The sequence below is a fragment of the Aedes aegypti genome, chromosome 2 (genome assembly GCF_002204515.2).
Source record: "Aedes aegypti strain LVP_AGWG chromosome 2, AaegL5.0 Primary Assembly, whole genome shotgun sequence".
NCBI lineage: Eukaryota > Metazoa > Arthropoda > Insecta > Diptera > Culicidae > Aedes > Aedes aegypti.
Window position 1 is genome coordinate 34,795,570 of NC_035108.1, and position 72,089 is coordinate 34,867,658.

At 37.6% G+C, this 72,089-nt stretch overlaps 1 protein-coding gene across 1 annotated transcript; it reads left to right on the forward strand.

Moving 5' to 3' along the window:
• Nucleotides 1-3,402: 3,402 nt before the first annotated feature.
• LOC5565099 lies at nucleotides 3,403-39,672 on the forward strand. Its single transcript, XM_001649404.2, has 2 exons — nucleotides 3,403-3,577; nucleotides 38,031-39,672. Exon 2 carries the CDS (start codon nucleotides 38,031-38,033, stop codon nucleotides 39,093-39,095), a length of 1,065 nt encoding a protein of 354 aa, XP_001649454.1. The 5' UTR covers nucleotides 3,403-3,577; the 3' UTR covers nucleotides 39,096-39,672.
• Nucleotides 39,673-72,089: the final 32,417 nt, after the last annotated feature.

Sequence of the window (72,089 nt, forward strand, 5' to 3'; positions counted from 1 at the left end):
TATAGCATTCTCGTGTGCGTGCATTACCCCCCTTCTTGTGAGTAGAGATTGTATGAAATAACCGATTCCTGTGGTAAAATCGTGGAAAATCAAACTCATTAGTTAGTAAAGCACATAATAATTTTAATCTAGGAATAGCTGTGTGGGAAGGTCCCCTAATTCGCCTTTCCAGTTTACCATATGATACAAGCCTCTTAGATGATATGAGTGATGATAATATATAATATTCGTTTAACTTGATGATTGCTGGGGAAACTTGCTTTCCATCAGTACGCACTGGTATAAGAGGTTGACGTGGATGAAGCTCGTGTTATTGAATCCATAAAAATAACGTAATGAAGATAATGTATACTATGTTTATGGATACTATGATGAGTGAAATTTGATATTTAGAGATAGGAATAACCCTAAAGCCCAGAACTACTGTTCAGCACGCTGACTGTGAACTCTGAGAATCCTTAAAAAACTAAATTCGGAAATGAAGCCTAGTTATATAGCAAAATTCATTTCCCATAGAGGAGATCTAGTATAGAGTGAATAAAATAAACCACTAAATCTGTGAAGATCAGGTAGGAATACAAGCTTTAAATGAGATTTACAAGGTATATATCATTTTTTTTTATTTTCGGATGAAAGTAATCTGCTGAGAGAAAGTACTCCCTGCTATGCATAAATATAATGCTGTAGGTATCTTTCACCAGGAATTTTAAAAATTGGCTTCCTTCTGAAACTCACTCTCTCTCTCACTCATCTCATCATTTCTTAATCATTTCACCTCACTGTTCCCACTCAATCACTCACTCACTCTTTCAGCTGTGAGCTAGGGACTTGATCCCTAGCGCCAATGAAAAACCACCAGTGGCTTGACGGGCGCTGAATCCGGTTACCGGTTTTCAGTCAGTCCAAGGGGTGGTTGCTTAGACATGGCGGGGTTCGATGCAGGGCTCTGTTGAACTCCCACAAAAACCCACAGGCCCGCAAGCACATCTCCGTACAAGCGACCCGTACCGCTATCAAAGTACTTTAGCCCATTACCAGAAGGGCCACCCGGAGCATTAGGATCAAGACCAGCGAGATTATGGAAGACTGGCAGCATAAGAACATGGAAACGTCTACGGACCACGCATAGGAACCACGCTACAAAACTGACAGCTGTGCTATTCTACATCCTTAGTAAGGATAGATGACACCTCCCTGAAATGGCAAGTGGTTAATCGTATGGTGTCCCCGCCCCGTTAAACCTTCCCAGGTAACAAATTGAAGCTGTTCAAACGCTTTTATAACTAATTCTATTCAGCCTTTGTTTGAACAAAAGCTGTTCATAGCCTGCATACACTGTTGTTCAGCTGTAAACATCTGATTCTGGCGATTTTATTCAGCCCTAAGCTTAATTGAAGCTTTATGTAAGCTGAATAAAGTCTATCATGCGCTTGTTCAACCCCCTTTCAATATTCAATTCTATTTTTAGAACAGATGGCAGCCTTCGAAAGCTAACAATCGCTTATTCAACCATTATTCAACAGTAAACCAAAAAATGTTAAAATATGTACAGGTTCATAGTTTTGGATTTTATCAACGCAACTTACATTTTCAAACACATAGGGAAGATGTGTGCTGGAATTTAAAGATGAAGATTAGTAAATATTAACAATTGAGAATTGAACTGGGATCCACTGATTTATAACCACTACCTTGACATCTGCTCCACATGAGACTGTGTGAGCATTATCAAAAGCAAGGGAATAACTTATTGACTTGTCTGAATGAGGGCTATGTTTTAAGGTTGCATTGAGGCTGGAGAAGGATATCAGTGCTATGCAAAAACACTTAAGTTAGATTTTTGTTGTTGTGATTGTTGTTTTAAAATTTAATTCTCGATAATCTTCAATTACTGCTGTTTAATGTTGTCAATGAAAGTTGGTAATGATTACGATTCCGTACAATTAAATGAAAATGTGACGAAGAAATCTTTGTGAGCGAGTGTATTGTTTTATCTTGTTGTTACTCAAGCTCAGCACATTGACCCTAACCGATTATGTTCTGATATCGCCTATGGTGCTGGCGGAATAGGAAATTTCCATAGGCAACCCATCGTAGAAGAAACAAATAAAAATACATAAATTATGCTGATTGTTGGGACACGAACTTTGACGATAAAGAAACCTGCAATGACCAAGTGTGGCAACGTCTAACGATTTAATTTCTCAATTAACGGTATTCTGCACGAGACTGTTTGGACATTTATTAGCTTGGGAAACTTTGTGCGGATCATATTCCCATTGGACCCTTTCAGTCTAGCGAAAAACAGCAACATTTCACCCAAATCGCTACCACCTAACGTGCAATCTCCCACTCAAACTGCAATGGGGCTAGATGCATTTCCACTCATCACTGTCAAACTGATCCGAGATCTGGATCGGATTGGCCGATGCAGCATCTCATTCTCGTCACACCAGATATGGGCCCCTCTCCGTGAGAACGACTCAGGCAGCGTAATAAATCTTTTCCAGAAGCCAAGAGCCAGCCTCTGCCCATAGATATCGGGACCCGGGACGTTGAACGAGGTGCCAACTCTATGACTCTGGGAGGATGCTTCCTACCGAGCGATAAATGCGTTTGGTAACATCATCGATGATGGCTTTGACTGCAGTGCACAATGTGCCGAATCGGATATTAAGTTGAAAAAAGTTTCATATGTTCTCATAAAATTTATGATGTACTAATTTCCATCACATAGAGCTTTGATCAGTAAAACCACAATATTCTGAAGGCAGCTTCCGCATTGTGGAATATGATATTGATAAATCTTGAACGTTTATGAGAAATAATGCAATAAAATTATCACTTTACGTTGTCTCTTTCCGGCGTATCTATTTTTATTTCGGTCGCAATCAGTTTGGATTCGTCTCAAAACTAACGGTTCACTGTGACATAGTTATTGGTCAAAATACACTACTTTAACTTTATGATAAAATGTTTAATTAGATTATTTGGATCTTCTGGCATCCCTCTGAATTCCCACAACATGATGAAATATGTTGATTTCCTTAAAATTCTTGTTTCGGACCATGGTGCAGTGTGATAACAACACACCATAAAGGGTTGCCCATCAGCCGGGGCCAGGTATAGAACCACAATACGGCCAACAAGAACTGGCGAAGAAGTTGATGCATAACATCGTTCTTTTGATGCAATTTTTTATGCTTCTCCTTTTGCGGTGCATGTTTTGTATTTTGTTTTGCTTGTTGGCCTAGGTCGTGGTCGTCGTCATCGTCGTCGTTGCCGTCTAGCTGTTCTTCTTCGAAAGGAGGAGAGTGCAATAATTCTCGAGAGAAAGAGTGGGATAATCAGATGCGGAGGTGGTTTACGCAGGACATAAGGCCGGACCAAAAGGTGTGCTGCGCTGACGGAGAGTTGTCTAGTAGACCAGTTTGGACGGAGTCGGAGTCTGAGCTTATAAAGGGTTTGCCGGCAATAGATGGTTCCAGTCAGTGTCGGATAGACTCCGGATCTAGTCACGACATAGGGCTTATTCTAGTGTCGAAGAGAAAAACCGTTCTAAGAAAGAGTGCTAAAGGTAAGCAGCTGTTGGTGTTTTTTTTTGAGTGGAACTGTGATATGTTGTACCTGTGATTAAATATAACGGTTAACATCGAAATTCCGATCCCAAAAGTTTTAGGCGAATAAAATTGCAAGAAGTGGAATGAGAATGTTTATATATAAATAATATCTAGAATTAACTAATTAAGGATAGTGCTGAAAATTCAACAAATTCATTGTAGCAGATATCAATCAGTTTACCTATCAAAGATAGAAATAAAACATTAACACTATCGAGGTTGTACAACAAGTTATATGTTTTAGGAGCTTTCGTTGGACCATTTCTACTGTTCATATATGAGCACTGATGGTAAAACAAATGAACATTTAGTGTTGCAATGAATGTGATTGCTCTATGTATTTTGAATAAATTTGAAGAGTTCTGTAAATTCAAATGCACAATTTTTACTTAATTTCAGTACACTTCATTCTGTTACTTTCTCATTAGTTCATTACAATCTAATCCATACAATGTTACAAACAGCGAAGTACACCGTTCATTCAGCAGGGCAATAATGAATGCCGCATGCTATAATGCTAAAATTTATTGTTAAAATATACAGCATATTACTTATGAGCGGTTTCTTCACCATCGCTTAGGCCTTAAACCTGGTTTAATCGGTTGTATGACATTTGCCAGAAAACCATTTGCCAGAAAGCCGTTTGCCAGAATCAATTTGCCAGAATGAACATTTTGCCAGAAAACCATTTGCCAGAATGGACCATTCCCCAGAAAGTCATTTCCCAGAAAGACCATTCCCCAGAAAATAATATTACTCATTACTAAGCTTCCCATAGACATACTAGTGCATGTAAAATACTTCAAATTATTATGATTTCGAGCATATGATGTTTAATCAAATGACAATAATTGTTTCGTAAGATTTTCAAACTATGGTATCATAAGCTTTCAAGCTTTTCATAGTTTCAAAATAAATTTGTTTTCCTGTTGTATTTTTTTATTTTTTGAACTATTTACTCTTTCAGACTATTTCATAATACTCATTAGAGGCAATTATATTGTCAACATTTTATTGAAGATTTTCCCTTCTTTGAGTATTAAGCTGTTCCTTAGAACTAATTTATACAAGGACTTATATGCTTCATGGGAGATTCACCCTTCTTTATATCATTGGTTGTTCTTCTTAATTGTACTGAATAGTTGTTGAAAGTTTTATCAAACAATTTTCCATCATCTCCATTTTCAATATATACAGTGAAAGACAGGTGGACATAAAAATATATCAATGTGGATTAAAGTGAAATAATAGAATGCAAAAATCGTAAAATGATAGTCAATGCTTGTGTCTAACTAAAAGAGGCCATATTGAAAGTTAGTGACTATGAAATTTTTTAACCATGATGTTCATATGATTTGTGATATTCAGTAGTACGAGTGATTTCAAAAACAAAAATCTCCATTACCTATTTGTTTCAGATGGGTACAGGTCGCTAGGCCAAATGCTGTTAGGCCGAAAGTCGTTAGGCCGAACGCCGTTAGACCGAATGCCGTTAGGCCGAAAGGGTCGTTAGGCCGAAAGGGTTCATTAGGCCGAAATAACATTTTTATCATTTACTACCAGAGTAGACAATTCGTCACCACTAAGTAGAAAAAGTCGGCGACGAAATTAAAAGAAGCATCGTCAACGTCACCCAACCAGCGTTGGGATGACGATTTGCCGCAGAGATCCGTGTGGCAGGTACGATTATACTCTATGCCCAGGGAAGTCAATGAATTTTCCATTACGAAAAGATCCTGGACCGACCGGGAATCGAACCCAGACACCTTCAGCAGGACTTTGCTTTATAGCCGCGGACTCTAACCACTCAGCTAAAAAAGGCCCCGAAGAATACACTTTTCAGTCGAACCTAAAAAGTATTTTTGCGTTATAGCTCTTTTTTCTCAGGTCAGTTATTTAGCAAAAAATGGAATATCTGACGACAGTTCCGTCATATATGTTTCACGTTTGTGAAAACTGCATAAAATTATATGCGATAGATTATAACAAAATGGACTAAATCACATAGATCGATGGTTCACGTTGTTTTATACTTGTTATTATATTACAATGATTGAATAATGATTTTCGCAACATCCACGAAGCAAGTTATTTGTTGCAGAAGTGATGCTTGAATTCTATTCAGTTTCGCAAATTATCTGAAAGTTGGTTATACATTGTTTCGTGCTATAAGTACAAATAAGGAGCTGGATTCATTTTGGCAGTAAGCTACTGAGCTCAATATTTGGATAATACCATAATGAATAATTTGACCCGAGAATGACCCCCATGCCAAATTGAATCATGACAGTGCCCATGTAGCTCTGCACCCTAATATGATTATTACCAAAATACTCAAATGATAATATTTTTAATACTTCGGTAGCCTTAGGTTTTCCATAATTTTTTCGATCAAATCAAAGTTGAAAATTCATAACCAAAAAATGATTCTGGGGAATGGTTTTCTGGCAAATGGTCCATTCTGGGGAATGGCTTTCTGGCGAATGGGTACATTCTGGGGACTGATTTTCTGGCAAAAATCATTCTGGCAAATTGATTCTGGCAAAATGGTTTTCTGGCAAATGTCATACAATCGGTTTAATCGTATGGATTAAACGTGGTTTACGGCTTAAGCGAAGGTGAAGAAATCGGCCCTTAGTCAGCCTTATTGAACAACGACAACAGAGCAAAGCCGAGAGCACCATGAATGACAAACCCTGCAAACGTACGTATTGTGACAACGTTCAGGGTTCGTCAAACCTTTCTTATGTAACATGCAACTAATTAAGAACTCCAATATTATGTCCTCGTTTTAGCTAACAGAACTTAATTTTGAATTATTGAATTTTGAAACCAAGTGTTGTATTGCTCTGACTAAGGTATGCTATCACTGAATATAGTCATAAATCGAGTGAACTAGATATATGGCTTTAGGCTCAAACCAATATTTGCTTACTCCTGTTAATTTGTATGAAAAACATCACTATTTATATTATCTTAGTGCTCCCACTGGAACAAATCCTACTACTTACTTGTTTGAAAACTTCAGCAATTATTGCTTTGAAAGATTCTAATAATCTCTTCATGGGGTTCCATGAGATACCTAAAGGGATTCATGGGTTGTTCCATGAATATCTGTAGGTTTTCTACCAGGTATTTTTAAAATTATTTCGACAGGGGTTCACTATAAAATCCCGTAAGTAAATCTCCTGATATTCATCAATAAAAACTTCTGAGAATTCCTTCAGAAATGGTTCTAAGGGTCCCACCACATTTTTTTCCAAATCGAATTCATTCCTTCAAGATTCCTCCAAGAGTTCCTTAAAACATTTGATCGAACAAGACGGTATCCCGCCTTAAGGATTCTTTTTTTTTTTATCTTGGATTTTTCCAAGAAATGGTTCAAATATTCCTCTCATGAATAATTTCAGTGATCCTTTTGAAGAACAACCAAGCAATTTTTCGTGAAATGCTCTAGAAGTTATTACAGAAAAATCGTGCAGAAATTTGCTCAAGAACCTTAAAAACAATGTTTTCGGAATATTTCCAAAAATTTCATTATAGATACCTGCAAAAGTTCCTCCACTTCAATACGATGTGGCCAAATATGAGCTCTATAGCTTTAAAAAAACCATATTGCCGAAGTGAATCAAAAGTGCGAAGAATGGGATCCGGCTCTCCACTTGAATTTTGTGCTAAATTAAATCCTTCATTGATTTCATCAAGAATTTCTTTAGAATGTTATCAATGCGTTCTGACAGTGGTTTCTCCAAAAAAAATCTTAAAGTATCCATTCAGAGATTTTTTCACGGATTTTTTCATTTCAAAGATTAATCAAAGATTATTTCAAATATTGATCATGCTTTCCCGAATTCCTCAAATAATTCTTCTATTATACCATAAAAAATTCTACCAGGTAGTCGTTCAGGAACATTTCTATGGAAAATCCGTCAGAGATGTTTTTTGTTTTGCTTTCTGATTATGTCTTTCAGAAATCTCTCATACATTTTTAACGAGCTCTTGGAAATTTTATTTCTAAAATCCTTCTAAAAACTTCCAAAAGGATTTGCTTTAATTTTTTTCAATGAATTCCTGTATAAGTACAATTTTTGAATTATCACAATTGCCTCCTACCCAATTTTCTTCAAAACTCCTGCATCAATTTGTCCAGAGAACTCATCAAAACATTTGATTAAAATTGATTACAACGCACTCGAAATCTTTGACTTCTTACTCGATAATTGTCGTTAATATTTGGATGGATTATAATTATTTCCAGTTCACCACCTTGTCATTGAAGTTTATTCTGGTCCTTTCTTGAATTGTATCACTTTTCGGGGAAACGGGTCATTCCAGGAATTGGCATTCGGGAAATGACATTCGATGAAACAACATTCGTGCCAATGCCACCAGAATTCGTTGAAATGTCTTCTATTGAACGTGTTTTGCAAAACCATAAAGTTTGATATGTTGCAAGGAAGGTTTCAGAATTATTCTTAAAGCGGCCACTTCCCTGAGGGCACTACATCCCCGGAATATACCAGTAGATGGCCAATGTCGCCAGAAGTAATTGAAATTCCTTCTATTGAACTTGTTTTGCAAAATCATGAAGTATGATGTGTCGTAAGAAAATTTTCAGAATAATTCTAAAAGTAGCCACTTCCCTGGAGATGTCGTTCCCCTCTTCATGGGATTTCTGAGTATCCTGAAACAATTGTGTACCCTCTAGCCTGTCCAAATTCATCTGAAATCATGTTTGACAAATTTTATATTAGTCAGAAAATGAGCTATATGAGAATCGTTCATCCCTTGCAAAATTTCCATTTCTCGCAAGTTTTTTTCCGGTGCATTTCAGTATTTTTTTCTCTAAGGATTACTCAAGCAATGTCTAGATCACTGTGAAATAGACTCTGTTCCAAAAAGGGCATAACAATAAAAAATAGATTGAAACCAAAAGTAAAAACCTAAAATATAATAGTGGGAAAAATATTGAAAAATATTCTAAGAAATACTGATAAAGTCTGCTAAGTGAATAACATCAATTGTTGATTGATTTTCTCATCAAAAACTGCACCATGAATAAAATTAGGAAAAATATGCTTAAACTAGCTTACCCGTCGTGCCTAGCCACGTTCCAACGAAATTTTAAAGCGAAAAGCTAAGTATAAATCACATGTACCAAAATGATGACCGCATGAACGCCAAATCACCTAAATTTATGTTCTGGTTATACTTTATCGAGCACATGGCCCCAATACTGCTGTAGTGTTCTAATCTGAAATAATTTTAGCCTCATGTGCTGTTGTAGTGTTTCTTCTGTTGTGAAACATTTCAAAAATTCCAGAGAATCCATGAATTAGAGAGTAGAATCTTACCAAAAATTCTAGCATATTCTCCTGAATAGCTGTTGTAGTGTTGTATAATTCGTTATCATTTTTCAAAATTGCAGTTGTGATGAAAACACCATCGACTCAGGGAAATATCGAGTCATGAAATAGTAATGTTTTGGAAAGCTGTTTTAAGGGATCATCATAGTAAGCATAGCATTTTGTTTTAACTATGCATCCATGAGTTGATATCGACTCATGGAGGTTTCACTATAAAATACATAAATCTCGAATATTTGGCGCCAATTCATCTCACTTATGTTTATCTTGCTTTTACATAAGTCGAACTCGTTTTTGAGCGTGAGTTGGAACTGAATGAACCCATTTCACATTTTCAACTCCAATCCGATTCAAGTTCGACCGAATTATAATTTGTTCGTGTTTTAGCTACGAACCAAATAAACAGACAACAATGATGAAGGGTTTGAGAATATTCTACGAATTGGAATGAACATCCAGGAAACTCCAGAGTATTCTGTCAAAGAGCTATTATAGTGCCTTACAATTTGTAATTGTAATGTTCCAATGTTAAAATTGACCGTTGTAGTGCTCTTAAATTGCTGTTGTAATGCTCAACGAAACTTGTCGATGAAATATTTCAAAGCGTACTAACAGACATACAACTCTGGGATTTTAGATACAGTATCGGACATATAAAATGCACCAAATCCGTTTTCCCATACAAAATGGATAACTTCAGAGAGCTATATCTCCGCCGAACTACGAACTACAAATTTCCTCAATTTTCAAAAACTATTGTAAAAGTTGTGTGAAAACTTACTTACTTTTGCTGGCTCTAAGTCCTTCAAGACATGACCTGCGTCACAATGTTACGCCAACTAACTCGGTCCATGGCTGCTAACCTCCAATTCCTCGATCGCCTCACACTTCCAAGATCCTGCTCCACTTGGTCAAACCACCTAGCTCGTTGCGCTCCCCTTCGTCTTGTACCGGCCGGATTTGAGCTGAACACCATTTTTGCGGGATTGTTGTCCGGCATTCTCACAACGTGTCCTGCCCATCGTACCCTTCCAGCTTTGGCGACTTTCGTGATACTGGGTTCACCGTAGAGTTGCGCAAGCTCGTGGTTCATTCTTCTCCTCCATACGCCGTTCTCACATACTCCGCCGAAGATCGTCCTAAGTACACGTCGTTCAAAAACTCCTAGCGCTTACAGGTCCTCTTCGAGCATTGTCCACGTCTCATGCCCGTAGAGGACTACCTATCTTATTAGCGTCTTGTACATGGTACACTTAGTACGGAAGTGAAGTTTACCAGACCGCAAGGTCTTGTGGAGTCCATAGTAAGCACGACTTACGGCAATGATACGTCTTCGAATTTCTCTGCTGCAGTTGTTATCCGACGTTATCAATGATCCGAGGTAGACAAATTCGTCCACCACCTCGAACTCATCCCCGTCGATCGTCACGCGTCTGCCTATGCGAGCTCTATCGCGCTCGGTTCCTCCAGCCAGCAGATATTTCGTCTTCGACGTATTTACCTTCAATCCAACCCGATCTGCTTCACGTTTCAGCCTGGTATACTGTTCAGCAACCACCTGGAACGTTCTTCCGACAATGTCCGCGTCATCAGCGAAACAAATGAACTGTCTGGATTTATTGAAGATCATGCCCCGCATGTTGAAGCCCGCCCGTTTCATAACACCTTCTAGCGCAATATTGAACAGGAGGCAGGAAAGATCATCGCCTTGTCGAAGTCCTTTGCGTGTTTCAAACGGGTCCGATAATGCACCCGATATCTTCACACAGCACTGTACACTATCCATCGTTGCTTTGATCAGTCTAGTCAGTTTCCCGGGAAAACCATTCTCGTCCATAATCTTCCATAGCTCTTCGCGGTCGATGGTATCATAGGCCGCTTTGAAATCGATGAATAGGTGGTGCGTAGGGACTTGATATTCGCGACACTTTTGGAGGATCTGCCGCAACATAAAGATTTGGTCTGTCTTCGATCGCCCATCCACAAAACCGGCTTGATAACTTCCCACAAATCTGCTTGCCTGTGGCGAAAGACAGCGGAAGATGATCTGGGAAAGCACTTTATAGGCTGCATTAAGAATGGTGATCGCTCGATAGTTCTCACATTCTAACTTGTCACCCCAGACAAGTGGCCAACCTGTCCGGGCCCATTTTAATAAGTTCCGCTCCAATACCATCCTTTCCAGCTGTTTTGTTGTTCTTGAGCTGTTTGATAGCATCCTTAACTACACCTATTGTGGGAGTTGGCACGTCTCCCTCATACGCCGTACTGATGAAGTCATTCTTCCTGCTGTCTTGATCTTCCTCCTCTGCGCCGTTTAGGTGTTCATCGTAGTGCTGCTTCCACCTTTCAATCACCTCACGTTCGTCCGTCAAGATACCTCCATCCTTATCCCGGCACATTTCGGCTCGCGGCACAAAGCCTTTGCGGGATGCATTTAGTTTCGTGTAGAACTTTCGTGTTTCTTGAGAACGATACAGCTGCTCCATCTCTTCGCACTCCAACTCTTCCAGGCGGCGCTTTTTATCCCGGAATAGATGGGTTTGCTGTCTTCGCTTCTGTTTGTATCGTTCCACGTTTTGACGGGTGCCTTGCTGCAGCATCATCGCCCGCGCTGCATTCTTCTCGTCCAAAACCGTCTGACACTCCTCGTCGAACCAACCGTTCCGTCGATTTGCTTCCACGAACCCAATGGCACCTTCCGCTGCGTTGTTTATGGCTGCTTTGAGACTACTCCAGCAGTCCTCAAGTGGGCTTCGGTGAGCTCTCCCTCTTCCGGCAACGCAGCTTCAAGGCTTTGCGCGTAATCAGTTGCGACTTCGGGTAGCTTGAGTCGTTCCAGGTTGTACCGTGGCGGGCGTCGGTACTGAATGTTGTTCACAACGGAGAGTCGTTGGCGCACTTTAACCGTTACTAGGTAGTGGTCCGAATCGATGTTTGCGCCGCGATAAGTTCTGACGTCGATAATGTCCGAGAAGTGTCTTCCATCAATCAAAACGTGGTCGATTTGCGATTCAGTCTGTTGGGGTGATCTCCAGGTGTACCGATACGGGAGGCTGTGCTGGAAGTAGGTACTACGTATGGTCATGTTTTTGGAGGCGGCGATATCAATCAGTCTAAGGCTGTATTCGTTCGTAAGCTGATGAGCGCTGAACTTCCCTATAATCGGTCTAAATTCCTCCTCCTGGCCAACCTGAGCGTTGAGATCTCCGATATCGATTTTGACATCATGGCTTGGGGTCGTATTCACGTTCCAGCTGCGCGTAGAAAGCGTCCTTATCGTCATCGTCACTTGCTTGGTTGAGGGCTGTGCACGATGATTATGCTGATATTGAAGAAACGGCCTTTGATCCTCAACTTGCACATTCTGTTGTCGATTGGCCACCACCCAATCACGCGCCTCTGCATTTCGCCCATCACGATAAAAGCTGTGCCCAGCTCTTGTCTGTTGCCGCAGCTCTGGTAGATGGTATAACCATCCCTATACGTATGTACCATCGACCCTTTCCAGCAAACCTCCTGCAGCGCTACGATGTCGAACTTGCGGACCCTCAATATTTCGGAAAGAATGCGGGTACTTCCCAAGAAATTGAGAGACTTACAGTTCCATGATCCGAGTTTCCAATCGTTAGTCCGTTTTCGATGCCTGGGTCTATGCCGATTGTTCCGATCCGAATTTACATTGTATGCTTCCTGTACTGATGATTTTTACGGCTGGCTTGTAAGGCCTGCACCAACCCCCTGTCTCGCCGGAGGATCATCGTGCACAGCACTGTTTAGAGTCCCACGCTGGCACTAGGACGATGATCAGCCGCTCCTAACATGGAGAACAGACGCTGTTTTGAGCCACTACTAACATGGAGAACAGACGCTCTGATAAGTTACACCCTCAGAAGAGAGGAGCCCCCCTTCCCTGTCAGCATACGACCAAGGTCCCACCAGGGTTGGTTACCCGATCTTTCCTACGGTGACTCGTACCCCAGGCGGCACCACGGGGAGGTAGGGATAGAAGTTACCGGACAAGAGGCTAAGGACCACAATTGGGATCTATTTTATACCTGCAGGTACGCGAAGTACCAATGGTACGCATTGTCCAGTCATTTACCACCACTGTGTGAAAACAGATAGGTTGAATTTGGACATAAAACATGCACCAAGACACAAAGTGGTGTAGGAGAAAAACTACGCGTCATATCATCTTGGTGTTTTCCACGCATTTGATCATTGAGTGATAAGAATCAAATGCGCTGAAGACACCGAAACGATACGACGCATAGTTTGTCTGATACATCACTTTTTGTCTTGGTGAATTTTTTATGTCAAAATTAAACCTATCTGTAACTTTTAAACCAATAGTTTTCACACAACTTTTTTCAATAGTTATCAAAAATTGAGGTAATTTGTTGTTCGATTCCGAAAAAATGAGAAGAATCGGTTGAGAAACGGCGGAAATATAGCTCTCTCTGACCATTTTGTATGGGAAAACGGATTTGGTGCATTTTATATGTCCGATACTGTATATGATATAACCTAACTTCGATATTACGCAGCGAAAATAAAATCGAATTGCGTCATATCAAAATTTTACTGTATTTACGGTAGGCCAGATAAGGTTGGTTCAAATATTACTCTAAGATTTTTTTTCTGATGTTTAATCGTTTACATACGAGACAACATGTGAAAACGTTTGAATTCCTGTGGTTTCTTTCTATGTTATGGTTTTGAGAATATGTTGAAGTACGGAAGCTTGGAAGCTATTGGAAATTCAGCTGTAGGATGATTTGCAAAGGTTAACGAGCTCAAATTTGGTTGATCTCTGTTTTTTTTCTCTCTGGCATCACATCTCAATTGAGAAAGAGCCTGTGCTTTCACTTAACTGTTCTAATGAGCACTTATAACCCTTCTACTGCTATTAACTGATGTATTTCGTTGCCAATGAAATACTTTTGAATTTGTACATCGTATGGCAAGCACTTTCAACGCCACTGAGATGTTTTTCCCCACACCGAGACGAAAATGGCGCAATCAATCGCTATAGGGTGGAGTGGTAAAATGAACACCTTAAGGATATCATCCTGTTTCTGATAAAAAAAAATCATGCATTAGTATTGCACAACAACAAAATAGGGATATTATCCATAGCAGCAACACGAAGTCAGACTAAAATAGGCAAATTTTCACATATTTTTATCACTAGCAAAAAACGATGGATATGTTAATTAAACCTGCTCTAAGTAGGTGAAATGAACAGTTGTTGGTAGTAAAATAAACATCATGCAAAAAACGTGAGCAGAACTAGTACAGTAAGGACCCGATTTTGTCAGCCCCTCGATTAATTCTGGGCTGACAAAATGGGGAACCTAACAAAATCCGGTCATTTTTTGTTTCCAATTTTTTTAAATTTTGACTTGGTAATATTTGCTTGGCAACCGCGTTTAAAACCTAAATGGGCTTTTAAGGTGGCGGTGGACATGAGGGTAGCCATGTTTTTTTTATCAGGGGAGGAGAAGATCGGTTCTTAAAATTTCATTCAAGATTTTCACGCCAAATCGATCATTCTACACTACCTCTGCCCCCTATTTGCAAGAAACATGCTAAAACTATGTAATACACCCACCCTATTTTTTCACAATAAGTAAAGTGAAAGTCTGAAAGGCGCCTTGTTTCAGTGTTGAGTAACGGGTCTATTTTAATTATTGGCGAATTACCAATTGGGAAAAATCTGAAAATCCGATTCGTTTTTGTTATGGCCAGTAAGACAAATGGGATTAACTTTAATTCCTAGTTAAACATGACCGTGGAATTATTTAAGATTTTTTCCCAGAACACCGAGACTAGAAACTCCTTCAGAAAAGCATCAATAATTGCCTCAAAACTTTTCTTGAAATCCCCTTATGTATAATTCAAAGAATATTTCATTCGAAGTTTTCCAAAATTTTCCTGAAAATTATTTTAAAATTCACACAGAATTGTTTTGAAGATGTTCTTATAGAATTATTTCAGAAAAGTTACAGACATTTCATCAAGGATTTGACCTGTTTTTTTTTCTTGTTTATCTCTAGTTTCCATGAATTATTTTTTGGTTTGTTCTTAATGCAGCAACATTCATAAATTACTTTGCCTCCAGCCATGAACCAATCTGAGAAATTATGCCTATGCATTAGAGTGGTTCAAAACATCGTTTTTGCTCCACACCGCTCATTTGTTTCTACATGAAATTCTGAGTGTCATCCCTCATTTGGATGAAAACTGAGACTGCACAAGCCCTTCAAAGTTTATATAGGAATTACTATGAGAAAAGCAAGCAATTCATTCAATCGGTCAAAGTGTTTGCCCATGTGCTCTTGGAGATTATAACTATGTTGATGCTGCGAGATACATTAATCAGCTACAACTTCGCCAAAAACCGTTTTTAAATCGGACGCCCCTGTAATTAGTTAATGATTTTTGAATGAGTTGCAAAACTTTGGCTGTAATTATTGGGCTGTTCTAGAGCAAAACGATTTATTGAACCAGTCTACTACCCAGGTAACAATTTGAAGCTGCTCAAACGCTTTTATAGCTAATTCAATTCAGCCTTTGTTTGAACAAAAGCTGTTCATAGCCTGCATTCACTGTTGTTCAGCTGTTAAACATCTAATTCTGGCGATTTTATTCAGCCTTAAGCTTAATTGAAGCTATATAGAAGGCTGAAAAAAGGTCTAGCATGCGCTTATTCAGGCCTCTTTCAATTACGATCATTCTATTTTTAGAACAGATGGCAACCTTCGAAAGCTTAACGATCGCTTATTCATCCATTATTCAGCAATTAACCAAAAAAAATTTATTTACCGGTATTTACAGGTTTATAGTTTTGGGTTTTATCAACGCAACTAACAATTTCAAACACATAGTGTAGAAAAGTGCTGGAATTTAAAGATGAAGATTAGTAATTATGTGCCATTGAGATTTGAACTGGGATTCGCTGATTTATAACCACTTACCTTGACATCTGCTCCACATGAGACTGTGTGAACATCATCAACAGCAAGGGGCTAACATATTGTTTTGTTTGAATAAGGGCTATTTTAAAGGCTGAATTGAGGCTGAAGAAGTGATAACAGCGCTATGCAAAAACACTTGAATTAGCTGTCAAAGTGAGTTGTGTTTTTTGTTTCAAAATAGAATCCTCGGTAATTTTTAATTTCTGCTTTTAAATTGTTGTCAACGCAAGTTGGTAATGATTTCGATTTCGTACAGTTAATTAAAAATGTTACGAAGAAATCTGCGTCATCGAGTGTAGTGTTCTATCTTGTTGTTACACAAGGTCATCGATGCCGGATTCAGGATTTTTTTCGACAAATGATAGGCATGTCTGCTTCGGGATGTGAAAATGTTGTTGTTCGATGAAACAGTTTCATAATAATTAATTTTGTATTCGACTCAATGTAGGTATATACTTCGGTATGTATATTTTTATCAACATACAGGTGAACAATTTTTCGACAATGACTGTTGATTTGATTAAAGCTTTAAATAACCTTTAATCAATATCATTCAGGTTGGCTGAACAAAAGTTAAAACTGTAGATGAAAAATAGTTTGTTCAACTCAATATTCAGCTTTGAGTATACTGCTGAATAAGAGTGTTTAATAAGCTATTCTTCAAATTATTGTTCAGCTGACACGGTGTTCAGCCTTGTACACCATTGATCAGCCAATATTCAGCAAATACACTTTCTGTTCAGCTTTCATTGTTACTTGGGTATGTATATAAGATGAATAATTGCTTCAATATATTCTTAGTGAAATTGCTGGTCGAATTTCTGAAAATCTCGGAAGATGTTGGAATCCTTCGATAAGTGTAGCAACTTTTAAAAAACTCAGAAGGGAAATTAGAGGAAGTTCTGAAGGAATCTTTAAAACTGATTATAGAGAAATATCAGAGTAATAAAAAATAGATTTCGAGTCCTTGGTCAAGCTTCATCTAAAATATCCTAAGAAAGCTTCAACAAAACGTATTTTTAAGGGATCTACTAAAGAGTTTATGGTGTTAATGAAGAAAGAATCCTAATAAAGCTTTAACAAGCAAATATTAAAGGAATTTTTACAGGAATGATAAGGAATAATCGACAGCCTAAAGAATAATCTGAATGAATTTAACAAGGAGTAAAAGAAGATAATTATTGAAGTTTTTTTTAAATAAAATAACTCTATACGAATTTCGGGTGAAGTTTGTGAACGAGTTCAAGAGAGAATGCATGAAGAAACTTCATTTATAACAAAAAAAGGCCTTTAATGTACACAATATGTTTCTGATGCAATTTATGAAATTATTCTTTGAACATTTTTGAAAAAAAGATTCACCAAGATTCTGTAGATTGATTTTTGGAGTATTTTTGAGAGAAATTCTCGGAATTCAGAAATGAACATACACACCTACACTTTTTATATTAAATTTGGGGGAGGGATTATTAGAGTATGTTTAAAAACTACAAATTGAACTTTAACACTTCACTTCTGCAAAAAAAAAAATACTAAAATCACTTGTAAGGCGAGCAAATACCTTTAAACTCTAATATATATATCTAATACACACCTAGTTTTTAGTAAAATTTGTTCATCGTCCAGAGGAGTGGAGGCATTTAAACTGCTCCCTATGGCTACGTCCATGCGTAAATGACACTAAACATCATCATCAGTTTAAATGTCAACGTGGTAAAACATGATTGTTTACAAATATAAAATAGGCTAGCTAGTAGACGTAGCATTTCAAATCACGTCGATAAAATGAGAGGCGCTGAAAAAAATACATACAATTATTTTTTTTATAAAACTTCTTTTTTCTTTGTTTGAGTTATAAAGTAGGTTTATAAAATAAAGATTCAGCTTCAAAACATTCATATGTAGTGCAATCAAACAAATATTTTTAATGCTTTAAATAATTATGTGAACATTATATTCATGTCTTAATAAATAAATTTATAAATAAACACTTTAAAAGATTAATGAATTAATTAAAAATCAATGCTTATAGAACTTAAACAATGTTTTCCAAATTGTTAGGAAAACATTGTTTAGGTTCTATTCATGTTATCTGCTAAAACTTATTTCTCAAAAACATATGTTCGTTTTGACAAATATTTCATTGTAACAAGATATTTATTCCGTAAATTATGCTCTCAATGTTGCAGAAGATTTCCACCCAATCAATTCATCGATTTGTTTTAATATATCAATGCTCTTGATGGAATAGCCTGAATACAACTTGATTGGCAACAGATTCGAGTGTTATCGAAATTGTTCTATCACAAAATTTTCTGAATAATGATTTTTGAATAAAGATTATTTTAAGTATTTAATTGTTTCGTTATATGTTGTGTAAGATTATTTCAGTATGGCGAACGATAATAAAGTTAAGCTGAAATATTAATAAAGATGAATAATTTGTTTAATTATCGCTAAGCTTTTCTGAACATTCCAAATATTACAAGTGTAATCTTTCTACATCTGGCACCTGATTGCTAAATGGATTTCAATTTGTATAATAATGACGAATATCCATTTCAAATTAAATATTGTTGATCACTTTCATTGAAATTTATTTCCTAACAACGAATAATTAAAAAACAATTCTCTAATATAACGAAATTTCTTTTCAACATATTATAAAATCTATTGTACCCAAACTCGTTACTGTTAGCTTTATCAATCCATTCGAAGATTTTTCCATTTTTTCTATGTTTTTAGCTGTAAACTAGTTTTTCATGGTAACAACAGCAAAAGTAGTACAATTAAGCCAACAACTTAAACGTTTCAGTCAGTAATTAATATCAAGCTTTGTATTGAACTTCTGAATTCTATTTTTTTGTTTTAACCAAATTGCTGAGAAAAACAAATAATGGGGGGGGGGGGGGGGGTTGCTTGATATGCTACGTATTTTCGAAGGGGGGGGGGGGTATCAGCATTTGTGACGAAATGCTACGAGGGGGGAGGGGGTGTAAAAAATCAGTGAAAAAATGCTACGTCAATTATGGACGGTCCCTTATTGGTTTAGACATGTTTATTGGAAACATGTCTTTTTGAATTTAATTTAAAGTATAACCTGCCCACTGATAAACTATTAAAGGGCCGCATAACAACATAATTAATAATTAAGTAAAAAGTAATGTAAGAGGTATTCATAGTTTCATACGAAGAAGTACCAATGCTAATGCGTTTGATAAATTTCTTAAGTTTATTTGGCTGAGTGTAAGGATACCGAAGGATTCTACATTTTGATAAACCCTTTGATGATTTCTTGGTGCGATTTTGACAGAATCATTGTGAAAATTTCGGAATATTCCTAATAATATTCATGATGTAGTAGTTAGGAGTACTTGGACATATTTATGAGGAGAATCTATAGTGGTTTTCATTATTTTCGGTATGATCTTAATAGATTTTTAATCAGCAGTTTTGGATGATTCATGGTAAGCAGATCTTTGCCCAAGAGTTGTTCTTAGAGAATGATGAAGTAACGAAGCCAAACGTCGTATTTTCCAGAGCACAACTCTAGCGAAGCAGGTAGTTGCTCAGCATTGGCGTAGCTAGGATTTTTTTCTGGAGGGGGCCTAGGGGGGGCTAGAAAATTCTTGTTTTTAAAAGTAATGTCGGTTGCATTAATCATAATTTTCACAAATTACGTAGTTCTAACAATTTCAATTTTCGCTACTGACATGATTCATTCTTTTTGTATTCCAATCAAAAGTTCTTCAAAAAGGCTAGCAAAAAAAATCACAAGGCATGTCGTTTATGATTCATCCAGGAAATTTTCAGGTATTCAACCATGTGTCTCCTGCATTTCTCTGACAATTCCTATGGGAATTTCTTCATGAATTATTTTCGTACTTTTCAGTGCTTTTCCCAAGAACTCCTCTACCAGTTTTAACTGAGTTCGTCTTGGGCTTTCCACGAAAAATCATTTCTAGACATTCTGATATCACCAGAAAATTTCTCGAAGAATCTCGGTCGAATTGCTTAAAAAATCTCTTGAAGAATTCCGCCAGCGAGTACATTAGAAATTCTTTTAATAATTTCTTCTGTAAGGTCCGCTACGTAATTATTACGTATAAATTTCAATGGTTTGTTTAAAGTATCCTCCAGTTATTTATTAAAAATTTATTTAGGAGTTTTGGGAATAACTGAGGATTTTTCAAAAAAAAAAAAAATAGTACAAAAAATTCTAGGGGTCTCACGAAAAATGTCTTCAAGATCACCAAGTAAGGATACATTCTAAAAATTATTCAGAAATATTACGAACAGTTTTTACAACTTGCTCCTCAAGTTACTCTACAGGATTGTTTGGAAAAATCTCAGCAAAAACTATATAGACTACTTGTAAAATAAAATAAATGATTCTTACAGGAGTTCTCGTAATATTCCACAAAGTTTTCATGAGCAATGAAAAAGAATTCAATTGGAAAAATGTTATTCACAATTTCTCAGAGAAATTTTCCGTAGATCTATCTGATTTTTTTACGGATATTTTTTTTTATTTCTCTAAAATCAATGAACAACATCCCGAATTCCTTCAAAACTCTGTCGAAAACATATTTTTCTTATTTTCAAAATGTCTAACTAAGAAATGTTTGAAGAATACTTACATTCCTATAAATTTCCTTACGGAATGATTCTACCCCATTACCCCGAATTCCATTTCCCAGAATGCCACCACCCCGAATTCCATTACCCCCAATGTACCATTACCCCGAATTCCATCACCCCGAATGCTTTTTCCCCGAATTTACAATTATCTTCACATGATGATATTGATGACATTTCCCCATGATATTGGAATTCGGGGTAATGTCATTCGGGGTGATGGATCATTCGGGGTTTTGGAATTCGGGGTAATGGCGTTCGGGTTAATGGCATTCGGGGTAATGGGATTCGGGGTAATGGGGTAGAATCTTACGGAATACGTTCAACTGTTTTTACAAAATCTCCGCGAAAAATATTCAAGGATTCCCGAGTAAGGGATGCCTCAGAGAATTATTATTATTGTTTCCCTAATATTCTTCCGAAAAAAATATAAGTATTTTCCAGAGATTTTTTTTCTTTAAATCGCACTTACAATTCTTTTGGGATTTTTTCGAAGACATTTTTTATCAGATTGACAAAGAAGAAACATAAAAAAAAGGTTTTTAACCGAGGAATTTAACCGTAGAAACTACAAAAATACTTGTTCTTTTTAGAAAATGATTGGTTTTAAAACGGATGGAATTTTTACTGAAAGTATTTATAATTAAACTCGCAAGTTTCATAATACTGTGGTGAATATATTGATGTTGAATATATTGATATAGAACCCCACCATTAGAAATTCCAAACAAACTTTTTTTAAGGGTTGTTTATTTAATGTTTAATTGCGCGAAAATTGCGACAATCCCTATTTATTTAAGAGCTGTTACAGTACCGAAGATTTATTGTGGTAAAATTCGTAATGTAAAGTTTAAATGAACTTTATTATTAAGGGAAACTTATGCGTTACTTTGAAAATTTGTTAAGGAATCCGGGGATTTAAGGCAAAATTTCAAGAAACCTTTTGATGAAATTTACTAAACAATTTATGATATTTTTTTGGGAAAACTATATAAACAAATTCACAGAAGAATTTCTAGTAGAGCTTTCAGCGAAATATCACAATATTCGATAATTTTAAGGAGGATTTGCGAGAGAAAACTGCAGTTATGAAAGATTATTTAGCCTTTTTCATGTCGAATCTAGTACACGACACAGCAGACGGCCTTACAGTTGAGGTCATAAAATTTTTGAAAAATTGCTTCTGAGACCTTTTTGAAGGTTAAACAAATGAGAAAAACCAGTTTCAGCTTACGTATTAACGTTTAACTGACAAAAATATGAAAAATATTATAATTTACGTTGAAAAAACATGTTTTCGGGCAATTATGGCTAAATCAGTTAGCCAAAACAATTTTTAATTCAATTTGTTGTTAAAAATTGTTGTTAAATTCCTTTTAAATTTGCTTCAAAAGCATTAAAAATATTAAGAATCGGTCATCTCAAAATCTTAATATTTTTGGCTCAAAATTAGAGGTTTCCATTTTTATGTGATTTGAATTCAAATGAGCGTACGAATTTTTGGGTTTGAGACATTTTGAAAAATAATGAATAAGGAATTTGCATTGAAAGTATGAACAAATCCCAAAATATTATTTGACCAGTTTTCAAGAGAATAGCAAAAGTTCTGAAGCCACTCTTCGATATTTCTTGAGGAATTTTATTATACTAATATACTATGAGAGATATTGAAAAGTTTTTGGGAATAATTTGCTACAAAACTGTTGGAAATTAATCAAATAATTTATGGAACCATTAGTTTTCTTGGAAAAATAATATAGTTTAAGCATATATAGTTATTTATGCAAAAATACTTAAAAAATTAAATCAACATCAAAAAGATAATTTATTGCTGAAATAAAACGCTTTGTTCAATTTGATTACATTTTTTCACACCAGGTCAAATTTCTGCCATTCATCTGACGAAAACTTGACCATGCCGATATGTATTCCTTGAAAGTTAAGCCTTAGTTTTCGACAAAATTTTTAGCTATGTATTGTCTGAGAAATTGCTTTATTAATTTTGTGTATTTTTTAGTTATTTTTTTTCGGACATTATACGAGTTGATAGTTAATTCTCATAAGGGAAATCATAATCACCAGATACCTCGAGCTGGGTATTCTCAAATACCATGAGTAATCAGAATACAGAATCTAACCGATCGATCGACAGCCGGATGATTAAACCTTTCGGTTTTCGCGCTTTGATTGTACAACATAAAATATCATAACTACTGAAAAGATTTTTGTGAAAAACAAGAGTCATGTACATTGATTCAGAATGTTTTGCTATATGTAAAATTTATTTATTTTTTTAATTTTTATTTTCACTTTTAATTCTGGGGGGGGGGGGCTGGATGATTTTGGAGGAGACCAGGCCCCCCAGGCCCCACCTGTTCCTACGCCAATGTTGCTCAGGCTGAAATTTTGATCGATTCGTCACCGCCAGCGAGTGACCAATCGATTGAATTTTCAGCCCAAGCGGTAGTCTGGTTTTTCATATTTGTGGTCTTGAACATTTGCTCCGATGTATCTTAAGACCCCAAATGACTTAAAATACTACTGATTGGCATAAGTTAGCTGAAATTTATGAACATTTGATTTGGTTTCAAAAATTTAACTGTAATTGGTTGGTTGTGCCGATAAAAATTTTGATACAATTTTGTTAACTACTGGTTTTATTTATAAGTAGGGAGCAATAATATAATATGCAAAAAATATCAGAGCCATATCTTTGAAATTTTAAAACATAATTCTACGTAACATGTTAACCAAATTGACCACTAAAGACCTATAAATTCGGAAACTCATTCAACATTTCCGCAAGAAAAAAAACCATGTTCATGTATTGCGCACTTCATCCATAATTCCTATAAAGATAATTATTCCAACTTCTACCAGCGATAAAAATCGCTGCTCATCATTTCCGACTACCGCAAATCATAAACTCAACCACCGGAAGCAGCAAATTTATTTGCATCAAAATTCCTACCGCAGCATAAATCAAACACATTTTGCTGCAATGCCCAGCCTCATTACCATTTATGCACTGAAAAAAGCCTGCAAATAAAAATCTATTAAATGGTCGCCACGCGGCAGACAACAAAACTGCACCATCCCATAATTTGCTGCCAAAGCTCAGCCGTGACCGTCAAATGAACGCGCCGTCAAACGCGGCTACTGAAGGAGACGACCGGCCGCCACATGTCCTGATGTCGTGTAGTTCGCGAACCGCCCTGTTAATAATTATCAATAAAATGCAATAGATATTATGGTAACAATACCATATTTTCCAACAGGTGAACCATAAAACGAAACAGTAATCGTGTTATTTTCAATCTGTGTATTGTTTTGTTGCATTGAATTAATTATGAATTGCATTTTACAATCAAAAGTGGGTGCGTTGTGTGTCTCTACTATACATAGTACTTAAATAAAATCATACTAAATTCAGACAAGAACAATAAAAATTATGGTACTTTTATTGAATGGGTTTCAATGCATTTTTCGTGCAAAACAATGTTTTTTTCTGCGTAGAATAACTTGCAAACGATTTTTGTTGTCCAAAACAGCTTTTATTTTTTATTGTTGAGTTTTTCTTTTTTTTTTTCTTTGTGGCATTACGTCTCAACAGGATATCGAATGATAAATAAATTGTAGATTTGTACGTACGCCATAAGTTTTAGGGTGTTCAAATAGATTGTACTATTAAATTGAATGAGCCTTGTTCACAAATTTCATAACGCTCAAAGGGATGGGTGAGTGTCCTCGAAATATTACAGTTCATACAAAATTCGTATAATTTTTATACAAAGAGCGTAACGAGGGGTTCGAAATTTGTAAATGAACCTATTTTATTCGGGCAGTCTACTGCTGAACCATCGTCTCCGTCGCCAAAAGCCCGCCATCCCGACTGCCACTGGATGAGGTTTGGTTTGGCAGGATGCTGGCAATTGTTGGACCCGCTCCAAAGCACCAGCTCTGAAGAGGAAAAGAAGGCAATTCAGGCGCAGCAAGTTTCGATCGGTGCTGGCTGTTGCAGAATCGCAGAAAAAAGCAAGCTCGGTGACCTTGTCATATTTTATTTCGGTGCTTGTTCTCTTTTTATTCACTTTTTTTCGGCTGCTGTTGGTGCTATTTATTGCCTGTGGAATAAGGTGGACCATTTTTATATGAAAACAATATCAAATAGTAATAATTGAAAGTTGTACCCCCCAAATTTGTTTATTTGAACCTGCAGCAGCCACTATGAATGATTAAGCAAAACACCACAATTCTAAGGAGAAGCTAAACGAGGAGAAAACTGACAAATACACTGACATCCTCAAACACAAATACCCTAAAGAATTTGGATTCTACCGCATTATCCCATTACTCTGAATTTCGAAAAGGTCATCCGTAATGCTTATTGATATGATGTCATTTAGTGAAACTCAAGTCTCAACGTCAAACTAAAGTCTCTTAGAGTATGATTAAACAAACCCATAAAAGCCCGTAATAAACCCGTAATTAAATAAACAACTTCTTCCAGAGGATGATCACTTGTTATGCCTATAGATCTGAAGGTCTGTACTCAAAGAAGTTCATGTCGTTCAACTCAAAATTTTACAGAATTTATTTTAGTGACCCTATACGGGTATAAACAGGCATTGAACTAGAATTATGGTAGTGCATGATGAGTTCGTTTAGGTATGAACATTGTTCATAATCCTCATATAGATAACTTGTTACGCTTATAGACCTGAAAGGCTTTACTAATTGAGGGATAGCTTTCAACAGTCGTTGAAATCCAGAATATACTTTCATTACCCTTAAAGAGTTTGAATGGTGTTCATAAACCTTCAAGAGAACACTTTTTACGTTTGTAGATCTGAAGACCTGCACTCTAAGCAGTTTTTGGATAACCTTCAATAGTCGCTGGTCTTGAAATTTGGTAAAATCCAATTATACTTATTGGCCAGGATGAGAATTATCCTACCTCGAAGTTCAGAAACGTCCCTCGTTACACTTGTAGATCTGATGACCTGTACACCAAGTTTTGAAATTTGATTGAATACATTTTCATGAACCTACTCTGATTACGCTTGTGGATCTGATAACCTTGTTCTCACGGAGTTCGTAACTGACCTGGGACCCCATGGCAAATCAGCATGAAGCTGTTTGTTGGACATCAATATACGAAATTTATTAAGACAATTTTGAAGGTGAGAACTCCATACGTAACAAACATTACATTTACATAATGATTCCATACCTCCGACGTAATTGAAGGATTCAGTGTATATGGGAAAAACTGGATCAAAACAAATACACCAATACGTAAAAATAACACGAGTCAAATGTTTTGTATAATGCATAAACGAAATCGGAGCACTTTTGAAAAATAACCTTTTTCTTGGATACTATCCGTTTACCTCAGGGAAAACCCGAATTTCACCTCCCTAGGTATAGAGTAAAGTGGGGCAAAAGTTCGAGTGGGGCAAGAGTTTCTTTTTAAGATTTCTAGCTCAAATCAAATCAAAACTTAGAAATGTCATGGTGGTTCGAATGCAATTCAAGTAAGAGACTTTCACTCCAAATATCATAAAAATCGATTGAGATTTGGAAAAGTTATGGCTATTTGTTGTTTTTCGACGTGAATATTGTAATTTTTGGTCAAACTTTCGATGCATGGAACCAAATGAAGATAAAATATTTTTCAGTTTGCCGAAAAATATACACTAAATTTTCATCAAAAAATGCCCAAAACAGGGTTGATTGTAATACACCCAAAAAATAGCAGTTTTTCGCAAAACTAAGTGAAAATGTAAAATTTTTGTGACATTTTTCGCACGATCAGGCAAATTTCGCTAAATTTGAAGATAGTATGTAGATTTCAGGAGATTTGAAAAATTTTCCGTGGGTTTATACATGGGTCGAACTTTTGCCCCGCTATGGGCCAAAAATCGATTCCAACTATTTATGCAAAAACTAATACACGTCAAAGCATCCTTATGATAGGCCTAGAAACGCATAAGGATGCTTTGACGTGTATTAGTTTTTCCATAAATAGTTGGAATCGATTTTTGGCCCATAGCGGGGCAAAAGTTCGACCCATGTATAAACCCACGGAAAATTTTTCAAATCTCCTGAAATCTACATACTATCTTCAAATTTAGCGAAATTTGCCTGATCGTGCGAAAAATGTCACAAAAATTTTACATTTTCACTTAGTTTTGCGAAAAACTGCTATTTTTGGGTGTATTACAATCAACCCTGTTTTGGGCATTTTTTGATGATAAATTTAGTGTATATTTTTCGGCAAACATAAGTTTACGGCTGGTATAAAGTATGCCTGGCATAAAAGTATTGATATTTTGTGTTTTAGCCAACGAACTTTTGCCCCACACTAGATTCGATTTAAGACAATCAATTTTGAAACTGTTATAACTAAAAATGGGTAAATATTTTGACACAAGTTTGTTTGTTCAGCAAAGTTATAGTCAATATGTTGAAGGTTCGCTCTATGGTATTTGTTTTATTTCATCTGCTATTATTTTCCTGGAAACTTTGATTATACCACTAAGGTCGAACTTTTGCCCCACCTTACTCTAACATTTGCAATCTCTTCTCAATCAGTAAGAGAATCTTAATATCTTCAACGAAAGATTTAATCGAATACAGCGCACCCTATTGTAAAAAAAAATTGGTACAGAGGTTTGGTCAATTTTCTCCATACTAAATTCAAGCTCATAAGACGCATTTAGGAGGGGCCCTTAGAGTTGATGGATTCCGCTCAAACTTCTACACTAGCTTCTGAAGACCCCAACATAAAAATTATGGATGTTTTGACTTAAGATTTCTGTAGTTTGATTATTACGGGTCACCCTAGAGTGAAATTCGATGAGCTAACTGTTGTGTGGAAAAACGGGTGCTGCCGTTGCGTTGCACTAATCGGTTTGTTTGACATTTTCGTTCTGAAAATTCACAACTTTAGGAAGTGTTGCTCTGAACTTCTGAATGAAGGCAGATTCAACACTAGATGATTACGTTTTCCGACAGTTTCGTGTCGATATTGCGGGAGCTTTTTAAGGAAACATGTTTTCTGTTTGCTATTTTTCGAGTATTTTGCGATTAGTGAAAGGGATTGCATGTGGGCTTCAATATTTGGATTTGCGCCAAAAGTTTTGGAAACACAAAAAAATTGCTTGCGCTTTAGAAACAGGAAAGCGCACGTGTCGCTTAGAGACAATATCGATCACATGATAATATGACAAAGCACCAGGAGCTGCATTTGCTTAGATTGATTTTTTTCTTTTTTGATTTGATTTGATTGACTGACAAATGGTGACATGAGAAGGGAAGAAGATGAAATACTATAAGAAGTTTGATGAATGACTTGAAGATGTAAAAGCTCTAGAAAAAATCATAATAATGCAACACTAACTCTGCAGGGCCCTGTTCTTCGCATTGTTTTTTTTTTGTAAATGTACTGTGTATATCGATTATTTCACTAAGGTCGAACTGATCAGTGTATTGCAACACAATTGTAACATATTTTGCCGGTATTTACCTGGGAGGGAGGCACCGATATTACACACGAAATATGACACAAAGTTATTAACAATTGCAAGAAAACTCCAGCTTACCAACGACACTCAAGGAAGACTTGATGAAAATCGCTAGTTTTCATTTGTTGTGTTCCTTCGATCGTTCTGGATAAACATGGAAAAAGGGACAAAGTTTTCAATGCATTTAATTTTCTTTTTTATTGGAAAAAGTTAAATAATGCGTATTCGAACACTTTATATTCAATCAGGATAAAAGGTGCTATTGTTATATTACTTTTGAATCAGCATGAATAGCTTTTCAATCGATTTTTTGTCACATTTGATAAAATGCAAAATACCTTTTAATCAATTACGCACTTTTATCATGTTTTTCCATTGTTTTAGATCTGGGCTCACAGTGACAGTTCGTGACAGCAGAATCTCGGCTCACCTTGACGTACAAAAATTTCGTATTGGTTTCTCCCTCCCAGGTTTTGACCATCTTCAGGATACTGGATTTGCGTAGAGATGAGCGAGCTCGTTATCCATTCTTTGTCACTACACTTTATTCTTCGGCACACCGCCAAAGATAGTTCAAAACACTTGACGCTCAAAGACTTAAAGTGCTTTCAGGTAGTTCTCTTATAAAGTCTTGACCATAAAGGACCACCGAGTGTTTTGTAAATTTTGTGCGGTGGTGAATCTATTTCGATCACAGTTTCCTCTGAAGCCACGACTTGAACAGTTGATCACCTTGAAATCAATGAACTGGTGATGCGTAGAGATCAGTTACTCACGACATTTCTGGAATATTTGCCAAACGGAAAATATCTGGTCCAATATCGAGCAAGCGACTATGAGACACGCTTGATAACTTTTAATCAACCCGTTTGGTATAGGCGACGTAGCTGATCTGTCCATCAAATGCTTACAGTCAGATGATGCAGGCAAGCAGCTTCTCCAGATCTCCAGAAACTGTTGAAAAGCATCCTGAAACTTTCCCTATCGTAGTTCGCATCCACTGTCCACTGTGTTGACCTTCGCTATCCTGATTCTCTGTTCCTGTGTTCTCTGCGCCATTCAGATGTTCATCGTAGTATATCACCTTTCGAAACCTCTCTGCCGTCCGTCAAGATGCTCCCGTACTTATCGAGGTCAACTTAAACTCGCAGCACGAAGCCTTTTTGAATGCAAATTAACGATAGTAAATGCACAAAAATTGATTCGGTGTTCTAAATTGAATGCAGAACCTGATTATATTAAAGTGAAGCGCTATCCCGATACTAATTCCAGCATGTAGCAAGAAAGTCTTGCCAAGGAATTATAAAGCTCGCTTTTCATATTCTGCTCGAGCGTGATGGTGTTGGCGATTGTTGGAAGTGTGATCCTTCTTGAGATAACTATTGTCACAAGAATTTAGTATCAGATTAGTGCAAAATTGAAATTGAATCTTCTCTAGAATTCATCTGCCCAACAATTAAGATTTAAATTTCTGTGAAAATATCATGAAAAAGATGGTTCAACAACAATTTTACTAAATTGAAAATTTGTTAAATTTATGGAAAGAAACATTAAAGGGCTTCTTGAAAAATATAATATATTCATTGAAATATTTAAAAAGTTAATAATTATGTATACATACAATGTATACAAAAATTGATTTCCAGAGCTACTTTAGATCGTGATTCAATTTTCATTGAAATTTAAAGAATTTTCAGTAAACCAACCACTTTTGAGTGACCAGAACACTCAGTTCAGAATTTCACCACAGATGGCGTTGCAAGTTGGAACTTTTTTCCTTGATGAATTTCATGTATGGCGTTTTTGACGGTGTCCGGCCATTTGGCCGAATGCCATTTGACCGAATGGGTCGTTTGGCCGAATGCCGCTTGGCCGAATCAAGAACAAAAAAAAAGATCATTTTTTTTCAACGCTGATGTGTAGGATTCATAAGTGTGACCCAATAATTTATCTGCTGCTTAACTTGTTGATCTTTATGATGTGATGGGATGTCATGTTTGTCGCTATAAAAGTACAAGAGAATACATCAAACTGTCCGTTCATTCGGGACGTGTCAAGACTCTGAGCTAATGTTTGGTTCGTCTCTGTGCTACCAACGGTGTGCAAGAGTTTGAAATGTTTTTGATATCTTCATAATAAATGTTTCCTTCTTTTAAACATAGGCTATTCTTTCAACTTGTACAGGTTTCGTTACTGCTGGCAATAATTTAGCTTATATTTTAATTGAGAATTTTACCTTCTTTAAATTATCAACAGTTCTTTATATTTATACTGATATAACAATTACCCGAGTAACACACATGTTATAATTGGGGCATATAAACTGATATATAGCGAGATTTAGTCATATAATAGTTATTTTACCTCATTTATAACATATGGGCTACTTTGGTATTTGCATTACACTAGCTTAAATTTTTATAAGAGATTTTTTCTTCTTTTGATCATAGGCTGTTCCTTAATATTTTAATATTTTTCATAGCTGATGGAACTGAGGCTTATTATACATGCATAGAGTCTTATTTAAAAATAATCCGAACGATTCGGTGAACACTTACGTTAAAGAAGCTAACTGTTTCTTAACTAGAAATTAATTAGTTCACTAAGTACTTTCAGAAAGATTGAAGCAAATTGATGTTACAGATATACGAATAAGTCGTAAACCGTTTTAGTAACTATCAGAAACTGACTACAAACGCAATGCGAAAACCTATTCTTGCAGCTATTACTGCTAGCAGAGAAGTGAATAAATGCTTACATTTAAAATGTTCTACTTTCAGTATTGACTGTTCCTTGAACTAAGGGTTTATTCTCAAATTCATAACGCTATGAATGATTATTTTCAACACCCACCCACCCCCTCGTATCACTTTTTGTATTAATATTGAGAATAGCTATAGCATCAACATATTTTCCAAGGGACCTAAATATGTCGCTATAGAGAGCTTTTGTCGCTATAAAAGTTGGCGTTACAACGAGCATCTTTAAGAATAAACTGTTCTTTGAAATTCAGCTTTGAAATTCATTTCAAATGCATGCTAACTGTAGTTCACTATTGTTTTCATTTTCGGCCAAACGGCATTCGGCCAAATGACCCTTTCGGCCAAATGGCGTTCGGCCAAATGACCCGGAACCGTTTTTGACAAAGTTATAAATTAAAGAATTGAAATAAATTTGTGAGTTCAACAAAATTTCTATCTGGCCACCCTACCGAAATACAAAGATATATTAAAAAAGAACCTAAAAATTTTGTTTAGTTTTGAATGTTTTAAAAATTTGAAGTTTTTCAAGGGTAACAATATTCTACAAAATAATGTAAATAGTTAAAAACATAACTCTGTGCAAGTGAATAGGGTTCGTAAGTGCAAACAGGGAAAAAATATGGCCGATATGTAGAACAAATGCCAATTTTCAATGATTTTTTTGTTATCAGGTAGGCAAATGGATGCTGATGAGTTCAAACACCATAATCAGTTGAAAATTCTAATGGTTTAAGCTGTATCCCTGACTCTCCAAACGAAGAAGCTTGAATATTATTGGTCACTATTTTAAGCTCTAAAATGATCGTATCTGCTCTTTTAGGCACTTTTGAGCCCCATAATGTTTCAGAAAGTGATGTTTTTGTATTGTTCTTATCATTTCATGCAAAGTTATAGGTACACACCAAAATCGAATTTTGTAAATAATTAAAATAATGTAAATGAAAACCAAATTCAATACGAAACCACTTAATTCACCTAGAGTTTGTGGCTTTTGGCAGATATATGAGAGAGTTAGAACAGAGTTAGGTGATAAAAAACTAGTTTTGAGAAAATTTATTTTGAAATTTTTGAGTAATTTTTATTTCCTACAAATTGTGAAGGAGCTTAAAAACCAAACCGACCTTCTTCGAATTATGGTATTTTTTCCTTGTTTTCTGCGAAATCTAGTGCAATTAAATGGCATAGTATTAAATTCTGTTTTTATTTATCTATAGGTATTCCACTAAACAGCTCGTAGATTTATAATTGAAAATAATGTTTTTATCAGACTGGAAAATGGATTTTGTCCTAACTACTCGCATAACATATTTAACATATTTATTACATAAAAAAACATGAACACAGTGATTTTTCAATTTATCCAGTGCGTTTTTCTATTTGTTGCTGGACAAGATACCACTCAATTTAAAAATATCGCCCCGTGCGATCTGAAATTTTTGGAAAAAAGTTCGTAAAATATGGAATAGATATTTATGATATAGTGCCTACTTCCACAAATCAATCAGCGCAATTATTCATCTGTTTTTTTTAGTTATTCGTAAGATATGACATTTTAAGAATTGCAACCAAGCTGAGGGAACGCATTGATGTTTAATATTTTGTGGTGCGAGAATAGTCAATTGAGTATAAACACATTATTCTCGTCATCTGAAAAACAAAGTTTATTTTGGATAATTGGGAAATTTTAGACATATGGTAGGTATAGTTTTACTTCATATGGTGTAAATAGTTAAAAACATTACTTTTCCATAGACAACGGTATTTTGAACGATTTGAAAAACAGATACGGATATATATTCAAGTTTTCACGCTTGTATACTAATGGACACATGTGAACCAATAGATTGTGCAACTGATTTTAATGTAGTTTGAACCCAGGGATCTGAATTTGAATGTGTTTTGAACCCAGGAATCTGCATTCTTTTGCCTCCCAAAAAATTACAGAACAGTTAAACTATCACACCATATTTAACCCCTCTACCGACAGCCTCATTTTTTACCGCTAAAAAAATATTCAAATCGCGATAACTTTTTTGTTTTTAGATATTTTTGCACCATTCTTTCACAAGTTCTTGAAATACTCTTCTAGTTTCAGAATATATATTGATAATTAGTCATCTGGATCCGGAGATATTCCAAAATTCCTTGGGGGACCGACGTGTAGCCATAACTCACGTGAATATCTCAGGCTACAGAATTTTTATCGTATTCGGATATTAACTCCTCGGAATGATACATTAATGCGAGTATATTGTGAAAAAATGAAGCAATTTGGGGCAGTCTTCCTTGAGGAATGAGCATTTATGTTTCTGGTACCACGCGGGACAAATAAAGATCTTCAAAACTCCAAAAAACCTCATATCGTTATTTTCAGATTTCTCCAATAATACTGAACCGATTTGTATGATTTTCTCAGGGTAGCTCCTTATTATGTGGTATTATACAGTACACATTTTATTTTTTTGATAAATTGACCAAAAACAAAATGGCTGCCTAAGACATTTTATATTGAGAATGTCGGTCCCCCAAGGAACATCGGAATACCTTCAAAACTAGATCACCAAATATCAATATCGACACGGATTCTCAAACTAGAAGAGTTTTTTGAGATCTTGTGAAAAAATGGTGCAAAAATATCTAAAAACAAAAAAGTTATCGCGATTTGAAAATTTTTTTTGTGGTAAAAAATGAAGCTGCCGGTAGAGGGGTTAATAACCCTATTCACTTCCAACGAAAAAAAATGTTTTTTTTTTGTGTTTCGGAAGGGTGACCAGATATAAGTTGGTGTAACTCTATATCTGTTTCAATTCCATTGATTTACAACTTTGTCGAAGACACCGCATACGAAATTCGTCAAATAAATAAGTTGAAATTAAAAACGCTACACTTTTTAACACGATACTTATAAAAGTTCATCATTTAGAGCATTCGTCACAAAATTCGACCTATTTCATTCTCTTCCAAAACCTCCTTGCAAACCTCGTCGAACCAATCGTTCCTTCATGTGTCCATAAGAACATTTAAAAGCTCACTCTATCCAAGGGGACATTACGCCAGAAAGCAGAAGAAAAAGCTTTTCTGCAGATATTTCTCCAGAAATATTCAAATATTTATTTCAACAATTAAATAAAATAGTATGAATTTTTTTTATTATCTCATTTGTTCCTCCAGAAGTCAACCAAATCTATTCATAAATTACGGGATTCTGGAGAAGTCTGGCCTGATTACCTGAAACAGGAATTATGCCAACACTTGTAGTGACGAACCATACATAGTTTATTTAAATAATACATACAAGTAACGCTTTCATGAAAAAAATTGTTATCATAAGCATGAAACGAGCTCAGCAGTTGGTAATCTATCCTAGACTGAATACCAATATCTCTTCGCACTTACACAGCGCGAACTTCTCGGCGTCCCGACAAAAAACCGTCTTGTATGGGCATTCCGAAACACTCTCAAAAATATTATGGACTGTTAATTTTATAAACTGTATAGTACATTCAATATCATTTTGATTTTTCGATTAAATCGCAATCGGAGTTTTGCACATCGTTTGACTAATATTGTACAATATTGTGATAAACAAAAGCCACCAAAATAGTTAAATTTCATACTAATAAAATCTAACGTTTAGAACGGTCGGTTACCAAAATCAATGATTATTAGAAATTGGCTGGAAAACCGACAATTTATGTTATTCATTTTCAGAAAAGGATTGTTTTTCAAAAGAATCATCAATTGGAAGCCTGCTGAAAAATAGCAAGTTATTTTTGGAGCAAAAGTTTTCCAGATATCTTAAAATCATTTTTCACCGATTTTTTTAAATATATTGAATTTAAGTGGAACTGATATGAGTTGAATTTTGAGGTTTAAACTACGTCCTCAAGGAAGTACTAATATGGTATTATTATGAAAAATGACCTACGCCTTCATAGAATTGCTTATTTAGTGCCCACGTCATATCTTAAGCACAATAGAAAAACAAACACTTTATATTCCGAAGGCATCTCAAAGCACAATGAAGAGCATCATAATTGTGAACACTGCAGAAATTTAATCGAATTATTTACATAATGTGTTATTCTGAGATTACCCATCAACATATTCGGAGAAAAACGCTTACAATTTGTTGAAGATCGATAAATATGCGTGCATGATTTCAAAAGTATGAAATTTTTTCATAAAACGACCATAAGGAGTAAATGTATATCTAAGAATCCAATTCAAACCCACTATTTAGCTCTCTTCTATACAAAAATAGTTTCTTTAGTAATCTAAACAATTTTTTAACAAGTTTTTTACTTTACTGTTCACTGGGAGTGAAAGAATGGTGTATCACTAAATTTGACAATTAAGGAATCGCTAGAATGACCTTTTGTCAGAAAATATTGGAATATTATTGATTTTTATTAAGCTCTACCTTCAATAAAATAATAAAGTATACCAACATACAATTTCTTCATCAAAATGAGAATTTTTTTTATGCCAAAAATAATGCTTAACTTCCGCAAACAGTTATTCATAGGAGTTTTTGAAAAAAAAACTATTTAGTTCCGAAACCGATAACGATTTTATCAATAAATAAAAGAGATATAGCATAAACAAGGTCAAGCTGAGGGTCGTGGGTTCGAATCCCACCAGTCGAGGATCTTTTCGGGTTGGAAATTTTCTCGATTTCCAGGGCATAGAGTATCTTTGTACCTGCCACACGATATACACATGCAAAAATGGTCAATCGGCATAGTAAGCTCTCAGTGAATAACTGTGGAAGTGCTCATAAGAACACTAAGCTGAGAAGCAGGCTCTGTCCCAGTGGGGACGTAACGCCAGAAAGAAGAAGAAAGAAGAAGCATAAACAAGGTGTCCACTAGGGTGCGGCTTATTTTTCAAAAGTTCTCAAAATCAAAAATTCGTGTGCTCAACTGAATTCAAATCACATTAAAAGAGAAACCTCTAAATTTGAGCCAAAAATATTAACATCTAGAGGTGGCGCAAGCGTCTTGAAGGTAAATTTTCAAGTTATAAAAATGACCATTAGTGAAGTATACATAACTTTGTTATTTTTCTACCAATTTTGAATATTTTAGCACCATTATCTTCCGAATAAAATTTATGGATACTTTGTTGAACACCAAATTTATCTAAAATCAAAACTTGTGTAAGTTAAAAATACTTTTATCCAAATTTTACCTCATTTCATTAAAAAAATAATTTTTGTTCGATCATAATTTCATAAATACTCAATCGATTCTGAATCTTTTAACATGTTTTTGAAGCAAATTTAGTTGTTTTCAAACTGTCCATACAACATATTTAAAAAAAAATGGTTTTGACTTAGTTATTCAACAAAAACTACCCAAAGACATAATTTTTTAATTAAAAAATCAAATTTCTTAGGATTATTTAATTTTTTTTTCGCCGGAAATTGCATTTATTCTATTAACCCTCTAATACCCAACCCCGCCTTCAGACGGGGTACACTTTGGAATTTTATGTATTTTTTCGTAGCTCGGAAATCAAAATGATTTTATTTTTGGCTTATACCTTGACTCATAACACGCATATAAGAAAAGTTTTTTATGACTTTTGAAACTTTTTTGAATTTTTAGAAATTGTTTGAAAAATTGCATTCTTATATAACCTACAAATGCCTGGGCTTCATTTAACGTGTATTATAAAAAATCGTACCTTTTATATTTTTCTACGATTAACCTATCACAAACGAAGAGCCTGGTGGTATTAAAATCATTTCAAACCTGTTTTTCCGTTAGTTACACGAAAAATAAAATACGCTCCGAAAAAAAATTAAAAATTTAATATTTTTCAAAATACCGTAACAATTAAAATTTTTAATATTTCCAAAAATCAACAATAAGAAAAGGCTTCAAGAAAAAATGAAAAAAGCTAGGGATTTCAAAAAATAAAAATTATAAAAATCAAAACCAAAATTTAAAAAATTGCGAATAAAAATAAATAAATGCCCAAAACGTGTTAAGAACGATTTTAGATAACAAAAAATAATACTTAAATTGAAAATAAAAATTTGGGTATTAGAGGGTTAAACTCAGATTTATGAAGCATCTTGCCTTAATTGCGAGTTGATATTATTTAACATATGCAATCATATTTTTGTTTCAAAATTATTTAAAAGTTGTTGCAAAGTCCTTCCTAAAGGTTTAACAAGTGAGAAAAGCCAGTTTCAGCTTTAGAAATAATATTTAACTGGCAAAAATTTGAAAAAAAAACTGGCATTTTTCGTTAAAACTAATGTTTTTGTGCAATTTGCGCTGAATAACTTGGTCAAGACATTTTTTGTGAAATGTGATGTATGAGAGGTTTGAAAACAATTGAATTAGCTTCAAAAGCCTGTTAAAAGATTTGGAATCGGTTGAGTAATCATGAAGTTATGGTCAAACAAAGTTGAAATTTTTAGTAAAATGAGGAAAATTTGGAAGTAAATTAGTTTTAACCAAGACTTGTTTTGATTTTAGACAAATTTGGTGTTCAACAAATTTTTTGCTCAGATTTTGAGGTTTCTCTTTTAATGTGATTTGAATTCAGTAGAGCACACGATTTTTTGGTTTTGAGAACTCTTGAAATATAAGCCGCACCCTAGTGTCCACTTTATAAAATGAACAGTCCCTAACAATGTCGTTATTATTGTATCGATATGAATTATGTAAAAAATGCCTAAATATTCAAAACTTTTTTTGCAATGACATAAAACTATGAAGTTATTTTTTTTTTCAAAGAATTTAATCTGCTCATTACTCGCAGCAAACAACCAGTTGCGTAGAATCCAAACATACGGCCAAAAACAACAATTTCACCCTATCCTCAGAATTCAAGTTCAAGTCCAAGACCAGCATCGACTCCTACCGCAACAGCATCCAGCATCTTATTGCAGCTAAAACTTGTTTTTTTCCTCGTTTTGCACATTTCCCCCGTTCTGCAGCAGCATCAATTGCACAATTATCTGACCTTCTTCAAGCGCTCAACTGCATTTTTGAGAACCTGTTTTCGCATCATCATCTCGCATCGGCCATTACCTACCATTCTGGGGAGAAGTTCAATAACCATCCAGCCATCTGATCTCGGTTTATTTTTTCTTCTCATTCTCTTCATTCAGATGGGAAAACTATTGCCGTTGATCCTTCTGGTAGCAGCTTTCGTTGGAAGCCAATCAGCACCAACCACCACCATCATCCATCAGCCGGCCCAATACTATCTGCTGCAGCCGCAGCCTTCAACCCTGAAGATCCAACCACACCTCATCCAACCGATCCAACATCTGAAACTGGAACCCAAGCAGCAGCTGGTCTATTACTACCCATCGATCCCGCTCAGCAGTTCGATCAGCTATGACAAGCCGATCCGCCTGGTGTCGCTCAAGCAGGAGGAACAGCCCTGGTGGCAGGGATTCGTGAACTTCTTTCAACCAAGCACAGAAAAGCCAGCTGAGTCTGCTGAATCCGCCACGGAAGCTCCAGCAGCTCCAGCCGAAGGCGAAGCTGCTGGCATGATGAAAAACCAGATCTTCATGGCTCCGGCTGATGCCGAGCAGTTGCCATCTAAGACAGAAACCAAGGCCACTCCATTGGGAGGTCATCGGTACTACATTCTGTCCGGAGCTCCTCAGTTCTATGGAAACTTTGACGCGCTGCAGAACCCACTGAATCCAATCTTCAGTCTGCAGCCCCTGCAAGCCATCCACGCTCGTTCAAACTCGGAAATCCAGGCTGAACCACAGATCGTTTCCTCGATTGCCCCGATCGCTCCAGTTCCGGCACCGCTTCCTGCTCAACTGAAGAATGATCTACTGGAATCACACCCGGACAAGACTGCCACCATTGAACGCACCTGGGCTCGATCGCTGGACGATGAACCTGCTCCGGAACCGGAAATCGCCCAGGGACGTTCCCAATCGGATGAACCGAGTGAGCAAAATCTTCCACAGGGCGTTGACGAAGAGAGCAAGAAGGAAGAAACGGGATCGCTCCGGCAGGCGAATGAACCTTCTGTTGCGGCCGTCAAGTCAGCGGGAATCGCCCTTGCCGGACGAGGTGGTTTAGCTGCTTCGGCCCCAACCGGAACGGCCATCGCCGGCAAAAACGGCCTAGCTCTGGCCTCGCCAACGGCCACTTCCGTCGCAGGCAATTTCTTCGAAGAAGATGAGGACAAGAACAAGAACTGAATCAGATTGGGACTCGAAACTGGAACTAGATCGATTTTAGTGGCGTAGATGTAGTCTGTCTTTTAGGGTTAGGGGAAATTTATGAGCAATGACGCAATCTCGACATTGGTGCTGGTAGGAAAAGCTTAGAGACGATCGAATTCGACCGGTTCATCTGGTGCATCGATCGTCTGGTCGTGTGAGGGACATCTTAGTGATCAAGGATATAATCGTATACGTACACGTAAGACTCGATCCCTGTAGCGGAAGTGGTCTTTCCGGGCCCAGGGAGAGAGTGGACTGATGATCCCACCTCAAAGAGAGCGGGACATTATAAAACAATACTTTGGATTTTGAAACCTGGTGATTTAGGATTTATCGAAATTTTAGACTGTAGGTTTTAGGATAAGTTCATCATCACTCATCGACTAACGAAAGAATTGAGCCGATGGTTCTACCTTTCTCATACAACAATTCTAGAACCTCAGCTCAATTCTACTAGGAAGACTCATCTCATCACTCACCTTGCATTTCATCACGATAAAAATGTGTTCATGAAAATCAGTAAAAAAAATAAATAAACAAACTTTAAAAGGAACAGTTTTGTTTCATTTACGACTAATCACATACAAGGTAATCGATTTTTTTATAATAAACGATAATACTGGAACGGAATCCAGTTTCGGCAATCGAGGTCAGTACTACCTAATTTCAGTTCATTACCGAGAATACTACCTTTCACTTTGCATCGAAAGATTACTCTTGTTCGCATTCAAGTTGCTCTCCAATGAGCATTCCAGGAATATAAACTGGGACAAAAGGGAATGGCCACCAAGTTGGGTTTTCACTGACCTTTGGGTTGAAATGCCTTCGGCAGATGGCCATCTCTTGAAAAACTGAGTAATTTGTCTGAAAAAATGACGTGTGATGTTTATTTTCTCGCTTTCGCCGGAAATTTAATTAACGGGCTTCTACAGCATGATTGAAACTGAATGAAACCATAATGACATATGATTGAGAATTTGCGTGACTGTTGATACAGGTGCATCATAACGGTGTGTCAATTATGTGAATGGAAGATCATAGTGAAGATCGGTCAAAAACCTCATGAAAATTACACTATGATTGAAAAAAAGTAAAACGAATGCAATCCCCTCTATCGATAGTTTTTTTTTCTTGGGTTTGTACTGCTTTTTCCCTAATGTCGGTTTTTTGAATGTCGTTTTCCCGAACTCCGGTTCCAAGAATATTTTGTTTCCTCGAATAGCCCATTTTTAGCACTTAACGGGTGTTCAATAAAAAATAAGAATGTTTTATGGTCCAAAAACGAATTCAGTATTCTTCATTAAAAACATTATGGTTATCCCTAAAAAAAAAGTCAATTCCGGATCTTCTGGTTTAACTACTTTGAATCCTTGACCAGCCAACATTTTTTGTACACTGGGGCACTGATGTAGCGCTCAATCCCCAGAGGGATGACAGTGAGGCGAGTAAGTCGGATTCCTTCACGCTAAACTTGTCACGCTCAGAAATGAGTGCCGAGTACACAAAATCAGCCTCTCGTCATGCAGCACAGATTCTGTGCAAAGGGGGCTGTACACAGTTTTGTGCAAACGGTGGAAAACAAACCGAATGAGTGAAATGCGCACAGAGGAGGAACGCTTGGAATGCGGAATTTGCTTCCATTTTTGTTTTGCTTCTGAAAACATTAACCCGTATAGGCCTGAGTGAAAGCAAAAATACTGAAACCTTCACCGCTGAGAGAATTCTTAATGGATTCAAATGATTTTTTGTCAGTTCACTTGCCCACATATCTAGTTTCTAGAAGTGGCCAGGGGAACTCGGAAATATTTCTGTGGCTGGAGTTGTTCTGGTGGGTCACTGGGTCAAGTCGGGTAAAAAAGGACTATTTTTTGGGACAAGCCAAGTTACCTTTATTTATTTGCAATGACAATCATTTTAATTGACATAAATCATTAAGATCTGATATTCAACATTATAAAAGAAGAGTTTGGCACCGTTTACAATATACCAGATGTGGCCATTCGAACGTAATGCCAGGAAGAACCAGCTATAGATTTGTTGGATACTAAACCGTTTCAATTCTCGAAGAGTAGAATTCAAACATAATTGTAACCTGGAATGCGTTCCCACAAGCTTGGCACAGATGTTCAGATACAAATTGGCCATTTTATCGTAAGTTTGAGGCGCCCCGGGACCCAAAATTGGTCATTTTTAGGATTTATCAAAAGCAAAACTTACAGTTATCCAATTCAATTGTTTCTCAAAAGGTTTACACTGATGCAATTTTCTTAAAATTCCGTCATGTAGTGGCCACATAATAACCGAATCCGGAATTTATCTGTGACTTGAAATTTGCCTACCTCCAGGGGCACAAACGCACAGTACCCTTATCACCCGACCTGACCCAGTGATCCACTGAAATAACTCCGACCACAGGAATATTTCCGCGTCCACCTCTAGGAAGAAGTTATGTGTGCTAGTATACTGACAAAAAATCATTTGAATCCATTAAGAATTCGCTGAGCGGTGAGGGTTTTAGAATTTTTGGTTTCACTCAGCCCTATACGGGTTAAAAAACACATTCAAATTTTCAAGTTTTCAAAGATTTTTTCATTCGAATAGCCAAAGCGGAAGCAAATGGGGAAAAAACTTCCACATTTGCGACCATCTTCCGGCTTTTCGCCTGAAAAAATCACTGAAAACTCCCCATCTTACCAACGGCAAATTGTTTGCTGCCGCGCGGGAGAGATTGACAGTTCCATTTCCATCGATCCCCGCACAGCCGAAGGCCAACATATCGGCTACACACAGCATGAGTGTGACTTACACAGAATTTTCACTCAGCCAGAGAGTCCTGCATTGGTTGCCTCATTCTGTGTAATTTTTACACATGCGCTGCGTTGAGCAGGCTTAGCGTGTTTCTTTCGGCACGTACGGTAAAACCGTAAAATGGTAGAACTCACTAGTGGAGTGTTTGCTGTTTCGATTGAACTGACAGCATCCGAGCGAAAACAAACATGCCATTCATTTTTAGAGAGTCCAGCCAATATTGAAAAGCATCCTGGAAATACCCAAATTTATTCAAGTTTTCTCTCGTAAGTATTAATATTTGCAGAATATCAGCGATATGATGCAAATATTAAAATAGCCAGGCCCACTATGCAGACTTCGGGATGAAGACAATTAAAAAAGCCATGACGATGAGGTTATTCACGTATAAATAAACTGATAGACACAAAATTTCCAGTTCAATGATAGAAGAAACGGGAACAACCGTACCAACTGTTTCCATTTTGGGTTATAGGAAAAATCGATGAGAGTGGCAATGCTAAGAAAATTATTGCGCACTTCTTTGTTGTTCTCCTGGGATGGGTCAAACACATTTTTTCCAATTTTCTGGCTCTAGAGCTTTGGTTTAAGCGCCATCACTCACTCTCTAAAACGATATGAAAACTTATTTTATCCCTTTTCCGCTATACAGAAGCCGCCTAAAGTTTCCCATAAGTTTAAACACATTTGAGCAACATAATAAACATGATTTTGAAAATAATGTATAAGGTTGAAACAAAAATAAATTAAGAATAACAGCAATATAAAACGGTAGGATTAAAAAAAAATTGAGTATCGGAAACGATCTCACCAGCTTTCAGTAGTGTACCAACGTTGATGTTTCGTACTTCTGGATTAAGGATACTTCGCTTTTACCGCCAATGATTGCATGTGATTCTACCCTATTACCCCGAATACCATTTCCACGAATGCCATCACCCTGAATGTACCATTACCCCGAACTCCATTACCCCGAATGCGATTTCCCCGAATTTACAGTTAGCTTGACATGATGATATTGATGACATTCCCCATGATATTGGAATTCGGGGTAATGTCATTCGGGGTGATGGGTCTTTCGGGGTTTTGGAATTTGGGGTAATGGCATTCGGGTTAATGGCATTCGGGGTAATGGGATTCGGGGTAATGGGGTAGAATAATTGAATGTTGAACTTGAAGCAATCGGATAGGACTTTGCTCATAGTTGCATTGTACAGAGAGGTAATAAAATCATTCTAATTTTATTCTGAATAAGCATCAAAAATTTTATGGATTTCAAAGTGGTTTACGAACCGATTATCTAATATACACCATCCTTTAATTGATAGGCGGTTCTGTTAAGTTTCACCGTCCTCAGCATTTTAGGCAATGAGATTTTGATCTACGCAAGCGCTAATATTCGTCGTACTATACTACTATGGTGGATATTCGAACTTACCTACAATATAGATTCATTTTCCAAGTGTAATTTTGTGAAAGCTGATATGGCTTATCCACTTGCACACTAAAAATGCAATAACACTGCTTATTTTGAGAAACAACTTCAGTTTAATTATTCACTTTGAAATGTTCAGTGAAATCACGTGGACGAAGACGTACCGAGCGAAATCCAATTAGCGATTAGAAATTAAATATGGATACAACTGAATCACATGGTCAAAAAATAATTATGTTTCCATGTTCGGGCTGTACTTTGATGGAATCAATGAATTTTAAGAGAATGTCACATATTTCATCGAGCTGTAGAAATGGAGGAGGATGACCGAGGTTTTAAATAATTTATTTAAGCATTTTATTATATCGTTCATGTGTTGCATTATGACCACTAGTGTTGGGGCAACGGTTCGGGAGTGGCAGGATGTGGCTTCGAAAGGACCCTACTTCAATGACAACGACTCACCATCCAACGAGAAATGGTCATCAAGGCACCAGATAGTCTGCGTAGTTCCTTCTTCGGGTTATAATCGGTGAACAGGAACGGAGTATACCTTCACTTTAAATAACTTTATTAATTTTTACCGTGCACTGCACTACAATTTGGGTTGAACTATATTCCAACTGGTTCGGTTGACTTTCTGATAACGACTGACTTTATTTCTGTATTTAACGATTTACTACCTACTAGAGTATAGAGCTGATTTCTATCAATGTAATGGTGAATAGCGTAGTTTCGATTTGACATTAGTCGATCTAATGGATATCTGGATTCTACATTACGAATTATACCCGGTCCTGAACATCACCGCCACCTTGAAATATTCAATTTCAATAATTCAATGCAATGGTATCAACTATTTCTACGCGCCACTAAAAGATTTCAAATTGAATATCATATAAAAGGAAACAAAGTGTAAATGTTGCTTAACTAATTACTAACACTATCGCACTTTATCTTTCTTCTAGACGTTTCCACTACTAATGTACTGCTGATTGCTGGATCTGTGTCGCTATCATCTTAGTCGGCGGTTGTGTCGTTTAAATTTTCGTCGGCTTGAGGCACACACTCCAGGTCATCATAGGAAGGCAGCAAACAAATTTTTGTTATCGGCCGTTTGATTATACCACGAGCAGTCCTCAAGGTCACTACTCGAGTGAGCTGATCGTTGCCGGGATGGGTATCGACGATGCGGGCGAGTGGCCACTTCACTGGATGTTGCTGTTCGTCGACGAGGATTACCAACCGGCCGGGGAGAAATGCATTATTCGGCTTGCTGTTCTTGGTGCATAGTTGCAGCTCCTGTAAATATTCGCTTCGCCAATGATGCCAAAACTGCTGATATGTCCGCTGTGTCGCTTGGAGACGATCGAGCATGCTGATAGGAGCCTTGGTAAGATCCTGTTCGGGGACGGCGTGCATCGTTGATCCTATTAAGAAGTGAGCAGGAGTTAGGCACGCCAGGTCGTTTGGATCTTCCGAGAGGGGCACTAGCGGCCGGCTGTTCATTGCTGCCTCTATTTGGGTCAATAGGGTCGCCATCTCCTCGAATGTTAGACGAGAGTTTCCGAGTTGGCGATACAAATGGGTTTTGGCAACTTTAACAGCTGCCTCCCATAATCCACCAAAATGAGGCGCCTTTGGTGGACAGAGGTGCCAGTTGATGGTTTCGGTAGCGCAAAAGGAGTGGATGCTTTCGGCGTTGTCCTGAAGCAGACGACATACTTCCTCCAACGTATTTTTTGCTCCCTCAAAATTTTTCCCGTTGTCGGAGTAGACATCGGAAGGACGACCACGACGGGATACAAATCTGCGGAATGCCGCCAGGAAAGCTGAGGTCGATAGGTCCCCAACAAGCTCGATGTGGACGGCTTTAGTGCTGAAACACACAAAGATGCAGATGTAGGCTTTCGCTGGTTGTGCTCTTTTGTGGATGGCTTTCAGATACACAGGCCCAGCGAAGTCAACTCCGGTGATGCTGAATGGTCGGCTCGGACGGATGCGATGAACAGGAAGCTGGCCAAGCTGTTGCGTTGCTGGAACGGGACTTGCTCGGGTGCAGCGGAAGCAGGCATGAATGATGCTTTGGACTAACCTTCGTCCACGGATAGGCCAAAAATGTTCACGCATTGCGGCTAATGTGAGTCGGCCGCCACCATGGATTAGCCGTAGGTGATAGTATTTAGCGAGAAGGCGTGTGTAGGGGTGAGGGTTTGGTAGGAGGATAGGGTGCTTAGTAATGTATGGTTGCTCTAACAGATTTAATCTCCCTCCCACTCTAATTATACCGTCAGGGTCGATTATGGGGCTTAAGCGTCGGACTGGCGACCTTTTCGAAACTGCATTGCCATTGTGGAGGCATTTTAACTCTTCCTTGAAACCATCAGCCTGAACCAATTTCACCAATACTAGTTGGGCCGTGGTGAGCTCGGGTTGTGAAAGGATTCTACTGGGTAGTGGACTACTATTGGGGGAAAGTGTGCGACATTTTCCACGACAGCGGTTAATAAATCGCAAGCAGTATGCAGTGATGCGGACCATTGATGTATGCGAGGAGAATCGAGCGAAATAAGGATTCGGGTCGATAGGTTCGCTTCTGGTTGCTGCTACGATGAGCTTTCGGCGTTCTTTTCCGTCCGTTGGATAATCTGGCACTCTTTCACACGGCCATTGCTGTTCGGGTAGCGAAAGCCATTCGGGGCCGTGCTTCCAATCTGTGCATTGGATGAAATCGTCGATTTCCATGCCTCGCGAAACGTAGTCAGCGGGATTCTGTTTGCCAGCTACGTGGTTCCAGTGCGCTCCCTGGCTAGCTGATTGAATAGCTGAAACACGATTGGCCACAAACGTCTTCCAGGTGTTGGGAGGAGCTCGAATCCATTGGAGTGTCACGGTGGAGTCACACCAAAAGTAAGAAGCAGAAATGTCGATTTGGAGTGCTTCGCTGATTTTGGAATGCAACTTCGTTGCGAGATCGGCTGCACACAATTCTAGTCGAGGGAGGCTGATACGTTTTAGTGGAGAAACTCGTGATTTTGATGCAAGTAGGTGGACGGTTATGTTGCCGTGGGAATCTAGGGATCGGGCGTATGTGCATGCACCGTAGGCCGATTCTGACGCGTCGGAAAAAGAATGTAGCTGGATCGTCGCCTTCGGAAGTAGAGCATAACGTGGTACGTGAAAGTTAGAGAGATTCGGCAACTGTTCTGCGTAGCTTTTCCATTTGCTAGCGATCGATTCCGAAACTGGATCATCCCAGCCGCATGGCTGTAACCAGAGGAGCTGCATCAACATTTTCGCACGGATGACAACTGGCGAAACGATCCCCAAAGGATCAAAAAGCTGCGATATTCCGGATAGGATGACTCTTTTTGTGATTGGTCCATGAGTTGGTCGTATGGCGGCCTCAAATCGGAAGATGTCCGCCTCGGGTTCCCATCTTATCCCTAGAGCCTTGATTGTCTCGTCTTTATCGAATTGAATTGCGGACTGAGTACCGATTTGGTCAGATTCCAGTCCCTGAAGAACTTCAAGTTTGTTGGATGTCCACTTCCTTAAACAGAATCCTCCCTTTGCCATCAGTTCCCCTAACTCGGTCCTCAGTTGGATTGCTTCCTGGATCGATTGCGCACCACCGATAAAGTCGTCTACATAAAACCCTTTCCTGATAGCTGGTCCTCCCAGTGGGTAAGTATGTCCTTCATCGTCGGCTAGTTGAATTAAGGTGCGTGTTGCAAGGAAAGCAGACGGTGCCATACCGTACGTCACGGTAAGAAGGCGGTAGGTTTGAACTGGATCAGTTTTGTCGAATCGGAACAAAATTTGTTGGAAGGGGGTATCGTCGGGGTGATGCAAAATCTGGCGATACATTTTTGCAACATCGCTCACCACAGCTACAGGGAAGGTTCGGAAACGGAGACAAATTGCATGAAGATCGTCCTGCACTACAGGTCCTACAAGTAACGCTTCATTCAGTGAGTGACCTGAAGACGTTTTGGCGGAGGCATCAAAAACGACCCGTACCTTTGTCGTTGTGCTGGAGTCTTTCATCACGGGGTGATGGGGTAGGAAACATTGCATTGCGCCGTCTAGTTCATCATCGGAGACCAATCGCATATGGCCTAGTTCCAAATACTCACGCATGAATTTATGGTATTCTTCTTTAAGATGGGAGTCACGATCAAGTCTCCGTTCGAGCAGCTCAAAGCGACGTAACGCAGTGGCTTTGGATTCCCCAACAAGTTCATCGAAATTTGATTTACGTGGTAATCGCACTATATACCGCCCTTCGGAGTTTCGACTGACAGTGGATGCATAAAGTTCCTCGCAGTTTTTCTCGTCTAATGAGTAGGCAGATCGAGTTGGAAGCTCTTCAATCTCCCAAAAACGTTCCAAACTTTCTTCTAGTGATACCAAGGACATGGTAGTGATGGAACAAGCGGATGCTTCAGGAATGTTCTTAGGAATGTTGGCCGCACCAGAGACTATCCAACCAAAGGTGCTATCTACCAGTAGAGGTAACGATTCTGACAAGTGAATTCTGGCAGCTGATGTGAAACATGAGAAGAAATGTTCGTTGCCAATGATCATGTCTATACCAGAGCTCTTATTAAAGTTTGGATCGGCGTAGAAGAGGTCCTTGGGAAGATTCCAGTTGTCGGTGGACACCTCGTAGGCAGGGAGCCTAGGAATGACGCTTTTTAGAACCAAAAAGTCAACATCGAGAGCAAAATCTTCCTTTCGTGAGCGGATCTGGGTTCGGACAGAGTTTCTTGCCTGCTGTGGCTTTTCACCAACACCGTGAATCAAAACATTTACTCTGCTGCGTTGCAAACGCAGAATCTGGGCCATGTTCTCGGAGATTATATTTGGCTGGGATGCACAATCTAAGAGAGCTCTTGCCATATGCTCTTGACCGTAGCAGTCGACGACTTTGAGAACTACAGTCAACATAAAAACGTTTTTTCCACAACCCTGCATCGGTATGCTACATACGCTTTCTTCTGGCTCGGACAGTGTGGACGCTGATAGCAGTGGAATTGGTTCAGAGGTGGCCACGTTCGTTTGTACGGTGGACTTGGAAGGAGACGGAACAACATGAGCACGGGTGGAGTTCTCTGTGTAGGCAGAGTGAATCAACGAATGGTGACGTTTTTGGCAAACCTTGCAACTATACTTCGAATTACAGTTTCGAGCCAGATGATCATTACGGAAGCAGTTGAGACAGAGGCGTTTAGAGTTGAGCAGATTCATCTTCTCGGCGATCGGCAATTTCTCGAATTTGAAGCACCTTATCAGAGGATGACGTTGGTCGCAAGCGTAGCATTTCATCGACGAACCTTCAATGGCTGCATGGGAGGAAACTTTCATCGGGAATGGCTTTTTGGGGAACGAGGTATGTGGTTGCACTGGGGTTGATTGGTGGCATTGGTTAACGGAAATCGATTCGAGGACCCGCATACGACGCTGGAGGAATTCGACGAGGCTCTTGTATGTGACAGCATTCAAGGTAGACGCGTAGTCCTCCCAGGCCTTCAAGGTGTCATCGTGCAATCGTGTACACAGGATATGTTCTAGGATGGTACTCCATGACTCGACAGGCTCACCCAGTTGACCTAGAATCTTTACATGTCGCTCGAAATCATCAACTATGGCATGCAAGGCGGACGCTGACTCTCTCTTCATCTTCGGACAGTCCAGCAAGGCTTGTAGATGACGCTTCCTAAGGAGATACTCGTTTGCGTAACGGGAAACGAGAGCGTCCCACGCCAATTGGTAATTAGCAGCGCTGATCCCAATCGACTCAATTAATTGAGCAGCCTCGCCCTTGATAGCAGCTCTTAAATAGTGGAATTTTTGGATGTCCGCCACATCCGGGTTCGCGTGTATTAGTGCCAGAAATGTGTCGTGAAAAGCTAACCAGTCTTTGTAGTCCCCAGAGAACTCAGGCAATGAGATAGTAGGCAGTTTCAAACCCTTTAGAGTGGAAGAAGCCCCAGTGGTAGCGGTTTGAGGGAGATTTCCGTGCACAGTGATAGGAGCAGGAAGTTTAGAGCGTAGAAAGGCTTTTATTTTGAATAGCAGAGTTTCAAAGTTAGAGCGATAGGATAAATTTCTCACCATGCCTTCGCTACTTTCCTCCATTTCCTCCAATTCGGCCTGCACGTCCTCTAACCCCTGCCAGATCACATCTAGGTTTTCCAGCCGCAATTCGACCTCGAGCTTGTCCCGTTCCTCCTGGTATTGCGTCATAAACTGCTCCGCACGTCCCAGCGAGGCTAGCAGGGTGGTGCGACGGGATGTCAAGATCTGCTTACGGCGTTCGTCGTCCATGATTTCAGCGAGCTCGGGAATCTATCGAACGAAAGACCAGGGAGCACTGGCGCAAAAGAAAATAATCTCTTGGAGAGGTTCTCACCTGACCAAGGCAGTCAATATGCCTTGTATAATTCCAAAAAACAGGAACTCAACGAAGAACGAGCGGATGGGCTGTACTTGGGTACTGCGGCGTAGTCACGGATGGTCCACAAGGTCAGCAAATGGACACGTCGGAAAAACCGCGCAAGGATTTTATCCCGTAGTGAGTCGCAGGCTTCACTGCTGCATACGCTGATGTGAACCACCACGGCGTGGTTTGGAGTCGCAGGAATCTGAATCGTAATACACGGGTCTCGTTTGTAGCACGGCGTACGGAATCAACTCATGGATGGCGGGCTTTCACTTTCACCGATAGGGTAGATCGGCATCAATCGGCATGCACATGCAAAGCAAAAAGGATCTAAAAAGCACCAGCAAACACGGGAAAAAGAGGTTGGACAGGCAATTACCTTTTGCCTGTTCTCAACAGGCCTTGTATTTTTGAGAAAAGCAGGAACACTCCAGGAATTCGAAACACCAGGTCGGATGGTACCACAATGGCGGTTGGCGTGGCTCCGGGTCACAATAGGTCCTCTTTGTTCCTATTCAGGGTAGGCTTTGATGGCGGAATACTCAATAGCCGGATGGCTAGTATGGCGTCGAGAATGTTCCACAATACAGGTGGAACAATCGGTATTGTCCAGTCCTTGGCGTCAAAGATGGCGAGTCAAGCGGGCTTCGTTGTCCCGCGGATGGAAGGCGAATATGGTCGGAGATGTCTTCGCCGGAAAGAATTGCCACAATCCTGGTCACGGCACCAGTTTTATGTTGGGGCAACGGTTCGGGAGTGGCAGGATGTGGCTTCGAAAGGACCCTACTTCAATGACAACGACTCACCATCCAACGAGAAATGGTCATCAAGGCACCAGATAGTCTGCGTAGTTCCTTCTTCGGGTTATAATCGGTGAACAGGAACGGAGTATACCTTCACTTTAAATAACTTTATTAATTTTTACCGTGCACTGCACTACAATTTGGGTTGAACTATATTCCAACTGGTTCGGTTGACTTTCTGATAACGACTGACTTTATTTCTGTATTTAACGATTTACTACCTACTAGAGTATAGAGCTGATTTCTATCAATGTAATGGTGAATAGCGTAGTTTCGATTTGACATTAGTCGATCTAATGGATATCTGGATTCTACATTACGAATTATACCCGGTCCTGAACAACTAGTGTGGGACAAAATTTAGATTCTCGCTCCAGCCCACTTTTTGGATTGCATTTAGGTCCCATAGCAACTGTGCAAAATTTCAGCTCGATTGGTGAAACTATGTTTACGCGCCAGCCGTTCCAGGTTTGTATGGGATTTAGTATGTGAAAACTTACTTTTACAAAGAAAAATCGCCAGAGGTCGTCCATTGCACATTGGTCCCAAAGCCATATCTAGGAAGACAAAAATGATTGCGCCTAAACCGTCAACTTTAGAGATATAGTGTCTTCGGCAAAGTTTCTCCATATTTTTCAGACATTTTTGAACACAGACCTCGAAAGGCATTTTTACGATGAAGAATATTGCCCAAGACCGCGAAACAATCCGACTGTTGTGAAAAAAGATTAGACCACTCACTAAATCATAGTTGTTAGTTGTGAGACGAATCAAAACTGATTGTGACCGAAATAAAAATGGAAACGACGGTTAAAGGGAACAGAAAATGATAATTTCTTTGAGTTCATTGGAAGTCGAATGATCAAGATTCATCAAAATCTTATTTTACAATGCAGAAACCAGTTTGAAAAAGAATTGTTTGGCATAGGTGTGTATCAGAATCACTGCAAAACTAGGAAAACTGCAGGTTCTCTCTGATCAAAGCTTAATACGATGGAAATTAGCACATCACCCTCTGTATTTAGTTTAGAATTAGCAAATATCTTTAGATTGTTTCCCGTACTTTCTTATTTGAGCAGATAAAAACTATTCTTGCACTTTTTTGAACTACATAATTTAAGAACGTGGAAACGGGTCATCCTAACTTCTTATTAGTTTTTTTTCTCCTCTTGTATGACCTCCTTGTATGACGCGTTGTCGAGCCTCTACAGTATCGGACATATAAAATGCACTAAAGCCTTTTTCCCATACAAAATGGTGAATTCAAAAATGATTCATGACGGTCTGTCAAAAATGGGAACGGAAGTTTGTAATGAGGAATCATTTGAAATTTGAATTAAAAACTACAACATGATTTAAAAAAAAAAGTTATTTAACGGCAGTTATTAAATAACTCTTCTAAAAGGACTTTCATTGTTGGGGTCACAATAAGGTGAACAAAATTTAAAATTAATCTACAAACTTGTTGGACAAACGACTTACACCCTATAATACCCTTCGCTCTCAAATGAGGATAGTTATACTCCCGTTCTATGCATGATACGATGAAAGATTTCAACCTATGTCTGCTTTAGAATCCTTATATTTGCAAAGTTCGTGTCAAATTCAAATAAACTCACTTGCAAGTGTATGGAGAACTGGAGTTATAAAAACCATTAATAATGTCTTGTAAAATTTCAAGGGGACTGTTTGTATGGTTATGTATGACTATGCATAACAATTCCACAAATTGTAGTGGCTCAATTTGTTCATACAACATACTGCTCTAGATGATTTTTGACACATGCATTATTTTGCAAGTAGAAGATATTAGGGCGATTAAAATTTTTAAAATGTTTGAAAATCCCTTCTCTCATATGTTCCTTATCAGCATTACCATAAAAATTGACGGTTTGTGATATGATAAGAAAAAAATCTACACGGGTGGAAAGCAGAATGCAAAAACAAGATTGTGATTCATCGTATCATGATGTCAGTTCATCTTATGCAAATGAGTTAGATTACCGTAACGCAACACACGCGTTACGTTTTTGTTGCTGATCATAATTCAAATACCTTAAATCATGAGTCGTGCATTCGATTATTATTGACAAAAAATAAATAAATAAATGGAAAAAAACTTACGCGAGGTAAAGATGAATAAATTGTGGGTGAAATTATGAAAAAAATCCACGTGCTCGGCTGGGATTCGAACCCGGGACTCTTGTATGCTAGACGAGCGGTTTACCAACTAAACTACCGAGCCACTTGATGACCCAATAACTCAAATGGTTGCAAGTTTCGAATTCAAGTGGCATGGTATCTTAGTTGGTAAAGCGCTAGTCTAGCATACAATAATCTTGGGTTTGAATCCCAGCTGAGCACGTGGGTTTTTTTTTTCATAATTCCACCCATAATTAATCCATCTTTACCACGCGTATTGAGTTAATTTTTAATTAAACCATGTGGATTAAATTACCGAACATCTTAATTTATGTTTCAAAATAAGAAGAATAAAATGGTATAGCGAGATTTGAACCAAGAACCATTCGATCGATAGCCACGTACTCTACCACACAATTACTTCACCGTGTTGAATCATGGATAATCGGTACGAATGAGTTGGAGCAAAGCACATCGCTTAGTGTTTTCACTCTGGATGTTACGCTCATGAAAGATCCTGATTGTAGCTGTGATCCTGATATCATGACTCAACCAATTTATGAATCCCATGGCTTAGGATGGTTTATGAATCAGATTTTGTTCAGTGTAAAAATAGGCAATCAAATTGAACACATTGAATATGAAATTCTTATCTTCATTTTGGAAATATGGTGTTTTTAAGAAAGTGTAAAAAATCCGCATTTGAAGGAAGAATGTTTTATATGTACTTTGAGAAAAGTTTGTTGAATGATTCGGCGGAAAATTTTCAGCTGAAACTGATCGCGAAATAAATACATACTAAGCTCCTGTTCGTTTGGCGATCATATAGACGGAATTATTACTGGAGTTATTTGAACCTAATATCTTAGTAAATTTTCTGCAGGAACTAAAAATGAGTGAAGCAGAAACCGATATTTGCCTTTTTGCGGTGATTTCAAACAACTTATACGGTGAAGATGAATCGAAGCCAATCTTAAAATTTTCAAGAGAACAAATCTTAAACATCCGTTCAAGGTGAAAACTAAATCGATTGGTCACTAGCTGGTGATGACCAATCGATTACGTTTTCAGTTCAAACGCGTGTTCGGTTCTCTAGATTTGTGCTCTTGAGATTACGAAGTTTAGCTTCGATTCATCTTCACCTTGAATTATTGTGATAGAACTTTCTAGGCTTTATAAAGTTGAAGTCCTAGTAGAACTAGTAATAGTTTAATGCGAATATATATTGGCAGAATTATCTTAAGGAAATTGCCAAAACTGTCATCCACCAGCAATTTTTTTTTAATTATTTTTGAAATCTAGCAGACTTCCTTACATTAACTTCAGGAATGTTCCCAATTATCTCAGAAAGCTTCTAGGAATTCTATCCTAGAATTGAACAAGTATATAATCCCAATAAATGAAATCCGTCAAAAATGTCTAAAATAAGATCTCTATAAATGCTTTCAAGAAGATTATTCATCTAAATATTTTTACACTATTTACTTTACTTTTCATTTGGTTTTTCAAAAAAATTTCCTCATTCAGGAGACAATTCAAAAAAGTGTTCGTTTATTTCTTGTATAATCCTGGGATTTGAAGCGGAATTTCCAGGGAAATCTATAGACGAATTTATGTACCTATTTTTTATGTATTTTGAAAATATTTCTGGAAGAATGTTCCTCCCGAATAATGTTGTAGTTAATTTTTTGGGAATATATGTAGAAGGAATGAAGAGATATATCTAGTAGAAATATTTGGGGGTATGATTTGTCATGTTTCAATGCACTTCTTTTTAGAAATTGCGAGAAGGAATCATTGACCTTATAAAGGAATTAACGTTAAGATTATGAAACAATGTCCCAAAATTATTTGACTAATTTTTGATAGATTTCTAGCCAACATCCGAAAGATTTCGGAAGACACCTTTCGATATTTCTGGAAGGATTGTAGTATAATCTGTTTTTAATTTCTTAAGACTTTAAAACATAATTAGAGATCTTAAAAAATGATTTTTAAAATTTAAACAACTCCGGTTACAAATCAATCGACAGCCGGAAGGTTAATCTTTCAGTTGTCGCGCGATTCACCATCGTCTAAACCGCCACGCTGATGCTGAGTACGGCAAGCGAGGTTTTTTCCCTATTATTGTACATAGTAAATCAATGTAATTTAGTAAGTTTTTTTTTTTGACAGTAAGATAGAGCCATGTTAATTGATTGAGAAGATTTATCATCTCGATACAAACATGTACATTGACTTTATTTCATTTATTGTCAAGGGCCTTCCTGAACCAAGTAGTTAGAATCCGCGACTACAAAGTAAATCCATGCTGAAGGTGTCTAGGTTCGATTCCCGGTTGGTCCAGAATCATTTGCTAATGGAAATTTCCTTGACTTCCCTGGGCATCGGATATCATCGTACTTGCCACACAGTATACGAATAATTAAATGGCAACTCTGGCAAAGAATGCTCTCAGTTAATAACTGTGGAAGTGCTCTTAAGAACACTAAACTGAGAAGCAGGCTCTGTCCTATTGCGGACGTAATGACAAGAAGAGGAAGAAACTGCGTGGCTGCGTTTATTAAGATCTGATACATGTCGTAGTAATGCTTGATCATGCTAATCTACTAGGCATAGTTATAAATTTCCTATCCATTCGCCGTTTGACTTATACAACTGTCTCTGTTAAAAACCGACTGTACCGTCAACACGAACTCATTCCACTTCAATCCGTTGTAAAGTCACATTCACTTCTTGTTCCCTTCATCAATTACTGCCGAAAAATTTCACCCCAAAACCAGAAAATGGCAATACACCTCAAGCCGTACGCGTCTTTGCTTGTACTGGTTTTAACCATCGCTGCCACCATCAACGAGGCAAAAGGTGACGATCGCGTAGAATTCGTTCCCCACCCAGCGAGAACGCTTTCACCAGATCAACCGATCACGAAGGTTTTCTCCGAACCCGAAACGTCAAGACAGGCAAGAGAGGCCCCCGCCCCGGTCCCACGCTTTTACTCCGAAAAGGACGATGGAGAAAGTGCCAGGCTGTTCCAATCGGCGCGCGTTCCCAAACTGGTGCAGATGCTGACCAATTTCGATTTGTCGGCTGCGGTCAACTCCAATTCGGATTCCATGCTGCGGAGCGGATTCGATCCCCATTCGACGCTCACCGATACCGAACCCCTGTGGGACAAATCACTCAAGAGAATCGAAGACTTTGTTGCGGCCACCCGGGAGTTGAAGCAACTGAGCGCGGAGATCAAGGCTTTGTTCGAGGGGAACGTTCAGATAATGGACGCCATGACCAAAGACACCAACACTAATTTTATCGGGTTCTTCAACTGAGGGGATGTTTTTGCGCGGGTAATGGTGGTTATAGCCTTTCTATACCGAATAAATGAAAAAAAACTTGGAACATTGTGTTTTTGCATGTAAAAATCCGAAATATACCAAAGTTTACTACAACGACTAGAAGAGATTTATTAACGCCCGAGGTATTCCTCAATTGTACTTCAGCCCCAAAACCGGGTAAAAGAAAAGTGATGTTCAGTTATGCTCGTGGTAAGTAAACAAGTCATTATCTTGTTTGAAATTAGCGTTTTGATTGTTATGTTTAGTTGTTACAAACAAACTAACAATATGTTTAGTTTTTAGTTAGTTCACCATTATCCGGGAACTATTGTCAATAGTGATCTTTCCATAAAATACCGTTTTGATTCGTGTTAAGAACATTGTGGACACTCTACTATGTTCTTCTGCTTCTTGGAATTAACCTGGACCGACCGGGAATCGAACCCAGACACCTTCAGCATGGGTTTGCTTTGTAGCCGTGGACTCTAACCACTCGGCTAAGGAAGGTCCCTATGGCCCCTATAACTCTACTATGTATGGGAAACATTTCACATGAAATGTTTCAATTTTTGCCATTAAAAAGATCTCAAAAATGAAAGTTGATCATCGCAACGGTAGAAATCAGAATCCAAATCAAGCTAATAAGTAATCATATCTGATCCTCTTCTCTGGCGTTACGTCCCAACTGAGGAAAAGCCTGCTTATTAACTGAGAGCTTCCTTTGCCAATTGAAAAATATTTGCATGTGTATGTCGTATGGCAAGTACTAAGATACAGTCGAGTTCAGAATAATAGTAGAAAAAGTCAATTTCCATACAAAATGCTTAACTTTGACATGCTGTTACTTTGTTTCCTTATGAGCATTAGCATTTTGGCAGAGAACTTCAAATTTACTCAATTTTATTATCACAAAATATGATTTTTTCGCACTACCGGTTAAAAAGTTAAGCGTCAGGTGAAATCGCTCAAAATAATAGTTGTATTTGCTCAGCAATAATTTAAAACAAAAATTGTCTTGTTCATACATTTACAGCTTGAGTGGAAATTGTTGAATATAAGTAGAGAAAAATTCAAAATACAGAAAATATTTTAATCATCAAACTATTATTATTTTGAGCGATTTCACCTGGTGCTTAACTTTTTTACTTGTAGTGTTTTCACACTTCTTAATATTTTGTGATAATAAAATTAGGGATATTTGTAGCTCTCTGACAAAATTTCATGCCGATAGCTCACAGGGAAACAAATTTGCAGCATACCAAAGTTGAGCATTTTGTGTTGAAATCGGCTTTCACTGCTATTTTTCTGAACACAACTGTACTTTATGACCTGTGAAGTCGAGGAAATTTCAAACGCGAAAAGATCCTCGACTGGTGGGATTAGAACACACGACCCACAGCATGGTTTTGCTGATTAGCTGCGCGTTTACCGCTATGTCTATCTGGACTTATTATATAATGATATGTTTTCATTTTATGAAAAACATACATTATGATTTGGACTCATGATTTCATGAGTCAGAATGCTATAACGCTAAAAGATGATAGGTATAATCAGGGCCGCATTTGCGGGGTGGCTAAGGGACAATAGCCCTTCGGGCCCCCACATTTTATGGACCCCCACAAATCTTGACAAACATAGTTATATTTATGCTTTTAAGAATAATTAGAACCAATGCATATTTTTTGGAATCGCATGATATGATTTGATAGTATAGTCTTTGGAAAAAAAAATCGGGGTAATCCCTAAGGAAATTAGCTAAGATTGAAGTCCTCAACGATTTCCCGGAATTCTAGAGAAAATCCTCTAAGTATCCTTTGAAAAATTGCTTGAATAATTTCTAGAAAGATCTCTGTATGAGTCCCTGAAGTATTCCAGATAAAATCTCTGGACAATTCACCAGAAGATTTCTTTAGGTTTTTCCTCGAGACATGTGAGACGAAATTCTTGAAGAACCTGCTGAATAGCCACGTTAAAGTTTTTATTTTTCTCTGGAGGATCAGCTTCAGCGGGATTCACTGCGACTAGAATATAGAAAAATTAGACTTCAGAGATCATTTTGATTGAAATAGAGACCTTAGAAACTGTTTTGATAATAATTCTTATTAGATGAATTCAAATAGAGACCAAGTTTTCAAAAAAAAAGGCTTGCTACCAGCTCCACACTAGTTTCTTCAACTCAAAGCTGTTAACTTATACTGAAAATTCAACAACTTGAATATTTAAACATGAATAGAATAAGCATAATTTGAATTGTGTTGCCAATAAGAAGGGAACCATCAAATGAATTTTGTTGTTGACGAATATGCCCTGAAAACAAAGAATTTACCCAATAAACATATAAAATTGACAAAAATATGAGCGTAATTTTTGCTCAACATGGCCGCAAAATATTTTTATTTTTTGCAAATAAAGCTCCTATGTTTTCTCTCTCCAAAACCAGTGTTGCTCAGACTCATTTCCCCGAAAATAACATTTTCCAAACTACGAAGCCACTAACTACTACAACCATGCTCTATCCTCCTAAGATAGAAAAGCAGATGGTTAAGCTTGAGTACTGCACACAAAATCGATCAATTTTGATCCCAGAGAGCCACAATTCAAGTTTCGGTGAAATGAAATGAGTGAGTGAGTGAGTGCGAATCATTTCACCGAAACTTGAATTGCGGCCCACCGAAATCGAAACTGTCGGATCCCATGTGCAACACTCAAGCCCAACCACCTCCCCCTCCATCTCAGAAATACAACTCACAGTTCATGGCTTCACAATTCGAATTTCGGGGAAATGAGTCTGGTCAACACTGTCCAAAACCATGTAATTGTGAAGGGATTGTTGAATAAATAAAGAAGAAGAAGAATCATCAAAAATCGAGGGCCCTTCAAATACTGTTATAGTCATAACTACCGTGGGGTCCATCAATTTGACCAACCGAATGCAGTTTATCTACTTACAGGAGCTTTCGAATGAGAATAAATTTGAACATTTCCGAAAGACTAAGTGTAAATAGGGAGCCGGTCTCAACATACGTTACAATAATTTAAATTCAAAACTGGTTTACGTTCATAAAAGATTTGAAGCATTTATTGAAAATTATGAAATGGTTTGACTTCTAATAAGGAAATCATTCCAAAGAACATTCCAATGTATCTAGTCTCTTCGAAAGTATCAGCATGTTTTTCTAAGAAAAGGGCCCCCACAAGACAATGGCCCCCGGGTCCTCAGTTTTGTAAAACCGGCCCTGGATATAGGCGTTGTTTTTTGCTGCTTAGTGCTTGGAATCACGAATAAATGCCTAAAATCTCAAGAACCTTTCGATTGAGAGCCACTTACTCTACCCATACAACCACTTCATCATGTTGAATTATGAGAGATCAATACGAAGCGCTTCGTATAATGTTGTCACTCTGGAAGTTATGTTTAGGGATAATCATGATTAGGGGAAGTGGTGGTAAAATGAACACCGTGCCTTTTACCAAAAAAAAAAAAAAACAAATTTGATTGAATTTTTATCACGCACAGTCGATTCAGAGCATAGATCGGAGTGTTCGGCTTGACACGGAGGTCAATTGAAGTGAAAATGTCAACGAAAACTAAGATTTTAGAAACCCACGTTTGAAAATTAGAACTGACGTAATTTTTAGCTCGGGAGTCTTGAGGGTTTTCAGTGAGGTCAATATCGCTATGATATGGTGTCGAATGTGATATCTTTAGATTTCTTTTTGGACGGGTTACGATCATTAATAGATATATTTTCGGGAATGCAATGAAAATTTTCAAAAATATTTGCTTTGCTCACGTTTTTTTGCATGATGTTTATTTTACCACCAACAGCTGTTCATTTTACCCCCATAGAACATTTGCATCGTTTATTGCTAGCGATAAAAATATGTGATAATTTAACTATTTCAGTCTAAATTCGTTTCTTTGCTATAGATAATATCCTTATTTTTGACGTTGTGCGATAGAACCATACAATTTCCCGTTTTCCTTTCAGAAACAGGATGATATCCTTAAGGTGTTCATTTTACCACCCCTTCCCCTATGCCTCCAGATTATTTTTCCGTGTGATATTTGACAGCTCCGTACAAATTATTTTGTATTTTTTAGAGCAAAATTCATGCTAGTTGTTGATCCATTTAGAATCGTGAGACTTGTAAAAAGTATTCAGAAAAAAAAGTCGAGTGTCAATCCCGGAGTAGCCCTCACTGTTTTTCGAAAGTTTTTCGTCACTAAACAGGTAAACTATTGAGCTTTCGCCCGCACCTACATTTTTCGATAAAAGCCCTACTTAATTATCGCCCGCACACAGTGGCTTTTCCTTCTTCACTGACGACCAAAATGTGTGTTAGTGTAAACTGTTATTTTAAAGTTTTGTGTTTGTCTATTACATGTGAGCGTTTTGTGATTATGGAGTTCTGTTTGATCTTTCGACCTTGACGCTTGCTTTTGCCGGAGCGAGCGACGAGGGCAGGATCAAACATGTCGCGCGTCGATCTCGTAAGTGAAAAAGTGGCGTGATCGGGGAGTTCGGTTGGAGTAAGTTAAAAAGTGCCGCGATCGGTTCGTTCTTTTTGATCTTTCGACGACCTTGACGCTTGCTCCTGGGCAGTGCGTCAAGAAAGCCCGAGCAGTCGTCCGTGTTTTTTTTTTCGGGTCGCGCGCCTATTTTTTTTTTTCTGAGTGCTAGCCGAGCAAACGAGTGAAGCTGAAAGTGGATTGTGGCTGCTCAGTCAAGGATAACGGATCAATTGGTGAGCTCGTTTCATGCTACTATTTCTAATCTATAAAATATGTATGACTACACATTTAATCGTTACAATGGTGGGATGTAAATATGATGTTTCAACAAACTATGGATGGTTCGTCACTGTGAGTGTCGACACAAACTCTGATTCGTGATTTATTTATGTTTAACATTTTTTTTTATCAGAACACCCCTTACATACCTTTATTTTTGACATTAAAAAAACTTTGAATGGTTCGACACTACAAGTGTAGACTTGCGAAAGGTTCACTTTATTCAACAAACTTTGGATGGTTCGCCACTGTAAGTGTCGGCATAAGAATAAGAGTGTTCTATGATGTCCCAACCAATTGAGTCTTTTGTTTCTTTTCAAATGAGTAAAATATAATAACACATGCTTTCGTACTGACAGCTGTAGGAATGTTACATTTAGGTATTTGTTCAACAAACTTTGAATGGTTCGTCACCTCAAGTGTCGGCATAATTTTCCTCTACGTAGAAATTATATGAACAATTATATTTACGTATAAGCATGTATATATCTCACAAATCATTGTTTATCATGGTCTAATCGCTTATCAAAGAGAATCCTTTGACCCAACGATCCTCCCCATTAACAAACATCCCTCCCAGTAACCTTTGTGGAGATGCAGAGGCAAACACGGTCTCCAAATAGCAAAGGTTGCACACTAACATTCCTTCCCTCAATCCCACCTGACTGCAAGGACGTGGCCGGCGCCGTTATTGACCTTGTATAAATAGAGGCCCTGAATTATGCACACTGAAGAAGATTATGGCCAATCCCAGCTGAACTTCTAGTTGATTCTTTGTGCATTTTCACTGACTTCGGTCAATCACGGAATAGCAACCATTGATATGTGTAGTCAGTCTAAGCTAAGCTAAGCTAAGCTACATGTGAGCGTTTTGTGATTATGTTTGTAGTACATTTTGTCTGTTTTGCATATTGCTATTCGTTCGTTTGTTATGATGTGCTCACTTGACAATATTGCATATTTCTAGAAGTGGTAGCTTGTACTGTTTGTTAAGTTTATCTAATATTCTAACATTTTCCAGTTCAAAACGATCATTATTTTGGATACTGTGTTCGAGAGGTGCTGTTTTTGGCTGAGGAATATCATCTGTGGGGCGATGGTGTTTGTATTTGCTCTAATTCTTGCGTTTAACTTGTTGGTTGAGGGGACGGACCTGGTGTAGTGGTAAGAACACACGCCTCTCACGCCGAGGACCTGGGATCGAATCCCATCCCCGAGATAGTCACTAAAAAGTGACGACTTCCTTCGGAAGAGAAGTAAAGCCGTTGGTCTCGAGATAAACTAGCCCAGGCCTAAAAATCTCGTCAAAAAAGAAAAAAAAACTTGTTTGTGGTCATTTCTATGTAACATGCTGTACAGTCCTTGCATTGCACAGTGGGACGGATTGAGGTTTTAGGAGGAAAGATGGAACTCACGCCTTCAATTGTGATTTTACGTTAAAATGATGTTTTACAAAGTTGTTCCTATTATAAAAACAATTTTTTTGGTCGGAACGAAAATTAGGGTGGCCCTTTGTAAAAAAAGATAACCATCAAAACTTTTTTATTTCAAGGAATATTGATATGGTTTGTTCTACAAATTTGAAGATCGGAAAATTTTAAACTGATTTGACAAAAAAAGTTTTTTCCTAGCTCAAAAATTGATCGTTTTAGAGCATTTTTCGCTATTGATGTAGGGTGGCCCTTCAAAAAAAGGTTTTCGTGTTTTTTTTTTCAAATTTCTCAGCCAAGATTTTTCCCCTTCATCTTTAGAGCCGATTGAAATGCATATTTTGAGACCTGTACAATTTTGACGGTGAATAGTTATAAACATTTTTGTTAATGAAAAACAACGTTTTTTACATGTAGATGTGGCTGGGACAAATAAAAAGTTTTTTTTTGCGAGGCAATAATTATCTTTCGGCTTTAAATATGTGCATTATTTGATCATGTATATATGTTTTGATTGATTAAGGCTATAGTTCAGAGATAGCCTTGTCAGAAAATTGAACCTTGTAGTATATTTCGGAGATGCTTTTTAAAATCTGTTATTAACGGTTAATAGCATATGAATCAGTCATATCATTAACAAACAGATCCGTAGAAGAATAATACGATTTTTGTTTGCAATTTAGGCTGACAAACACTATCGTCATGCCAACACAATTCTCTTTGTTTCCCCAACTAAAGAAACATATAAAAAATGTTTTTTTGTTATGAAAATGTCGGCAACTTTTCATTAGTTGAAAATTGTATCAACAAAATTTGTTTTGGCATTGTGTCCCCAATTGAACAGATCGTACTTCTCAAGTTATTGTTGTCAATAGCACTTTGACAATGATTAACTAAAAGCTTTCTCGCCATATTTGTAATTTTGCATTCGTATATCGTATGTATTAGGATAAATGATACTTTATGTCCAAGGAAGTAAATGAAATTTTCATTACGAAAAGATTCTTGTATCTATTTGTATCCATTAGCTATATCTATAATTAGCTGGGAAGTGATGGGAAGACAGTTTTGCTGAGAAACTTGAAAATTTCAATTAAATAATAAAAATAAAACACAAAAACCCATTTTTGATAGGCCACCCTACATCAATAGCGAAAAATGCTCTAAAGCGGTCAATTTTCGAGCTAGGAAAAAACTTTTTTTGTCAAATCAGCTTAAAATTTTCCGATCTTCAACTTTGTAGAACAAACTATATCAATATTCCTTAAAATTAAAAAGTTTTGATGGTTATCTTTTTTTTACAAAGGGCCACCCTAATTTTCGTTCCGACCAAAAAAATTGTTTTTATAATAGGAACTTTGTAGAACATCATTTTTACGTAAAATCACAATTGAAAGCGTGAGTTCCATCTTTCCTCCTAAAACCTCAATCCGTCCCACTGCACAATGGTCCGAGGGCGGCCAATACCTCAAAAATCAAAGCTGTTTTATTTGAACAGTATTATTTTTCCCGACTTCCTCAACACTTCTGTGGTTCAAATCCAAAGTTTGAACCATTTTCATTGGAGTTGGAATTTTATACAGCTCCTTGAGTGGACCGTGGACATGATTTTTCAAGAAAAGTAATATTTGCGATCCATTTTTCACAAGCCATTTATGGATTTGAAGAGAGCTCAAGCCGCAATGGTATCTTCAGAAAAGTGTTTGTTTATACATAAAGCACACCTGAGTTGAATAAAAATTTTCATTATATTCATAGAAAGTGAATTAAAGTTAAAATTGTTCAAAAAACATATTAATTTTTATAAAAGTACCCTAAGACATTAGTAGCCCGCGAATGTCCGCGATGAGAATAAGTTCATTCGAAAGCTAAAAACAAGAGCTTTCAAGTAGGGTACAAATTATTTTGCGAAAACTTGCGACAGACCACTTTCAACGCGTTTGAAGGTGTATGGAGTGCAATTCTAATTAAATAATAATAATCCTGTGATACGCTAGTACGTGTATTGCAATCGCAGTAGCCATGAATTGTATACCGAGAAGAAACGAAAAACTCGCTCCAATCTTCTCCTTCTTCTTTATGGCGTTAAGGTAAATGTTCCAATAGTGGAGGTACCAAGCACGGTTAGTAAATGAAGTTAACCACTCAAAACTCAAGTAGCGCAATAAATGTATATATTATTGTTGTAATGGGTAGAATGAGTAAATTGATTTCATCGCAGTAACCATCGGCATGTTAGTGAAAAATAATACCTCCACTATCGGTACACTCTACCTTAAGTTGAGGTAAATTTTTAATGGGATCCAAAGTTTATACAGTTTTGGTAATATTTCATCAATTTTGAAGCAATTTAAACGATGTTTTCAGCTATTTCGTGTATCAATAAGTCAATACGTCGATTGGCGGTGCCGGTCCTGCAGCTAAATCAATTAAATCAGTGTAAAAGGCACTACCGACACTATTGGAACACCCACAACTAATGGATCACTTACCCTACGTCCCAACTGGGACAATGCCTGCTTCTAAGCAGGCAGGTGTTCTTATGAGCACTTCCGCAGTTATTAACTGAGGACTTTCTTTGCCGATTGTCCAGTTTTGCATGTGTACATCGTCTGGCAGGTACGATGATACTTTATGCTCTGGCAAGTCGAGAAGATTTACTTCACCAAAAAACCCTCGACTAGTGGGATTCGAACCCACGATTCTCATTTAGTCTAGCTGAATAGCTGCGCGTTTACCGCTAGGACTCTCTGGGCCCCTATGTATACAATATTTTGGTGTTATTCCTTAATTAAATATTGTCCACACCTCTATTTGATATTATTAGGATATTAAACTACCTTTAATTTAAATTAGAGCTGTCTCTTAATAAAATAACACATATTGTCATGGATTATTAAGATGGTTGAACGAAACTATTTCCTTCGACATGCAGCCTCCAGATAAAATGAAACAAGTTGGAAAAATCATTCCCTACGCTGTTAAAACAAGTATGATAACAGACTGAAGCTATTGACATGACAATCATGCTGAAACTGATTAAATGGATGATACTTGCATAAAGGCAGGGTTAGATCTGAGACATTTACGGACAAATGTGTATGAAACTTTCACATCTTCACAGACTTTCACAGACATCATGTGAATTTCAACATATGTTTTTGAGTGATTTTTACAAATTTGAAAAATTGGCGCCTATTTACTTATGATGGTTTCTGTGTAGAGTTTCAGTATCTTTGGATGAACAGTTGATATTTTTGTCAAAAATTGCGCTCTAGTCTAGTTGTTTTTACTATTGGAGTTGTGCATGGAAAAATTACTCAAAAATATATGTTAAAATTCAAGTAATGCATGGCATGCTGTGAAAATTTCATTTCAATCCGTCAATAAAAAACTGCGAATCAGCCTCTTCAACCTGACCATTTAGTATGGAAGATTGAAAAAGTTGAAAATTTATTGTCCATACATGAATATTCTAATTATCAATAAAAAAAAATACAAGTCCATAATAGTTCAATATGGCATAAACTATGTCAAATATATTATTTCAGCTATTTTAAAGAGAGTTTGAGGCTTTGTCCGACATTTGTTCTAGATCGAACCACTGTGCACTGTGCATTGTATGTTGTAAATAACGTTCGTTTGTTGTCCGGGTGGAATTTAGTCTTTGATGTTTGTGAAAATCTGTTTTACTGTTTGTAGCTTGCAAGTTTTATGTTTGTGTTAGTCACTTTTCAGAAACTTGACAATTTTGTTTAATAAGCCCAGAATGCTTGCCAGCGATTGCGGTTGTTATCAGATTTGAAGTGATGACGTTGTTAATTCATTCTGTTCTCGAGTCGGTGACGAAGTTTTTCGCAACGTTGAGCTTCACTTTCAGCTTTAGTGCCGGCAAAAGTTCAATTGTAAAGTTTCTTAGTAACTAAAAAATAAAAAAAATTGAGGGCTACCTATAATGATACGTCTAAAGTGAGAGGAAAGTTAAATACTATCGATAATTTGAAGATCTAATTTTGCAATGGACGCCATTGAAAACAAAAAATAATCTAATGTTAGATCAGACACTAATACAGTCAACAAAATACAGCCTCTGTAAGTACACAACACAAACAATGATTGACTTAATTTTATTATATAACTAAGAATTAATTAAGAAAGTTGAAGCAAAAATCATTTCCATCAAATACAACGAGTGCTGAAAAAATTGAGTTTTGCAACGAGTTGCATACAACATTTTTTGCTATTTCGAAAAATGCCGTCTCTGCTGGATGAGCTCTATAAGCACAAACAAACATTCCAAGAGAACCCACATGGGCATACAGCCATGCGTGAAACTTCAGTATTTTTCAATCACGTAGGCTGGTATACAGTAGTTCCTACCTGGGAGGGAGAAACCGATACAAAATTTATGTACGTCATAGTGAGCCGAGATTCTGCTGTCACGAACTGTCCCTGTGAGTTCAGTTTTTGAAGAATGGACGAACATGAGAAAAGCGCGTAATTTATCATAATATATTTTTGCATTTCAACAAAGTTGACAACAATCGGTTGAAAATCAGTTCCCGCACACCCAAAAGCAATGCCACGATAGCACCTTTTAATTTGATCGAATATAAAGTATTGAAACACACATCTTTTCACTCTTTTCCAATCAAAATTGAAATTTCATGCACATAAAACTATGGCCCTTTTCCCAAGTTTGTCCAGAAAGATTGAAGGTACACAACAAAAGAAAAGTAGCGATTTTTCCCAAGCCTGCCTTGATTGTCATTGGGCAGCGGGAATTATCTTGCAATTTGGCAGAGTGTTGTGTCATATTTCGTGTGTTGTATCTGTGCCTCCCTCCCAGGTTCCTATCCATGAATATCACAAATTTGTTCGCTCCCATCGGTATCATGCAGTTCTACAGTGCCCAAAATTCCTATAAGCGCATGACCATTTTTCACCGGCACATGTAGTATGAAAGTCCAATACTTCAATAAATCATCTCTGCTTTTAGGTATTCGGATAATATGATATTTCTACCAACTACTAAGACTTTTCTTTCAAACAGTTTGGAATGAAGAGGAAAAAACGGGATTTGAGTATGGAAATTCTTATAAGCGCACCTTTATTTTCAGATCATAAAAAATCATATCACAAGAACACAACAACTTTAGTACTTGGTTTGTTTACCATTTTTCAGAATTGTTTCATAAATTCGTTTCGGCATTGAATCGACGAGGTTCTGCAGCATTGTCAAAGGAATTTTACGCCACTCCTCTCTAACAGCTGCTTCCAGCTCTCGAACTGATCCGAACTGCCGTCCTCCACTGTAAACCCGTCTTGCGAGGATTCCCCAAAGATTTTCGATTGGGTTTAGGTCCGGACTCCGCGCTGGCCAATCCATAACTGGGATGTCCCGCTCCAAAAACCATTGTTTGGAGGCCTTGCTGACATGGATCGCAGCGTTATCTTGTTGAAAAACAAATTCGTTTTCCATCACATCCTCCGTAAATGGGATCAAAACACTGTCCAGAAGCTCAACATAGTTTTCGGACTTCATTCTGGTAGTAATTGTTGCAATCGGGGTTTTACCTCTACGTGAAAATGCAGCCCAGACCATCAAACTTCCTCCACCGAAATTTCTGCTCAGCTTCACTTGCGGATCCTTCCGAAGATCGTGCCAATAATACGCGCAGCAGTCAGGACCATCAAGATTAAACTTCTTCTCGTCGGAAAAAATCACGTTGTTCCATTCCCGCTTCCAAGACATATGGTTTCTGGCAAAATCCAGTCTTGCCTGAACATGCCTCGGAGTAAGGTTGGGTTTTTTGGCCTTTTTCGTGTACACCATGTGTCCAGATCCACGTAGTATTTGAGATACTCGCCTTGTTGTGATGGAAAGACCCAATTCCTTCTTAATACCGGATGAATCCAGCTCCCCGGCTTCACCAAGCTGGATAATTCGGTTCCTCTCACGGTTGGTGATCTTGGAGTTGCCCTTGTTTTTCTTCCGGATGCCGTAATTCTCACCTTTCTTCAGGAAATTTCGCACGACCGTCTCTCCTCTACCGATCCTCTTGGCGATTGCACGGTTACTTTGGCCAACATCCTTCAATTCAAGGAATAATCTTCGCTCCGTTTCGTCCAAGAACTTTCCTTTCGGTATCTTGAAAACTGTCAACAAACAACACTGAGCACGAATCGCAAAACTTTCCGCACGCATCCGTTTACATCGGCAGCAAAAGAAAATGACAAGTTTTTGTAGTGTGAGTGAAGCAAACACAAATGGCGTTAGCTTGGACACTGTGCGCTTATAGGAATTTCCTGGCCAAAAAATGATATTTTTATTTCACAAAATCGAAAAATTATTAATTTTGACTGTCTTTCATACAACCAAGTGGAAATATAGTAAATATCATTTTAGTAACAGATCGTCAATGTTTTATGTAATAACTAGTCGCAAATGTTGAAAAATGCGTGTGCGCTTATAGGAATTTCGGCCACTGTATATTCCCTATTGGAGGAAAGAACAGGTAAGACAGCACATATATTAGCTGACTGCAAATGCTGAACGATTCGATCCCACATCAGAATCGCCAGCCTGTCTTGGAATCAGATCGCACAACGGATGTGGACTAGAGTGAAGTGCCTCACCGTGTAAACCAAATGGAAAGTCACTTCACTCGAGTCGAGAATTGGCACCTCGCCATACGACACCGACAATTCTCACCTCACCTCAATACACCCAATAATCAGATGAAATTGTGCTTATTTTAGCGGCATGTAAGGCGAGACGAGTCGGTGAGGTGTCGATACGCTCTCATTTGATTAGTCGCCTCACGTCACCCGAGGTGAGAGCGACTCGTCTCGACTAACTCGCCGCGCAGAATAAGCACAAATGGCATGAAGAGACTGCGTTATTCGGTTGACGCCTACCAAAACAGTACTGAAAAGTGCTACTTTTCTGCACCGAAAAGAGTGCTGAAAAGTAGCACTTTTCAGCACTGTTTGTTTCGGTAAGAAAAGTAGGCCGTTATGTTGATCAACTTCACAATGAACATTTGATTGATTTGTAACGGAATTGTAAAAAAAGTCATCAAATTACTCATTTTTAAGCGTTTAAAGTGATTCATAGACTACTTCGATTAGATATTACAACCGAAAACGCTAGAGCTAGAAAAACATTTTTCTATAGACTATCCTATATCAACATGAAAAAAAAACCAAAAAAAAACATTTAGAGAGCTACAGAATAAAGTATTTTTTGCTTAAAACTGAATAGTCCACAACTCTGCTGAATAGATCCTGCACTGACCAAAAATCGAACTCAGACACCTTCAGCAAGGATTTGCTTTGTAGCCATGGACGTTTCTAACCAGGCTAAGGAAGACCCACGTGAATTCATGGTCTAACAAAGTTCAATTTTTGTGAGTAAAATGAGGAAAAGAATACTTTTCACTTATACTAGTTATAGCTTAGGAAAAATTCAATGATAAAGAACATTGAATTTTTCTTGAGCTACCTATAACTAAAAAGCATAAATATAAATAGAATGGTGCTAGAAGATTCATAATTGGTTGAAAAACAACACAATATTGTATACTTTACTGAAAGTCATGAAGTTTCATGAGTCGATATCTTTAGAGAATCTATGTCAGAATGTCGAAAAACAAAAGTCAGAAATGACAAAAGGTCCAAGAACAAACAAGGAGATACAAAAAGTAGAAATTCTTTTTCAAAGAAAGAAAAAATTCCCAACAAGCAAATCATTTTGACTTTATGCTCTTTTGACATTTTGTCTTGCGTCCTTTCGTCTATGAATTATCTGAAGTGAGTATCAACTTATGGAAATATCAAGTCATGGAACAGAAATGCTTCGAGATATTGTCTGAGAAGGTCATCGTAGTTACCACGATATATTTTTTTTACTAAGCCTCCACCAATCGATATCGAGTCATGAGGCACCAACTCATGGAGGTTTCACTGTATTTTATAACTTAAATTCACTCAATTTAATAAGCACATTGCGAGCTTTCTTTAGCCGAGTGGTCCGTGGCTACAAAGCAAAGCCATGCTGAAGATGTCTGGGTTCGATTCTCAACTGGTCCAAGATCTTTTCGTAATGGGAATTTCCTAGATTTCCGTGGGCATAGAGTATCATCGTACCTGCCACATGATATTTGAATACTTTGACAAGGAAAACTCTAAGGTAATGACTGTGGAAGTGCTCATAAGAACACTAAGCTGAGAAGCAGGCTTTGTCCCAATGAGAACGTAATGCCGAGAAAAAGAATTGGCACAAAGTTGCAAGTTTCTCTTTTTATTTGATTTTCATTCATATGACCAAACAAACTTTAACTTTGAGTTCTTTTGAAAAATGAAGTGCACCCTAGAGTAACGGGTGTTTAAAAAAATATGGTACCGTTATGACTCGAAATCTGGACACTTTAGCACCGCATTAACTTTGAACATAATTTTTACAATTAATGATAATTATTTTCATAATGAACTGTGTATTTTTACGTTGTTAAATGTTTATTTTTTGGCATAGTGTAATAAAAATAGCGTTTATTAATTCGAAAAACGTTTAAATATGCGAAAACAAGAGATGTGTCTTGCTTCAAAATCCGGACACTTTTGCTTCGAATTCCGGACACTTCTTTTTGACGGAATTGTTGCATATTTTGTAAAAAATTCAACTCACCAACTATATATTACAGGATTTTGAGCAGTTGACTACACGTAATCACAAAAGTTTCGAGTCGTAAATAACTCTGAAGCTACCAGAAAGGTAAAAACAGTTATGGCAAAATTGCCACTCTCCACTTCATAGCAACTATAGGATGCAGTCCAACACGCGCTGAAATGTGTGAGTATTGATACGCATTTTGTTCATTTATTTTTGTTATTAATATCTTAATGCCTAAAACGATTAACATCTATAACATACAATTAAAGTTGAATAATAGTTTAGTGCATAAGTGGTACAAGAAAATTAAATTTTATGTTATGAAAAAATGTAAAAATTATCTTGGTGTCCGGCAATTCGAAGCACAACGGTAATATTTCAAGTCATATAGCAAAAAAAATGGTTAAAACATAATGTTTAAGAAAAACCGAATTTTGTACTATACCATTTAATTCCACTAGAGTTTGTACAGAGTCTAGTATACGACACTGAAAACGGTCTTACAGTTGAGGTCGAAATCCACGTATCTGTCGAAGGATACAAACTCTAGTGGAATTAAGGTGATTATAAAATGAAGCCAAACTTTGAATTTTCAAGTGCACAAGACTGGAGAATCTGACAACAGTTTGCGTTGAAAATCAATCAAGTTGCTTGCTTGCTGGTGGTGACCAATGTGATAAAATATTAACGAGGAGCGCTGTTTGGTTCTCAAGTCTTGTGCTCTTGGAAATCACCTTAAATGGTATAGTACTAAATTCAGTTTTCCAACTACTTATAGATATTCCACTAAACAGCTCGAAGATTCATTATCATAATGTTTATTCTGAAAACAACGTCAATGAATATTGGAGAAGGAACTCTAATCAGCCGTAGGACGTTGTGATGCTCTCACGAGAGCGCTGGACGACACTGACTTCCATCTTCCGAATACAATTCCGGATCCTCGAGGTCAACTGCTTCGTCTCCTTGGCCCGCCAATTATTTTAGTACACTAGGGCACTGAGGAAGCGGAAAAACTCTCAATGGTATGGCACTATCTTTTGGCACGTACGGTAAAACCGTACAAAACGCTCACGGAGTACTCGCTGTTTCGACGC

What these genes read in the sequence shown, in the direction of transcription:
- LOC5565099 (XM_001649404.2), top strand. Translation starts at nt 38,031, where the DNA reads ATGGGAAAACTATTGCCGTTGATCCTTCTGGTAGCAGCTTTCGTTGGA.